Source organism: Cibotium barometz, chromosome 15 (assembly GCF_041138505.1).
Source record: "Cibotium barometz isolate CiBa-2024 chromosome 15, ASM4113850v1, whole genome shotgun sequence".
Lineage (NCBI taxonomy): Eukaryota > Viridiplantae > Streptophyta > Polypodiopsida > Cyatheales > Cibotiaceae > Cibotium > Cibotium barometz.
The window spans coordinates 43229809-43301897 of NC_141060.1; the positions used below are offsets into that span (position 1 = coordinate 43229809).

General features: G+C 40.4%; 2 protein-coding genes across 4 annotated transcripts in view; one reads left to right on the top strand and one right to left on the bottom strand.

Annotated features, from left to right (window-relative positions):
* Positions 1–37545: 37545 nt before the first annotated feature.
* Positions 37546–39856, bottom strand: LOC147631334 (uncharacterized). The gene is made up of 3 exons (XM_086809725.1): positions 39719–39856; positions 38711–39429; positions 37546–38298 (listed from the first exon to the last, which is right to left on the bottom strand). The coding sequence occupies exons 2-3, from the start codon at positions 39278–39280 to the stop codon at positions 38050–38052; spliced, it is 819 nt and encodes a 272-aa protein (XP_086665851.1). The 5' UTR covers positions 39281–39429; positions 39719–39856; the 3' UTR covers positions 37546–38049.
* Positions 39857–72036: 32180 nt separating this feature from the next.
* The window catches only part of LOC147631335 (pentatricopeptide repeat-containing protein At2g33680-like), a 3638-nt gene continuing 3585 nt past the window's right edge, over positions 72037–72089 (top strand). Inside the window, exon 1 of one of the 3 annotated variants that reach the window (XM_086809727.1) lies at positions 72037–72089. This exon is cut by the window's right edge and continues 360 nt beyond it. The gene's annotated coding sequence lies outside the window, so the exon portion shown is untranslated. The other 2 variants (XM_086809726.1, XM_086809728.1) reach the window with 2 other exon arrangements.

A 72089-nucleotide genomic window follows, 5' to 3' on the forward strand; every position in this document is an offset into this window, starting at 1 on the left:
TGCCTTGGACAATATTTTGCTGATACTAGCCTTGTTCTGATTGTTGTTGCATCATCACACTGTCGATTGCCACATTGGATGCATCCAGGAAAACATGAAATGGCCTATTCCAGTCTGGGGCAATCAGAACACGTGCTGAGCTCAGCTGCCTACATGCGCCAGATATCCGAGGAAGCGAGTGTGCCAGAAACCGCTCTAATTCTTTGAGATTCTTAGGTGGCTGCATGGAGCGGAACACCGCCGCTACCCTCTGCAAGTCTGTTGCCAGACCACTTTCTGACACTGTGTCCCAAGAGTGTGCCCGATGCCACATCCAAGGCACATTTGCCTGCGATTAACTCGAGCCTCGTTTCCTGACACTTTTGTAGGCACGGTCGGAGATGCGGGTGTGCCATCCATTTTCAGAATACATTGAAGTCATCCATGAACACTTTCATGAATTCAGTCAGGTATTCATTGAAGATCTCTTGCATCATCCTTTGGAATGTGGTAGGGAGTCCCAACATCATGACATTGGAGGTGAACACTCCATTTGGTCCACGTGGCCTAAATAAGTTTGGGCTTGAAAATCGGCATCGAGAAGAATGAACTTCTTATTACGAATGGCCCGCTCAAATTTTTCCCACGTCGTAACCGTTTTTCCAACATATTATCACCGTTGCCACCAAAGTGAGACAATATTCTTAAGTAAAGGCACGCACTGCAAATGTAATCTTTTTGGCATTGGTAAGGACCATCGAGTCAAAATAAATGCGAAGTTTGTAAAGCCATTGTTCAAGTGTATGCTTCTTGCGTTGTCCTCCATAGGACTCAAGGGGTTTGATTTTCAATTTCTTTGTTTTACTAGCTTGCAAAAGACGATAAAGAGTCTTAAGATCGTCACCTTTCACCTCAGGGGGAATGTTGTCTTCATAGTCTGGTGGTACAGAACTTGTATGAGAATGGTGATCCATCTACAACTGTTAGATCCGAGAAGCCAACGTGATCATGGACTCTTGAAGTTGTTGTTGGAGCTGATGTGCTACATCTAAAGCCTGCTGCCAATCTGTTGGGGCTGGACTGCATGGCTGGTGGGTTTGGTCCTCCATAGTAGTAGGCTAAGATGAAGACTTTGCAAGTTGAAGCTCTAGGGATTGTGTGTGCTAAGCCTGCCCCAATCTGCTAGGGCTAGATTGCATGGCTGGTGGGTTTGGTCCTCCGTAGTAGTAGGCTAAGATGAATACTTTGCAAGTTAAAGCTCTAGGGGTTGTGTGTGCTGATGCCTTTGAGCCCTAGTGAGAACCATCACAGCAGGTGAGTGATGAAGCAGAGGCATACTGTGAACTGGAAAGGGTAGGTTGCAAACTGGGGAGGCTGCTAGAGACCACCGTGTGTAGGTAGAAAGATCAGCTGGAACTGAGAGCACTAGACTGGTTGTTGCCGATGAAGAGGAAACAGAGGGGGTTTTTATTTTTTAAACCATAGATCCCGATTTGCACACTTGAAGTGTGTGATACTCATATGATGATGAATTGTGGGTTTCTTGAGCATCAAAGTGCCACATTTTTGTGGCTGCTGTTTGTGTTGTGTTGTATTTTGTGTGTTTTGTTTTAATGATTTACCAACCAAATTGTGCACTTTTGCCGCACAGGTCGTAGCTGGGGACTTGCCAGACACCGTATGCGAGCCACGAATGGCTACAAGCATACAACCAGGGAAGGAAGCTCAAACAGAATGCCAAAGGGTGTGTCACTCACCGCTTAACTGCTGCCTTGAAGGATTCCCGCGTCGCAGCCGTGAAGGAGGAGCCGCCGTCGCCGCTCTACCGCCTCTCCGCCGCCTCGCCGTGCCGCTACACAGTGCGCTCGATCGCTCTCTCACTCTCTCTCTCTCTCACACACGCAGGAGAAGGAAAACAAGGAGATAAGGCAAGAGCACCCTTCTATTCACAACACATGAGAATGAGGATTTTAGGGTTACATTTGACTCATATAGGTGACTTGGCCGTTCACACTTGGGCGCCCATACATGGCCGGCCGACCCTAACCCTTATCCTACTGATATCCAAGGTGCGCCTCTCATCGGCGATCACCCAATCCCTTCATCCTTAACATATGGTGCCGACAAGCCCGGCCCATGACTCAGAATATTTAAATTAATGACGTAAAATATAGTATGTCGCAATGTCCGCCATGGGTTAACATGCCCCCCTTCCTGATGTAGATTCCGTCCTCGGAAGCTATGGTATGGTAAGCTCGAGAGGGTTGTTGTGGTAGACCGTCTGCAAAACAGGGAAGTAGAGTGAAGGTATGCTGGAATTCAAAAGATATAAAGTGTATAAATTCAAGCGTGTGAGACCACAATGGATGATGCTATTAGAACTTAGTTTAAGGGTACATGAGTGAGCTAGTGTAGCAAATTAATAGGAGTTTAAAATTATTGAAAGGAATTCAAGAGTTAGCAAGGTGTCAAAGGTTAATCAAGGTTTATAACTGGCCTAAGTCAAGGAAAATAACCAAGCTTAATAAATAAACAGATGACCATACTATGTCTACTCTAAGAACAAGTAGTTACCACGAGCCTAGGGACACAAGAAACATCAGAGTTACAGGAGCCTTTTGCCTTTTTTTTTTTTTTTGCACATGACAATTTTTATACACAATGGCGACCTTCCTAAGGCAAAACTAACATCGATCCTGGTACCATGTTTAACACAAGGCATTATCCAGGAATCTATTAGCTCACTTTAGGCAAGGCTACCCCCTACCAACCAAGGCATCGGTCTGGAGTAGAATACTCCTCGCCTACCAAGTATCAATAAGGCGATAGGCCAACATTAAAGCACATCATAGACTTGTATTGCCATTTATTGTAGGCTTTTTTTTTAAAAAAAAGTTTGTTTTGATCTTCGCTCCTGAACTAAAATGTGTTCTTACATCTTTTCGACAAGGGGTAAAATCTATGTCCTAGAGGTCAACACACACACAGCCAGGTGTTCAAACATTAAGATGGTTTGACCCTAGACCTAATACAATCGTATTCCAAGGTTAACTAAAGACGTCATGCTGCCTAGGAATATTTCCAATAAAGTTAAGCTCATTAATGATTTACACTAGCATGTAAGCAACTTCAAAAACTAAGTAGTACATTGATAATTTCCATGTGGTCATGCATTATAGTTTATGCAATTGATTGAACAGTAAAAACGAAAGAGAGTGGGTATGGAAGAATTACACCTGTAATTGGAGATCTCCTTGATTTGACGAGACAGCTTGCAATTTGATGTAGATATATTTTGATGAACGTTGCGGCAGTCTCTGGACTTGGAAGCGAACCCACCTCAAACTTTTTAACCTGTACAATCAACTAACAAGCACTATACCTCGAGAGGCACATCAGTGTGAAAATTTCAAGACTTGTTTAAGGAATCTAAACTAGAAAAAACTTGGAAACGCTAACCTACCTACCAGTCACCACACTACTACTGAGGATACGGTAAGAGGATGTTGTAGAGTCCTGGCTCTAGCCCTAAGGCTAAGCCTCTATCCGCATCATCCAAATAAATAAAATCAACCTCAGTAGTGCCATGAGTTTCATCCGTCCATTCATCATTGTCAGATATTTCCTTTTCATTTTCCCATCCACATAAACTCATCAAGAATATAACCATGCGAGGATAGTCATCTTGTGGAAAAGGAAAGCATTGGGCTATCGGGGATATTTCCTCTACGGAGTAGGGGTCAGTCATGGTCAATAGGCGAATTAGCCATTCTAATTCTTCAACATTTTCCTCTCTGGCCAGTACATCTATATGATCCCATTCAGTTTCAATAACAGGATAGCACATGTGAAATATCTGAGAAAGGTACAGATGATACCTCTCATCAAAGGCGGGAGTGGATGAAGTGTATGATGATCGTGCATCTGCCATATCTGCAAACACAGATATAGCATCAGTAGGTTTATGACAGGACAATCTAGTTCTTGATTGTATACGGATATCTCTGCTCTTAACGTGCTCTTGCTCTTTTTACTATTTTTTTATTTTGTTTTCTTTGTTTTGTTTATGTATGAAGCTATATATATACATCCCCTTGAATTTGGCAATTACATGGTCAGGGGAGAAGGTTAAGGAGGAAGCATTAGAATGTCGAGCGTGAGTACATGCTCCCCCTTTCCTTGGGTAGATCATATTATTTGCAATGATGTTGCAGCCTCTTGGAACCAATTTGTCCAGCGGGTCATAGGTTGTGATGTGGGCAAATAGCTTTTTATGACCCTTGTGGCCACATCCAATTGTAGAGATGGTAGTGTACGCTCCCATTGATGAATGGAGGAAATGGTTTCCGACGATACTATTACAAGGGGAGACGTAGACTCATCAGTTTTTTGTTGGGTGTTGACAAGAGTAGGTGTAGAGCATGTAGAAACTTCTATATCAACGTGTGCCTGGCATGAGGAGCTAGAAGCTTCATGTGGCTCCCCCCTTCCTGAGCTAGGTGGTAATGATCGATATCGTTTGGGAATCCAAACTAACTCTGGAAGAAGTGGTGTGGAGCACTCTGTTACCTTTCCCTTACCACGATCTTGAATTATCGTTGGGGTGGCAACAATTGGTTTGCAAGGTTTTATAGGTGATGTAGAGGGATTCAGCTTATGTTTAGGGACCCAAATCTGGTCATTTCCCTCATAGTACCCTTGGGCTACTAATAATTTTTTAGGGATCCATCGCAATGTTACATTGCCCTTTCTCGGGTGGGTAGCTGCTTTCCTTTTACGAGGCTTCTTGGTGGCTGAACGAGATTGAGCAGGGGAAGTAGCTGTTAACGAAGCTTTGGGGACCCATTTGTATGTACTCTTTGGCATAGTAAGCGAAGCTTTATGGACCGCCTTCCCTGTTTCCACTCTTGGCGTTGAAGCGTTAGAGGGGTGGCCTACAATCGAAGATGGTTTTGCCACTGGACTTTGTGATTTTTCATTATCTAATATTTGAGTGGATGACTTAGGTGCGGGATTTTGAGCGGTCAGACCTAGTGTTGGTTCTTGCGTTGTGACTTGTCTGGTTGCCCAATCGATATTGCACTTGGTGGCCATCATCCATTTGCGCCCTAAGATTACAGTCCCTTCCATGGTGCCAGCAGGCATAACCAAAAAGCTTTGAATTATGGTTCCCTTGTCATAAGCAACCGGAGTGTGCAGAATTCCTGAGACAGGGGTTTTCTTCTTGTTGATTCCTTGGACTTGGATAGAACTCTTGGTTAAAGGTGATTTTCCCAGTTGACACCACACGCCATATGATAGCAAATTGTGTTGAGCTCCTGTATCCAATAATGCATTATACAGCACCTCCCCGTAAGGACTCTGTAACTCAATTGGGTATCTTAGAGGTGGGTCAGATTCCAATGCATCCTCCTCTGCTTCCTCGAAAAATACTTGCGTAATTCCCAAGTTGGCTTCTCGTTGTCTCCTAGCACGCTGTTGACGTTCTTTGGCTTCGACTCTTGCTTGTATCTTTTTAAGCTCAGCCTGTTCTTTAGCTGCCTTCTTTTGATGGATTGCGTGTAACTCCTCCTGGCTCAGGGGGTCATAGTATCTTTTGAATTTACTCCCATTAAGGAATCCAATGGTTTCAACTCCGTCGAGAGTCTCCACTCTGATGGTACCTTGCGGTGTAATTTCACATACTCTATATGGCCCCTTACCAGCATATTTGAGCTTCTTCTTTTCGTTTCGCACTCCATACATCAGGACTTTATCCCCAACCTTGATGTCCTTGTCCTTTAAATGGCGATCAAACCATTTTTTCCTTCTATCCTTCTCCACAAGGGCATTGTATACAGCCAATTGTCTTTCTTCGTTTAGCCGCTCAAGGATATATAGACGCTCTGCTAAAGGATTACCATCCCATCCCTCTTGAGTAGCAACACGAAGACTAGGAATGACAAATTCCCACGGCATGACTGCTTCTTGGCCATATACCATTTTGAATGGTGTGCAATTAATAGCCACTTTGTACGCAGTACGATAGGCCCATAAAGCTGTCGTAAGCTTTAGATCCCAATCCGTGCGATGAGCTTCAACTGTCTTTGTCAAAATAGAGATTAAAGTCTTGTTGGTACTCTCGGCTTGGCCATTCGCTTGCGGATAATAAGGAGTAGATTTATGATGGGATATCATGAAATTTGTTGTGAGCTCCTTAATCACTTCATTTATAAAATGCGTACCATTGTCGCTCACAAGTTCAAAAGGACAACCGAATCGTGTGATTATATTTTCAAAGAGGAACTTGGCTGTTGTCCTCGCATCTGCCTTACGTGTTGCTTTCGCTTCAGCCCATTTGGTCATATAGTCAGTGGCCACAATAATATAGCGAGATTGTGTGTTTCGGGCCGCTGGACTAATTGGACCTACAAAGTCTAAACCCCACTTTTCAAATGGTTGGTTTACTTTGATCGGATGTAGGGGCATCTGATCTTTCCTCTGGGGTTTCTTATATCGTTGGCATTCATCGCAACCCTTCACAAAGAGTGATGCATCTTGGAACATAGTGGGCCACCAATACCCTGATTGTAAGATCTTCCGCGCAGTTAAGTCTCCTGAGAAGTGACCACCGGCTACGCCCATATGTGCCTCTTGCAAAATGTATAGATATTCATCCTCTCGGGCACAACGCCTAAGAACGTCATCCTTTCCTCTTTTATAAAGAGTCCCTGCTATCAGGCAATAGGGTTCGCATTCTTTGATTAGCTTTCGAGCTAGATCTTTACGAAGCTCCTTGGGTGGAAAGCCATTAACCAAAAAGTTAACAATCTTCTCACTCCATTCAGGCATTGTCTCCACCATAAACAAGGAAGTGTCCGGTAAGTCATCATCAACGCCCGTAGGAGCTTCACCATTAGGTATGCGAGACAAATGATCAGCCATAACATGTTTCTTGCCAGGTCTCACAACAACCGTGAAATCAAACTCAAGAAGAATCAATAGCCATCGTGTGATTCTTCCTGTGGAGCATGGTTTGTTTACCAGATACAACAATGCTTGATGATCCACATAGAAAACAAACTTGGTGGCAAGGAGGTAATAACGAAATTTCCTTACTGCATATATCATTGCCAACCCTTCTCGCTCCGTAGTGGTGTAGTTCATCTCAGCATCGTTCAACTGGCGACTGGCAAAGCTAATGGGGTAGTCTAGCTTGTGTTCTCCAGGTTGAGTTAACACACACCCAATAGCAAAGTTTGATGCATCAATATGCACATGGAAGAGTAAATCCCAGTTAGGCATTCTCAAGATTGGAGCACTCGCCAAGGCCTTCTTTAATAGCTCATAGGCACGGTCACATTCTTCGGTCCAAATAAACTCGATGAGAAGCTTATACAATGGTCGAGCTATCTCGGCGAAGAAGAGAATAAACCTTCGATAATAACCAACGTGGCCCATAAAGCGTTGGACTCCCTTGTAGTTGGTGGGTGGGGGTAATTCCAGAATGACCTTGATTTTACTCTCGTCAGTGGAAATCCCATTTTTGGACACTATATGCCCTAAGATAACTCCGTGTTTAACCCAGAATTGGCATTTGAAAGGATTCAAGGAGATGCGATATAATCTACACCTTTCAAATATTTTTCGTAAACACATCAAGTGCTCGTCCCAAGAGGAATGAACACAAAGATCATCTAAGAAAGCTTCACAGAAGTCCCTTAGATATTCCTTAAAGGCCGTGTTTATCAATCGTTGGAATGTTGCAGGTGCATTGGTCAAGCCAAAAGCCATTACGCGAAAGGCAAACACTCCAAACTCCGTGATAAATGCTGTTTTAGCTTGGTCCTCGACTGCAATTGTGATCTGATTGTAACCCGAGTACCCATCTAAAAAGCTATATGCCTCCTTGCCGGCCACTCTTTCAAGCACATGTTCAGAATACGGCAAGGGGTAATGATCCCTTCTGGTGGCTGCATTAACCTTTTTGAGATCAACGCACACTCTGAGTTTCCCATTCTTCTTTGGTACGATGACTATCGGAGAAACCCATTCTGAGTGCTCAATAGGATATATGAATCCACATTTTACCAGCTTTTCAATTTCCTCTTGTACAATCTTTGCGTACTTAGGATTCATTGGGTAGGGACGTTGCTGGACTGGTTTAGCAGTGCTAATCATTGGAATCGTGTGTTGCACCACCGAGGGTGGAACACCCTTCATATCATGATATGTCCAAGCAAATATGTCCTTGAATTCTTTAAGAAGCTTCGTAAGTGTAGCTTCTTCCGCCTTGGTGAGGTCTTGAGCAATATAAACTGGTTTAGACTCCTCACCCGGATCTGCTAAGTCTATCTCCTTAACTACCGCAGGGCCATCGTAGACACCGCTACTCCCATTGGTAGGCGTTCGTTGGGCTTTTGTGTAGACTACTTTACGTTCCCCTGTGGTGAATGATTTGAAATGCTCGGGTGCGGGGTGTAAGTCTACTGGTTCTTGTTGTGCCAGACTTTTTTCTTTCAATTCCGCTTCCTTTTGTTGTTGAGCCAACTCTTGGTTTTGCCGCCTTCTTGCAGTACGACTTAGTTTCGGCTTCTCTTCGATTTCTAATTGGGCGACGTCATGAGGTTGCGGAATACACCACATGACGCTTTGGAGGTATTGTCCCCAATTATCCGCTATCTTCCGATGAGCATCAATGGCTCCTACATAACTAAGCCATTCTGCAGTGGATCTTTCCTTGTTTATTGCAGTTCGTACATTAGCTCGATAGCGTTGGTGCTTATGTCTCGTTTTCTTCTTACCAAGTTTTTGATTTTTGTTTCTATCAGATTCGAGCTCACTTGGTCGAACTTCACTTTCGGATGAACTGCAAGAGGTCACTGTCCTAGGCCTTGAGCACCTTGCTTCCACCTTTGGGTGAATATTTGATTCATTTTCCCCATCAGGCTCAGGGTCAGTTTCTTCTTGAGATTCATACTCAGAGTTGCATTGGTCAGAGTCTTCGCTACTTTCAGTGTCGGTGGAGTTTGCCACGTTCTCGCCATCAGGAGTCAAGTGCATAACACCTATCATGTTTATTGGCACTAACGGTGGCATATCTTGCCCCTCAGGTGTTACCCAACTTGTGCCTCTATTTCCCCATGTGTCTATGGTTGCCGCTAGGTGTACCCAATCCACGTTATCCGACTCAGTCATACCCGGTAGGACATCCATATAAGGAGAATCTTTCCCATCATCAGTCTCTTTTTTGCATGTATAGCAATACCTTAATGGGGCGGAGTGAATAGTGGTATCCGATCGATTATCAATGATAACCTTGCTTCCTAAAGGATGTGCACGACCATTCTCAAGATCAACTCGAATGACAGAGTCCTGGAATTGTAGGTAGACATGGTTTTTCGACCAGTCATGCACCATTTGTGCTTCCCTCATGAAAGGACGTCCTAAGATCATTTGATATGACATAGGATGCTTGGAGAAATCCATTACAATGAAGGTATGTTTTACCTTGTATCCCAGGACCTTGATCTTAAGGTCCCTTAACATTCCAATAGGTTTAGCTATGGTTCCGTTTGCCATCTTAACCACTATGTTTGTGACTTCGAGGTGAGGCCTTCCCATAGATTCCCAACAGTTTTTAGTCACAATGCTCACTCCAGCACCACCATCAAGGATTCCCTTTAGAGTTAATCCCTTGGTAGTAATGGGGAGGGTGGCATTAGATTCGTCACCTTCAAAGTACTGTCCCAACTTGTTCACAGGTATTTCCACGACCGAATCTTCATCAAAGTTGGGTTGTAGATCCCAATGTTCTCCTTCATCTTGAAGCGTGTCGGGTCTATCCATATTTGCAAATTGTGGTAGCCCCGCCTTTAGTTCTCCATTGAGAAATGCCCGAAGAGCTAAGAATAGCTCAGGATCTCCGTATAATTTGGATATGATCGTGGTTCTGATCTCAGAGGACATGAAATCCATTAGCTTGGACACATTCAACGGTACTTTTCGAGACATCGCCCCTTGACTAGGGACTGGTGAAGATGGAATCACTTCCTCTTCGATGGGGTCAGGCATTCCCTCACTAAACATTCTTTCCAGCAAGAAGGGTGTTTGCCCACTTCCGGATGTCCTATCCTCACTTTCTTCCCGAATGATACTCGGTATAGCTAACGGTTTATGGTTCCGGTGAGGCTGAACTTGCGTAGGAAACACTGTGTCTGAAATTTTGACTTTTCTCGGGTTTGGCTCTAGTTCTCTTTGTGTTTCTTCCACCAAACCCCTTAAGTGTTGTACTTGTTCAATCTCCTCAACTGGGTTTGGGTAAGTTCCAATCTTTTTCTTGAGGGTTTTTGGCCCACGTGGCTTGTCTTGGGGAGTCTCAGTCAATTTGGGTGGTCGAGAGGGCATTAACTGACTTGGTTGTGGGGCCGAGGAAGTTTCCTTCTGTTTTCCCTTATTTATGTACTCGCTTGATTCCCCTTCATTGAGCTCCCGTGTGGGTTCCTCCCTTAAGGTAGTGGCTTTGGTCCCCATGGTTTCTATTGAATCAGAATCGTCTTCAGGATCATTCATATACACGGGGTCGTCTCCTGTCCCTATGTTAGTCTTTGAACTGGGCTTGGAGCTTGTGGCATTAAGCGATCTCTTTCGCCGTGTTTTCTTTTTCTTTGCCTGAGCGATTGATGCAGTATCCCTCTCTTCAAGAATGTAGTTTTGATTTTGAAGCATTGACCGTGTAACTACATTCGCGGGTACAACGGGTGTGGTTCTTCGTGCTTGGTTGGTGACCTCAACCAAATTCAATGGCGTAATCTTGGGTGCATTAGGATTATGTGGACATTGTGCGATCAAATGATCTATGCCACAACGATTGCATGTAAGTACCGGCATTCCCGATGTGCTCGCTTGATTTGGTTGCATCTGAGTAGAGATCTTCTGTAGCCTATTAGGGCACTCTGCTACACGATGCGGTCCACCACACTCGTAACATTGAAGAGGTGGTCTCCTCGCCATGGTATTAAGGTTTTGCCCTCTTGTGGCAAGAGCAGCCGCTTGATATACAGGCTTGACTTGCCCGAAATGATCCTCCATGTAGTACTGGGGAATCATTTCAAACGTATCAATCCCGTATGGAGCAGTGGAGTCTATCTCCTCTTCATAATCCCCACATGCACTATGTGACTCACAACCCATCTGGTTTACAGGGGTAATCCTTGGATGTGGAGGTTGTGGTCCTAGCACTGGCGGTGGTAATGGCACAGACTGGACTACATTCGGATTCCTTGGAACTATGTGCTGTGATGGTTGCTCGATAGGTTGTGCAGGCATTAGCGCGGGTACTTGAGGTGTGTTTGACCAAGCTAGTGGTGCCTGGTTTGCCAACATTCGCTTAAGTGTTAGGCAATCTTTAGATTGATGGCCATACTTACCACATGCATTGCAATTTCCATTGAATTTGACTCTAAATGTGGGACATTCACTCGTGCTATGTGGTCCTAAGCACACCGAACACCATTGTTGCTCTCTCCTTGGGTACATATGGCTATTCTGAGGAGCTCGATTACCCCTAAAGTATTCTTGGAGAGCCTTAGTAAGGTCGGTCACAGACATTTCAGATATCTTGGGCTCCTTGGCAATAGGTTTTACCGTCATTGGCTCGTGCCCAGATACTTGCGAACTAACGGATTTTGTTTCTGAAGACACCTTTTTACCTGCAATCATCAAGTTGTCTTCTAACTGGATTGCATTGGCAGTGACTGCTTCCCATGTTGTAAGACCTCTAATGACTAGGCCATTGTAAATGTCCTCGTGGCGCAATCCTCGGATGAATCTATCGAGGAGTTGGTTGTTATTGAAGCGTTCATCGGGAGTGCAGCGAGAATTTAGATGCTTCAATCGACTTATAAAGTCTCTCACTGACTCCCCTTCCTCGCGTTCAGCTTTTTGGAGTTGAGATGCTACCCCCCAAAGCACACCCTCACGTATGTATTCTTTCAAGAACAATCTCTTGAGAGTGGGGTAGTGAGTGCGCTCTTCAACCCTTAAGGTTCGATACCAATCTCCGGCCTTCCCACTCAAGGTTAAGCCTAAGGCTTTACACTTATGCAGCTCATTGTGTTCTTCCAAGGAATCACACACGTGCTCAAAGACTTCAATGTGCTTCCTAACATCCTCGTTACCACTGAAGTTTTGAGTGAGCTTAGCCACTTGTACTGCCTTGCTTCTAGGTTCTCTCTCAGGCATACCCCGCATGTTTTCCGCAATAGATCGTCCGATCGTCTGAGCAAACGCTGCGAGATCACCTAGGTGAGCAGGCATAGTTGGTGGAGGCACTTCTGGGATAGCCTGGCTGATAGGAGTTGGCGTTGGTCTGAGTAGGTTGGCAAATGACGTAGGATATGATATGTGACTAGGCCTAGCTCCCCTTGGATAATGGTTATGATAAGGCGGTCTTGGAGCATATGCCATTGGCATACTAGGAGGCGTAGGAGCTACATGAGCATGAGTAACAATAGGTACATAAGGCCGATAGGCACTGGCACGCACTGTTGTAGGTACTGTTCCACTAGGTAGCGGTGTCGTACTAACTACAGCGGCAACAGGTGCACTTTCAGCTATGCTCATCATTGGGGTAGGCATTGCAGATTCCCTAATGGAAAGTTGAGCCAAGGTTGGAAAGCTAAAGTTACTACTCGTGGGCTCAACCTGCATTGAGACTCCAGGTGAAACAACATATGAAGGGTCTATGGGACTCACGGAGGGAGTCTCCAATTGTGATAGGGTTGGTTGTTTGGCCTTGCCCGTATCCAAAAACCTCATAGGGCCAGTGGAAACTAGGTCCACTCTCCTATTTTGCCTCTCAATTTGGATAATTCTATGAATCACCTCACATATCATGTGTTGTTGCTCCTCTAGATTAGTGGCGCTAGATGTAGATCGTAGGACTTCTAACCAACCTACATGGTATGTGTAACCCGTGTATAGGTCCGTTAGAGTCTCTGTGTGTAGATCATATTCCCAATTTTCATTGAGAAATGTCCCATCTAGACTTGGTGTGCCAAACGGTTCTCTTGAAGTGGACGCAATGTCACTTCTTATGGATTGGCTTCTAGGGACCTCTACTTTAGGAAGAGCATCGGAATGTGGTAGCTCAGTAGGGCCCTCATTAAACGAAGTGGGTAGAATATCCACATGGACACTCTTTGGGAGGGTAGGGTCCACATAAGATGTGAATGGCGAATCTACTACCCCTCCTTCCTCATTTACTTCGCTTGTCGCATGCTCAGAGCGTGTAGCTCTACTAAAGGTCTCTATTAAACGACTAAACATGCTAGATCCGGGCTGTGGGGCCCACACTGGCATGTTTTGGCTTGTCTCCTCAGGGTTCTTGGTAGGGTGTCCTTCCATGGCTTCTGAGTCAGAGGACGAGTCACTATCCACTATTCGTGGATCTTGGGTTGCACTCCCTTGGGTTCCAGCCGAAGGCCAAGATGCCAACGTGGAGGGATGGTGTGAGCCTGCGTAGACTGAAACGCTTTCTAGTGGTTCAGGCTCTAGCACCCGACCAGAGCGTAGATGCATGTGACGTGGGTACCCTACGTGCGTTGGTAACTACCCTTGAAACTCACACAAGTGGTTTCTTAGGTGTTTCGCACCCCGTTTTTACTTGTTTTTGTGTTGTTTTTAACCCGTTTTTGACCCCCTTACTTACGGTCGAACTTGGACTAGGGCGTGTGATAGCTCGAAACGAGCGTATCGTTTAAAGGGTCCTAGTGTGCTTTACAGCACCGTGTTTGCCTATCCAGAGCTCTTGTAGTCCTCAAAACAGTCCGTTTCCTTTGGGGGAAAGGGGCAAAAGCCTATTTGCTTGTGGAGGAAAGGGTGAGGGCTTTATCCCACATGCTCACTTTACTCCTTGGGGAGTGGGCTACATATAGGGCACGACTTCCCATAAGCTCTCACTTGAGAGAAAGCTATGGAGGCTCACTCTCCTATATATATATATCAAAAGACCGAGACCGAGACCGAGGCCGGGGCCGGGGTCGTGGGTCGTGGGTCAATTGGGGTTCTTTCTTTTCAAAAAATTTTTCTCCAATTAGAAAAGCTTTCCTCTCCACACGTTTGGTTCTTTCTTTGAAAATAAAATTTAATTTTTTCTTTTTTCTTTTTTATAATTTTCTTATTTTTTATTTTCTGTTTTTTTTGTGGGATAAGTTTTCTAGGGTTTCCTTGCGGTTCAACCTTGGCCGCGGCGCAGTTCGTACACACAGCACAGATCTAGGGATTCAGAAATCCCTCTCACACGCAGAAACCAGATAACAGAACGTACGCCCACACGCGGAGCAAAAATATAACAAAAGAAACAGGAATACAGAAGACAAATTGCAGAAACAGAGATTGAAAACCACAGAAACACCTCAACAGCAACACAGACGCCTTTCCTACAGTGTAGATTAAACTTCACGCAGTAGCCGAGCTGCAAACTGGAGCTTGGTGCAGGGCAACTCCCCGGCAGCGGCGCCAAAAATGTGCACTTTTGCCGCACAGGTCGTAGCTGGGGACTTGCCAGACACCGTATGCGAGCCACGAATGGCTACAAGCATACAACCAGGGAAGGAAGCTCAAACAGAATGCCAAAGGGTGTGTCACTCACCGCTTAACTGCTGCCTTGAAGGATTCCCGCGTCGCAGCCGTGAAGGAGGAGCCGCCGTCGCCGCTCTACCGCCTCTCCGCCGCCTCGCCGTGCCGCTACACAGTGCGCTCGATCGCTCTCTCACTCTCTCTCTCTCTCACACACGCAGGAGAAGGAAAACAAGGAGATAAGGCAAGAGCACCCTTCTATTCACAACACATGAGAATGAGGATTTTAGGGTTACATTTGACTCATATAGGTGACTTGGCCGTTCACACTTGGGCGCCCATACATGGCCGGCCGACCCTAACCCTTATCCTACTGATATCCAAGGTGCGCCTCTCATCGGCGATCACCCAATCCCTTCATCCTTAACATATGGTGCCGACAAGCCCGGCCCATGACTCAGAATATTTAAATTAATGACGTAAAATATAGTATGTCGCAATGTCCGCCATGGGTTAACACAAATTTTAATGGAAAGAGCACACCTAGTGAACCATGAATGACACTGGTGCTTGTGCAAACCCTAGAACGGAAGAGTTTTGCATCCAAGGGCCAGGCACGTGTGTTGTAAAGAGAGAGAGCAGGGATTGAATTGTTGTTGATTTGTAGGTCGTGGGCTGCTAGGGAGGAATCATTTTTCTCAAGGCTAATTTTTTTGTGTGTGTTTCACAGGTGGTGTTGGCTGGTCGTTTGCATTAGAGGAACAAAAACATTTTTCTTTCTTGCTTCTTCCTCTTTGGGCTGGCCATGTTCACATATGTGAAGGGATCACTGTGATTGTGGGCTATCGCATAACTCTTTTTTGTGGAGGGTTTAATGTAATAGCCTTATATTATAAGGCTAAGGATTAAAATAGCCTTAATGTTTTAAAAAACATTACTAGTTTTAAAAAATGAAGAGTCGTGGCTATCAAAAAGGTGGCCATTGTGACGATTTAGCCCATCAATACGCCATTAGCACTTAGAGGGGCTTTCCAAGGGTGGAGAGGGTGCCAGGAAGGGTTTTGACGAGGCTACAAGGACCTGAGAAACAATCCAGCATTCCATCATTTTTGTGTTATAGAAAATTGGGAAAATTCATAAATCAGGCAAAATTGAAAGGGGCATTCTCTCTAGTTCTTCCATACAAGCATTTCTGAGGTTGATTTCAAGGTTAGGATATTGGCTGATTTTTTAGGTTAGGGTTTTTTGATTTTTAAGGTTAGGGTTTAGCTATGGGCATCCTACAGGTTGGAGTTTGTTTGCTCTAATACCCTTGTTGAGATTTTTGCTCATTTAAACATTCTTAAATATAATTAAAGAGATTAATACTTAAATACTTGAGTAAATATGAGGCAAAGAGCGGAAAGGTGTGTTGTGTTGCATTGAGACACAAGGCCTTGTTAAATAGGGCGTGAATAGGTACAAATGAAGAGGCTTATCCTTGACAAAAGGGTGTGACTATGAATGAATAGTTTTGTCCTTTCGACGTAGAGATGTGTCCTTTAATCAATAGATGTGTCCCTTTGAAGAGTTGTGTCCTTTAGTGATGACTGATGTGAGAGGGTGTGACCCTTCATTGGTGTCATTTCAATGATTGAAGGCTAATCAAATAGTAATTAGAGAGATTAAGTCACGATCGTGAGATGGCTGATCTAGCTATTATGGATCATCAGGTTCTGCGTTCTTTGTTGAACCTTCTTCTGCACGGTGGCTTTGCAATACTCCAGGCTTAGAAACGTACTGCATTGCTATCTCCTACACATCGACCATAAACAGTGTACTACATTGGGATTTTCTTTGAGAATCCGCTCCTCTAAATCATCATCTCACTACATCCATGAGGTGTAGTCCTTCGGCATAAAGGGGCTAGACACTTTGCTCGATGGTCGTGGTTTTGTAGACAAGAGTTGCTTTTGATAATTGGGCACAAGGCTGAGAAGTTGATCTAGTGTGATGTTCAACTTCATTTCCTTCGTATCCGTCCAGAGGTCATACTCAGTCTATGTAGCTGCTTCAAAACTTTTTGGAAGACCATCAATATTTTTTAGCTGAGCTGAGAATTTTGGAATGTCATCTACATCCTCCAAAATCACTCACTCGTCCTCACTAAGTACCCTTTACTACCTGCTTGGACCCCTCTTCTTCTGCCATCTTGGCTTTCCCCTTGTCAGGGCTTTGAGCTTGCTGACTATACTTCTATGTTGGCCTTCTCGACCTTATTACCCTGAGCTTCCTGCACTAGTTTGGCGGCTTCTGCTCACACTTTAGGTTGGTATTCCTACTTTTTCTTCTTCCCTATTTGCTGGCTTCTTTGGGATTACTAGCTCTTCCTTCTATGACCTCATTATTATCGTCACCTGTGAGTTTTCTTCTTCTATATGTGCCAGCTGCACCATGTTGACCTCCCAAATGTCCTTGTTGCAGCTCTTACTAGTGTTTATAAAGAGTGGGTAAGCATTTTTTCAATGGCCCATTGCTCTACGGTAGTAGTAGACATCTCTATTCGATGTCCCATATCTGCCTCTGCCCCGTCCTCTTCCATAGAACAATATCAGTGTTGCATGCTCATCTGCTTCGGCTGCCACTTGGGGTTTTGTTCTTCCCATTGTACCTACTAAACTCAATCCGCGTGTTGCTGTGGTATGTAAAAGACATTAAGAAGCAAAACACAAGAATGGAAGCCAGAATACAAAGGATCAATTGGAATACAAAGGGTCAATCAAAAGGATTTTTTCCTCTTATTTTTTAGAAATCCAAATTTTTTTTCCTCTCTTCTCCTTGTGCCTTGGTTGTCCATGGTTAATATGTAATAAATAGTTCTACGTCGTGTGATTTCATGCCACGTAGATGTGATAGGTTGGTTCAGTTGTGCACTCTTTTCTAAGGTGCCCTTTAGCTCTACATTATGCACTTTACACTCCCTCTTGGAATCTGGAGTGACGGGCTTTTAGCATTTTTCTTGGTGGATTAGGTCACAGTAATGTCTCTCATTTCCTAGAGCAATGACTTTCTTTCTACGTTTAATAGACCTTTCTTCCCTTTCTTCTTTGTCATGAATTTGAATCGGACTCCTCTTCCGAGTTGTTTGTGTTTGAGTCTTCCTCCTCACTATCAAAGGAGTCTTACTTCACGGCTTTTTTCTTTTTCTTACTTTTTTTTAATGCATTGAGCATATTATTATGTGTTCTTTTAGCTGCTTCAACTAACTCTTTGAATCTTGTTTTTGTTGTTAGAAATGCACCAAAATACCATGTGACATTGGGGATATGTGCATTCGGTCATTAGGTTTATAGCCAACTTGGTGTGAACAACCTCTTAGTTAGGGTCAAAAGATAGGGTTTAATGCCGATAACAGGATATTGTACTTGGTAGTTCATTCATTTCTCATATCATTCATAATATAATCACCTTGTGTTGTGCCTAACGTGCTCTCTTTTTTCTCTCTTCTTCTTCTTCCTCCTCAACCATGGAGAGATTCCATCCTCCATAGCTCCATGGTTGGCCCTGTGATTGCCAACGTGATATCAGAGCCATGCTATTCAGTGTTTATACTATGCTTATCATCTACTCCACTCTCATTTAGCTTCATCTTACCACATACCCTAAACTTGATTAGTAGTTGATTAGATTTTCACCATTTTTTCTACCCCCTGCCAGTGCAGCACTGATTTCTCTCTCCACTCACAACCATTGTTGAAGCCATCACTTCACCTTCGTCTCAGCTCAAGGGCGCTTCCTCCATCTGGCTCAATCAAGAAAAAACACTAAAAAATTGCCAAGAGGACCAGATTAACAAAAACGCAGCGTTTTGGGAGAAAACGCAATGGCGTGATTCCACTCTCCTACAAACACACTTGCAGCGTCAGAATTGCGATAGAACGCCTGCAGAAGCCGCCTCTAGTCTGGATACTCAAAGAAAAGTGCTTTCGGTATCCAAGAATATTTTGCGTAAAGATATGTTTAAAGTGCCTAAACTAAATTAGACACATTTTTATAAGTGCCCCTTGAAGCTTTTTTTGAAGAAGATTTGAGAAGGGCTTTTAATTTGAAACTCTCCAAGTTTCTCCTTCTTTTGCACCACAAACAGTGGGTTGCTTCATTTAATTAGTGATTAATCAATAATACTCCTAATGTTTTTGGACCATTGAGGGTTTAATCATACCATTGGGTTCTCGTTATTACTTTCCACATCTTCATATCAAGGACCCTTGATTTTCCCCTCTGTCGGTGCTCTCCAAATCAGGGTATTTTTTAAAAAATTAATTAAAACTTATATTCACTAATACCTTGATTAGTGCTAATTATCTGAGATTTTTAGGGCCATTAGTGGTTCATATCGCACATTCAAGAGTTTCTAAACCTCTGTAAAGCATCAAATCATATTTTTTCCTCGATTTGAGTGGTCACTTTATTAATCCAAAATCGGGTATAAATCTATATCATCATTGTTTGGAACAATGGGATTTCTGAGCTTATATGCTTCATGTACCACATCTATCATGCTCATAAATCATTTGTACAAGGGCAAGAAATTGGCCATTGATAAGGCTAAGACCTCCTTAAGCAGATTCAATGCATTATCATATGAAAGGGACATGCATCATCATCATGTCAGGATTTATGAACACATTGAGAGTATGATCCATCTTTCCCTACATGGATTTCATTACACGATGAAATCAAGGATGAAGCAGACCAAGGGCTACATCAACATCAAGATCTACATCGACATAAAGAATATCAAGAAGATCTTTATCAACATATTGGTCAACAAGGGGGGACTCTCCCTTTATTTCTAAATTCCTATTTTATGTTGAGTCAAGGGTTCTCTGCCCGGGTCGTCCCCCAAAATTTGAATCTTTTGGACTTGTTATTTAGCCTTGATGTTATAAAAGGCATAGGTGGCTTCCTAAACTAGCCCACCTATGGTCACCCCTCTATCCTAAGTGAAATCTAATCATAACTAGATGTCTAGCATCTGTCATCATAACTGGCATTGTAAACCTAATTGGAGCAAGACCTATGAGCACTAACATGGTCATCATAATCAACATTGTAAACAGTAACTAGAACTAGCATTGATATCATAGTAACCATGGATATTTTGTTGAGGGAGGGTGTTAGAAAAGCACCAAAATACCATGTGACATTGGGGATATGGGCATTCGGTCATTAGGTTTATAACCAACTTGGTGTGAACACTCTAGGTGTGAACAACCTGTTAGTTAGGGTTAAAAGATAGGGATTAATGCCTATAAAAGGGTATAGTACTTGGTGGTTCATTCATCTCTCATATCATTCATAATACGATCACCTTGTGTTGTGCCCAACTTGCTCTCTCTTTTCTCTCTTCTTCTTCCTCCTCAACCATGGAGAGGTTCCATCCTCCATAGCTCCATGGTTGGACCTGTGATTGCCAACATTTGTTACATCTAGACTAGCTACTATTGATGGTTTCAGATTCCTATTTAAACATTTTATGAACCATTCACCCATTAGCTCTTGGGACAGTCGATTGGCCTTCGTCAAGCCTCTTTCCAATGGACTTTAACTTGGCAACATAGCCCTGTTTGAGCTATTGCATAATGTCAGTCTCCTGGCCTATTATCTTGACCTTTCTGAACTTCTTCATAAACGCATCCCATAGTTCTTTGTAGGTCTCAAAGTGGTCCTCATCGTATTGTGTTAACCACATGTGGTTAACATGTTTCTATGATAACCATGTCCACACACTTATGTAACAAGTGCTCATACTATATTGTAAGTCCTGTCATTTGATAAGGGAAACACCCTAAAGATGCTCCCAATTCTTTAGCTTTAAAGGACAAGAAAGAGGATCTTGGCTAATTGGCCAAACCATAAAGAAAAGCCTTGTAACTATGTTCCGAGTGCCTCGGGTCACTTATTGAAGTGGTCCTCATCGTATTGTGTTAACCGCAAAAAGTTAACATGTTTCTATGACAACCATGTCCGCACATTTATGTAACAAGTGCTTATACTATCTTGTAAATCCTATTATTTGATAAGGGAAACACCCTAAATCTGCTCCTAATTCTTGAGCTTCAAAGGACGAGAAAGAGGATCTCGGCTAATTGGCCAAACCATAAAGAAAAGCCTTATAACTATGTTATGGGCACCTCGGGTCACTTACTCCCGGGCAACCTAGTGGGAAAAGGCTTGGAACTATAAAAGCCAATTTCTCTTGTTTGTAACTCATTCTCCCATTCATGCAATAGAAATGGAGTGTTCTCTCTCCCTGTCTCTTGCAACTCTAATCTAGCATGTGTGGTATGCTTAGGGTTTGGGTTTGGGTGTGATTAGAGCTAAACTTTCATTTTCTCATGCTTCCCCCCTTGGATTAGGAACTACCTCGGTGTGACAACGAGTGGAGGATCGCGACAATGAGCAGCTATCCATACGTGACTGTGGAGTTCTTGAGCATAGCTCGAGCTCGACAGATCGACAACTTCCCACGACATTGTTAGGCATCGCTGCTGTCAAGGAGTGCCAATCCGCTTCTTGTCAAAGCCTGCCTTGTTTGAATCTGACGGAGTCTCCATTGCCTAGCATCAAGTAACTATGTATGGCATTCGGTTTTGGGTTGTTTAATTTGTTTTGTTGATTATGTTGGTTGTTTTTGTTTTGATTTTATGCATAGATTATGGGATTAATAAGTGTTTAAGCTAAAAAACTAGAGATTTAAGTGATTAAAGAGCTCAAAAGAGAGGGTTTTTGCTTAAGCCTAAAGTGTTTTATGGTAATTTTTATCTTTCAACCATGTTTTGTGTTAGATTTGTACAAGTATATAGGAAGGTTAGGAATGTAAGATGGAACCTTAATCAACCAAAAAACATCAAAAACTCTTAATTTTTACTAATTATCACTAATCTACTAGTTAGTTTGATTAGTGATCTTAAAGAGAGTAAAAAACCAAAAAGTTGAGCCTAATTGCTTACAATTGGACTAATTGGAGTGGCATTAGTGTTCTAAACACTTTCCTTGACCTAAATCCATGCTTAGATCACTCCCATTAGGTCACAATTAGTGAGAATTAGCACTAATTGAGTCTCATTTACCTAATTTTTTCTCTTTTGAGTGGGTTAACTGGACGCTTGATTAGAAGGGTTAATTGGGAATGATCACTTGATTAGATTAGCCTTGATATTCCTAATCCATCTATTAAATCTCCATCTCAAAACTCCTCACCATTAAGGAGTAATTAGAGGGAAAAGAAAGAGGGTTAATAGTGAGATTAGGGTGGATTAATTTTTAGTTAAGTTAGAGAGTCTCTAGATTAGTTGAAAACCACTAATTTTGAGTTGACCTCTAACTTTAGCCTCTTTCCACCTACTTTGTCATTAAGAGGGCATCTTAGTTGTCCCCCACTCAAAAATTCAAATCCTCACCTACCCACTTCAAAATCGTGCGGTGGTTTTAGGCAAGCATATGACTATACCTTTTCGAACCGTACGGACACACCTCCCCAAAAAAAACTTTTTTTTTCGTTCTTTAGAAGAAGAAAAAAGCAATGGCCGTACCTTCACTAACCCACGGCCGTTCACTCCTTAAGCCACGATTGTTCCTTCACTAAGCCACGACCGTTCACTCACAAAGCCACGGTTGTTCACTCACAAAGCCACGGCTTCACTCCTTAAGCCAGGGCTGTCCCTTCACTATGCCATGGCCATCCCTTCACTAAGCCACTGCCGTTCACTCACAAAGCCACGGCCGTTCACGCACCTAGCCATGGCCATTCACTCAGAAAGCGTACAAACATACCTAACTAAGCATACAGACGCACCTTCCTAAGTGTAAACGTACCTTTCCAAAAAAAATATTAAAAAAATAATAATTCTTGAGAAAAAAACGTACTCGTAAGAGTACGCCCGTACCTGCCTAAGCATACGGACGTACTTACCTAAGCGTACGACCGTACATACCTAAGCGTACCGATGTACCTTCTCAAAAATATTATTTGAAATAATAAATAAATAAAAAATCCAAAATTTTTAAATCTTTAGAGGTACTTAATTTCTACCTCCCTAACCCACTAGGGTGGTTTTTACACACACGAAACACCTAAAAAGACCTTATTTTACCTAAAGGGGCCGTTCACATGCAAGGAAAAAGAGAGGCAAAACTTATAATTTTGATTCATGCGCACACCGTTGAAGCTTTTCTAAGTGTCAACGCACACCATGGACACCCTCGGTCATGGTTGCATATCCCGAGTGCCCCCATTCCATTGGGCAGCACCCTGACCATTGTACATTCACACATGGTCGACATACCAAGCACGTTTGGCCGTGAGGGCAAAAAATTTATGAAGAGGCCCTCATTTAGTGGTGCACCTTCGTTCATGCACCAAAACGTGAATAGATGCCTCGAGCACACACACATGCCTCCTCCTATAACCCCGGGCCTAATCTCATCCCCCACCCATGTATCACCTCCCCTTGATCCCCAAATTGACATTGTGAGCTTAGCACAAGCTGTAGGAAGGGAAGTGGTAGAACAATTGAACCCATCAACATCACATACACAACCAATGTGGGTGAAAATCTTCAAACTCATGCTGAAATTCCACGGAGTTGGAGACCCCATAACCCACCTAGAGGTCTTTAACCAAATCTATCATGCATTTGAAATTTTCAATGATGCAACAAAGTTCCATATCTTTTTGGATTAAGTCTTGAAGGCAAGGTGGTAAAATGGTTCCAATCATTGGATCCTCATCACAAAGGCACTTTTGAAGAAGTGAGAGAGGCCTTCACTCTTGGATTTGCACCATACGGGACCAAATGGAGCCCCATTATCTAATAGTTCCACCTGGAACAAAAGCTAAAGAAAACCTTATGCGACTACATTGCACACGTTAAGCACTTTGATTCGCATTGCGGGCAAAAGGGAAAGATTGAGTGATAAGCAATTAATGGACTGTTTCCTCTTGGGTTTGCACAATCCAAAGCTTCACGACCATATGTTATAGTGTAAAGGACCCCTCAACCTTTGATCAAGCCTGCAAATGGGCGATCTTTCTCGATGACAATATGCGAGAAAGTGATTCCACGCAATTGGCCACTGAGCCAATGACAACCTAAAGCCCATTTGTAACATTTCCCTCATCTCCTCCTAAGCACGATGGATTGATGGCGGCACCGTCCCCAACCCCCCACTCGCACATCATGCCACCACCATGATCGTCTACTATAGTGCCCATCTTTCCATTCCAACCATTGCCTCTTAGAGCAAACCCCATTGATCATGGAAAGATTAAAACTTGGTCCATTCCCAAGCCCATGGAACCCATACGCTCCAGCACCCATGAGGCACCCATACCACATCATCTTCTTTTTCCTATGCCTCACATGGACCCTAAACCAATTGTGCACACCATAGGTGCGCTTGCAAGGAGACCATCTCTTCAGTGTTTCCTTTGCCCAGCAGGGATCCCATAGAGTGAGTGAATGCCCTCAAAAGAAAAGCTAGCCATTGACACCACAATGTCACAACTGTGGGATCAACCATTACTTCAAGGATTGCTCTTTGCAATCATTTTCTAACTCCACAGTCAAAGGCATGCCATCCCTCAACGTGTTGAGCATTCAACATGGGAAGATATCCACTATCCCATTAAATGTAGTCACACGGTTTGCAAGCCAAACTCAATAAGGCCAAAGAACCAAAGCAGTCCAACACCTTAGCTATCGAATATGCCACATCCAAAAAGAAACAATGCTCGAAGCACATTGGCAAAGATGAATATCTTTACCATAAGAAGTGGCTCAACAAAGGCACATCCTCCTCCTCAAGGAGTGATGATCGTGCCAAAATGCCACTCCACCTAGAAGCCCCAAGGAATATATCCAAATTACCAAAGCTCTGGTCCCATATCCCAACCCCATTATAGAGAAGCATCATCTTCAACAGGCCCAACTCAAAGAAGAACCGTTACCACTACCAAACGTAGACATACCCATTGATCTATTTACTCAATGATGTCGGAGAGAAGAACCTGAACTTCTGCAATAGGTAAGGCAAGAGCCCAAGCTTATTCTCGAGAACAAGGAAGATCCGTTTGCCAACTTGACATTGACAAATGAAGATCTTACCCCACATGTGCTACCTAACCCTCCATTTCCTATTCCATAGGAGGCCAAGACCAAATCTCACATTCACATCAAAGAACTTGATGCAAATTGTGACACAGAGTCCGACAAAGACTCACAAGGTGCTCACACAAAATTTGCTGAAGTATTTTAGCTTCCTACAGCACCCAAGTCTCAACCTAAAACCTCGTCAAATAAGGAATAAATTGAACTTCTATACACCATTACTAGTCCAACCTATGAACCAGGCCCTGAAAAATGAAGAAGCTCCTCATCATCAATACAACCTTGATTGCCTATCAGCCTTTCTTTCCTCCCAAATCCAAAGGCCCAAAGAGATGGTTTGCCTAGGGAGACCCATGTTACAAGGGAATCCAAATTCATGAAATGACCTCAGGGATTAGATGGAACGAAAACTACAAACTCCTATAGAGGAGGTGGACAACTCAAATTCCTCAGATGAATCTGGGCCACATAGTCCTGACATACTTCATGAGAGTAGCCTACAACCCAAAGGCACACCGACAATTCAAGTAAATGCGTTGGGTCACTATTTTGAAAGTGATGACACAAACACAACCCTGCCCATTTTCTACGTGGACATGAGGTCACGGCCATCCTGGATGGGGGTGCTAGAGTCAGCATCATCCAAAGGAAGTGCAAGGAAAAATGGGCAGAACCACCCTTGGATGATGCCAAATTCATGATAAGGCTAGCGGGGGGATAGGACAACCGCAAAACCCTTTGGACTATTATAGGACCTCAATATTAAATTCCTTAACATGAGCTTCAAACACACATTTGTAGTAATGGACTTTATTCAAGGTGGCTATGACAACATCATGGGAAGTCCCTTTATGAGATTGACATGAATGGTCCATGATTGGGACACAAATCATGTCTACCTTTGCAAACACGATCAAATGCTCAAAGTGAACTTATGTACATGGAAGGCACATCCCATGATAAAAGGTCCCTTCACAAAGATTCTGTGACCACATTCAGGACTAACGATCTTGTTGTTTACCAATCTGGTCATCAAATCTTTGATGAAGAGCGGGAGCCAGACACAGTTGCTCTGTCATGGCTCTTGCTCTCAGTGAGTGGCATCAAGCCATTCTTGCCCAATTATAATCCAGCCTTGGAGTTCTCCTACATAAATTACATGAAATTTGCACTCCACTTGGTTATTTCTAATGGATATTTTAGTAATGAAATACCCAACACTCTGTATATGCATTTCATGTGAGATTTGAATGTAAGTGCTTTCAGGTGTAAGTGTGGGTTTTCCAAGAGTTTTCCATGCCTCTAAGAATATGATATTGGTGTGGACCATAGGATATATGTGGGCTTGCCACCTTTGGATCCAATCCATATTCTTGGTGGGTTTGGTTCTTGTGGCAGTTTGGGAGCGGTGGAAGACTTACTAGTTTTTGTGGGTGAAAGAGTACCCTTTGTGGATGCAGTTGGTGCCGGCATAGGATCAAATACGATGGGCTACCCTTCCTATAGGATCATCATTACTTTCCTGTAGGAAGCTCGAGGGTAGCTATGTTGTCAGCTGAATGTACATGTCAGCTGAGTTGAATGTACATGGGGCATTCTTGACCTAGCTCCCTCCAAGGATGACTGCGTCTTTGGTCTCACCTATGTGGAAATCAATGGGTTAGAGACAATATGTATCGTTTGTGTAAAAGAACTAAGGCTTTGTATTAGTTTTTTGGGCTAGGCATCTTAATTTTGGCATGAGCACAATGAAGATATGGTTTGCCTAGGGAGACCCATGTTTCCCATGGCAAAAGATTGTGGCTAGCTATTGAAGAAGGCACACTTTCTTTGCATATTTTTACCAAAGGAGAAATCTAACCATACTTGGCGAGAAGAAATGGCCACCATGGAAGTCAAATAGCAATAGTCCTCTTGTGTCCCAAATAGGAAAACATACACACAGCCTCACCCTCGATTGCCCTCCACATTCAAGTCACATCCTTATCATTGCCAGTCTCCCCTATTACCACACCTCATGCCTCACCAAAGCTAGTTGAAGGGGCACTATCAACACCATCCAACACTGTCAATCAAGCCTCGTTGTCGATAATCACCCTCAACTCTACATCCTCAACCATCCATACCACAAGGCACCCCGATCTCTTACCATTATCATGACAATCAATGGTGGGTGCCCAAGAATCTTCTTCAGTTCAAGGATTATATGATGTCTACATAGAACTCTAGATCCCAAAACAGCCATCTTGGAAACACAAGAGAAAAAAGCAAACCAAGTGGCCAAAAACCATCCCTAAGTCAAATCTTCAACATTGGCTAGTCCCCGTCTGCCTGCTAAGAGCACAAGGCTACTATGAAGGCAACACTCACTTCTGGCTACCCAATAATGTAGCCTATGCTCATCCACCACAACAAATCCCCAAAGAGCCACGACAAAAGGCCCAACAGCTGAAAGTTAGGCAACCCCAAGCACAGCAAGGCCAATAACGATGGCTGCCTACCAACGTGCTCAAAGCTCAAGGCTTCTGTGAAGGAAACACACACCTATGGCTCCCAAAGCCATAATCAACAGCTTATCCTCAGCGTCAACAACCTATTAGTAGCTCAAAGACTCACCTCGACAAAAAACCAAGAAGCCTTGTTGTCAACCATGGGCCCTCATCACTCAGCCACCACGGTGGGTGCTGAAACATCTTTTAGAAGCCCAATGCTTCAATGATGTTACTCCATCATTTGGGTCCCATAGAATCACCCTCAAAGGTTGGCCCAATCCACACTGAGCCAGTACCTATCCAATCCATGCAGAGCTGGTTTGGCAGCCAATGAGAAAGCAAGTCCCCTCTCACCTATAATGGCCATCTCAATGGCTAAACCTAAGCCAAACGTCTAGTTTCTTCCATGTTTATCCATGCCTAGGGAGAGTTGACTTTCCATCTCTTTTTTGAGCCTTTTTAGGCCTTTTTACATTTTGGATAATGATGAAAAGATTAATTAACATTTTAAATATTTCTTATGCTAAGTTTACATTGAGAACACATGACCAAATAGCTACAACTCAAATTTCTTAATATTTCTGACATCTCTAAAGATTTAAGCATTGGATTAAATTTATGCATAATTGTGTGGTGAAAATGGAGTAAGTAAAATGGTTATGCAGTATGGCTTTGACACAATAAAATAAATGAAAATCATGAGATAAAATGGTTATGCTACATCTATATCTAGTTTACGTGACTAGGACTGTTGTTATGGGACATGATGTCACCCCGTCTCAGGGTGGTCCTATCCCCCCACAGGATCCAGTGGGTGCGAGAGGTGTACACATCAACCATAAATGTTATTGATCCTACCAAGCTGAGTGATTTGTAAACTAGGTGCAATATCTCCACGCCATATTTACTCTTGGTGAGCATGATGGTGCCACCACAGACAATGCCACCTAGTTCTTTATAATGTCCTATCCAGATTTTCTCTTGGTGGGGAGAAATGGTGGTGCCACAAGCAATGTCGCTTGGTTCTTTATAGTGGCATATCCCCCCTTCACTCTAGAAGTATATTCTAGGGAGAAAAAAAAGAGAAAGATTATTTGCGAGTCTAGTTTAGTAGGTGGGAGTCTCATTTTACCATTGTGCACTATTTTGAGCAGTACATGATATTGGTAGTTGAGATGTTTCTATACGAGGTTAAGCATTTACTACTTGATGGTAATACCTTAAGAGAAAACCCCATGCTCTATAAAGTTAGACATCCTTCAAGGGAGCATTCATAGAGGCCTTCTTACAGAGCTTGATGATACTATGGACTTCCACCATCTTTAGATTATTCAATTGGATGGAAGGACATTTAATGCATTTACACGTTTAGAGAGCTTATTTCCTAATTCTCTCATCTTTTGGATCATTGTGTATGTCCCTTGTTCTTACAAGCACTTCTCCATAATTAGCAAACTGAAGTGCATTAGAATACGATTAAGTACTTTGAGGATGCCCTTGACTTTAAATGGATCTATGAGATGATGCTAGCGACCATTTGGAATTATTAGCAATAATTTGTTGGTCCTTCTGAATAGCGAAGTGGATGGAAAAAGAAGAGAAAAGGAAATAAATATTACTAGAGCAACAACCTAGCGACCTAGCGGCTCTTTTTCGAAGCAAAATCTCTAAAGGAAGAGCCCTTGGTGAAATTCTTCTTGTTTTAAATACCATAGAGACCGGGACACTTTGCATATGCATGTCCATTGAAGTGGTAGTAGAAAATCAATACATTCATGTATACTTGGTACAATATGGTACAAACCTAGGTAATCCATTCATATTGAGTCTTGATATTAATTATAAGAGTTGCTGATAAACATAGGAGTACTCACAATTTCATGGAAGTATTGATGTTAATTTTGAGAGTTATCATCTTAACATGGGGGTATTTAGTCCACATGATTTAATCCTTAAGGGGTGAAGTCATGGAAACTCATGTGCATATTTGATGAAAGTACTCACAACTCCATTGTGATGCTTCTCTTGTCCAGAGATTATATATCCTAGTGGTGTCTAGTGACCATTGTCGATATGTGGTGGAGCCAATTTTTGTAATAGAAGTTTCCTTACCTTACTCTCTGAAGACTCAAGCCTAGGAAGTAAAGCTTTCTTTTTTAGTCATGCACCTAGATAGAATAGATGTTTAGTGGGGTAAAGAGTGGTTTTTCCACAAGAGCTGCTCTATGTAAAAATTGGCTATGTACATTATGGAATTACCTTTGAACATAATGAGAAGAATTTTTCATCTTATGGTAATCTTTCTAGCCCTATGAGTAAAATATCTTCTGTCATTGACTATCATAATGCTATCTCATGATGATAGTCCAACTGATGATAGTCCAACATGTTCTATTTTGGAATCTATTGAGATGCTTTGCATTGATCAATGTGATGTTATTTATTGTGTTCTTAAAAATAAAGTGCAATTAAATGATGAAATTTGTGAATCTTCACTTAAAAACATGTATGAAGTGTTTCTGGATTTAGCAAATTATTTCATAGCTAGTTATTTTCCATAATGTGATGGTGATAATCACTTGTTGTCCATCATGCGAAAAACTCATAATACCTTGTTGAAGGTTAATGTGGAAATCACCAAGAGAAGCCAACTAATCACACCCCACACACATTAATGGGACCAAGACTACCAAATCACCTTTCCAAGTGTATGAAGAAGACAATGTCACTTGGTTTCAAAGGGTGTTGACCTTTGAAGTATGGATTGTCTTGAAGGGATACTCTTTCGTGAGATTATGTCTAAATTTTTAGACGTTTTTCTAAAAGAACTACCCCATGGTTTACCTCTAAAGTTGTGGACCATAAGATTTTACTTCTACGCAAAAGCCAATTTTTAGGCAGCCTTATAGGTTGATTCAATTTGAGGAGGATGAAGTTGCTAGACAATACCTTCGGATGGGGCATGTGAGACCTAGAAAATCACCTTAGGATGAGGTTACTAGACAGTACGTCCGGATGGGGCATCTGAGACCTAGGGAGCACCATTTTTCCTAGCGGGGACAAGAAGGATAAACAAAGAGAATTTGTGTGCATTATAAAGGTCTTATAAGTTTACTATTAAGAACAAATATCCATTATCGAGGATGGATGACCTAATTAATCAGTTTTTAGAGTGTGATGGTTTACGAAGATAGATCTAAGGACATGTTACCACCATCATATTAGGATATTTGAGAATGATGTTTTAAGAAAAGTTTTAGAATTAGATATGGCCACTATGAGTTCTAAGTGTTACCATTTAGACTCATTAATGCGCCAACAACTTTCCAATAGATGATATGAATGATATCATTCATCCATATTTAGGAATGTATGCTCAATGTCTCCTATTATTTTCTTTTTGGATATAATGAAATCCTAGTGTATGGTAACATCCTATAGGAATATGTTGAGAATTCAAGAATTGTATTAGATATTCTCTGAAAAGAAGTCTTTTTGTAAAATAAATCAAATATGATTTCTTAAGCAAGAGTTAACATACCTTGGACACGTTATTATAGTTAATGGAGTTCATATAAAAAAAGTGCGTAAATGACCAATTTTAAGAACCATCACCTAGTCAAATCCATTTTGGGATTTATGAATTTCTTTTAAACATTCATTTGCAATTATGCAAATATTGCTTTTCCTCTTTCAAATGTTGTTCAAGTCAAGAGCTTAGCCTTAAAAAAGCATGTGTCGTTAGATCCCCACAAACTACAACTTCCCTATGTGGGTGTGCTAGCTCATCCTCATTGCTTCCTCACTCTATTATCACAAAGGAATGCTAATTTGTGCGAAAGGGGTGAAGGGTAACTTCTCTATGCCGCCTAGATGGAGGCCACAAAATAGATGGTCCTTTTTTACGATTGTTCTCTCACAAAAGGTGAGGGAAGAAGAAGCTAATGGAAGAGGAAAACCTATAATTAAACCTATTAAAACAAGCATCCATCTAACATGTAAGAATCCAATAGCATGTAAGCAAGTAACAAGAGTGAATAAGGGTAGATCATAGGTAAACTATTGTAAGGGAATGATTGTGTCTTGCTTATTGTAAAAAATGACTTATATACAAATGAGTGGGTTTCATAGTAGGGAGGAAAAAACTTAAAAATGGTCCGGCCTATTGTTAATCTTAAGCAACTATGTACACATAGTCCATAGAGTTTTCCTATTTGAAATTAATCACATGGTAAGGCCTCTTTATATGTACCATCTTACAAAGTAGTTAACAAACTCTCCTTCCTAATGGTGATCATGTTTTCGGATCACCCAAGTCAATATTAAAGCTGATGCCAAGGTGGAACGGTGTGGATGATCCAAGATACACCATGAAGTTGGCGGCTAAGGTTAAGTGATATAGTTCGGGACCAATCCTCCACCCAACTAGATGTAGGGTAAAGTGATGGAAAGCTTTGGGTAGCCCTCATGGTAGGAGACAAGTCAAGGTGGCATAAAAAGGGGTGGAAAGCTTTGGGTAGCCCTGATGGTAGGGAGTGTGTCAAGGCAACATGAAAAGTGATAGGCAATGTCAAGGTTCTTCATGCTAGGACTTTGGTGGTTGTGGAACTGGCATGGACCCTTCAACATGAGGTAGTTTTGGTAGAAGGAGTTTTCACCCTGTGATTGGCAGAATAAGTGCTAAGACCACCATAGAATGATTTGCATATGTAGATGGCGGTCCGGATCTTCATGGCACTACATGAGAGTATGTCCCATTATCACAACATGATGTTGAGAGGTGAGGCTTATTCATGGAAAAACATCATCCACCAGGATGATGTTGCATTGGTGATGGAGTGGAGACAAAAAGAAGAGCTTACATGTGTTGAAGGGCTTTGGAGGTACCTGCATGGTCGAGGGGTCATATCATGGTTTCCCCAGCCAAAGATGTACCTCGAGGGTTGGATCTGACAAGGGTAGTTGCAGGTGCATATGTTTGTGTGTGTCATGAGATGTAAGAAGTGAAAAAAAAGTGATGTGCCCATAGTGAAATATGTAGATGATCTCATGACTTTCAATGCAATTTTGAATTTGAATCTAAGAAGATCTCATCTCACATCTTTCAATGAAATCTTTGTATACATGCTTACATACCTATAGATACACACACTTATATATATTGTGTATGTATGTGTATCTATAGGTATGTAAGCATGTATATATAAATAGTGTACATGTGTGTGTGTGTGTGTGTGTGTGTGTGTGTGTGTGTGTGTGTGTGTGTGTGAGAGAGAGAGAGAGAGAGAGAGAGAGAGAGAGAGATTACATGAAAGATGCATTTATTTGAGAGTGAGTACACCTCCTACCATTAAAATTTAATCTAAAATTTAATTAATTAAAATTATATATATGTAAATCTATTTAAGTGTGTGTGTGTGTGTGTGTGTGTGTGTGTGTGTGTGTGTGAGAGAGAGAGAGAGAGAGAGAGAGAGAGAGAGAGAGAGAGAGAGAGTTTCTATGTGAGAGAGTTTGCGTGAAGAGAGAGAGTGTGTGTGTGTGCATGAGAGAGAGAGAGAGAGAGAGAGAGAGAGAGAGGCTGAGAATTTCTATGTAGGAGATAGTTTGTGTGGGAGGAGATAGTGTGTGTTTTCATTAGTGTATGTGCGGTGTGTACATGTGTGTGTGTGTGTGTGTGTGTGAGAGAGAGAGAGAGAGAGAGAGAGAGAGAGAGGCGACATATAATTTCTACGTAGGAGATAGTTTGTGTGGGAGGAGAGAGTGTGCGTTTAGATTAGTGTATGTGCGGTGTGTACATGTATGTGTGTGTGTGTGTGTGTGTGTGTGTGAGAGAGAGAGAGAGAGAGAGAGAGAGAGAGTATATGCATGCATGTGCGTACATCTGCATCCATGTGTAGAATGTGCTTGAGAGAGAGAGTGAGATGGGGCAGACCTGGAGAGAGAGAGAGAGAGAGAGAGAGAGAGAGAGAGATGTAATGAGGGAGGGTGAAAAGAGAGAGAAAGAGAATAAAAAGTATCTTTTAATGAAATATAAATTAAATAGAAAACATATATGTATATGTGTGTATACATGTGTGTGTGTGTGTGTCTTTATTTACATTTATATATACATACATACATACATATGTATGTATATATATATACATATATATGTTTGTGTGTGTGTGTGTGTGTATGATATATCTATCTATATATATATACATATATATGTTTGTGTGTGTTTAGATGTGTGTATGATATATCTATCTATATATTTAAAAGTGACCACAACTTATCACCCATCTCTGCACGTTAAAATTTAATCAAAATTAATTAAATTATGTCGATGTTTGTATTTATATTTTTAAATACATGTATATATGTATAAGTATATGTGTCTATGTATAGGTTTATGTATCTAAAACATAATATTGTAGGGGAAAATAGTATTTTTAGAGATAAAATGCGCGTGCTTTTGAGAAAAAAACAAAATATTTGATCATTTAAAAATTTTCCTAGAAAATGAAACGCTATTTTTCTTTTAACAATTATGCCTCAACAAGTTCGAAAATAGTTGATTACGGCGAAAGACTCTCTTTTTTTTAAAGGCATTTAGAGAAAAAACATGTATATATAAATAGTGTGCATGTGCATGTGCATATAGGCAGTAGTAGCCATTAGGGTTTTTGAGTGTGCAAATTTATAGGCAAGCATTAGGCCATTAGGGTTTTTTGAGTGTTCAAATTTATAGGCAAGCATTAGGCCATTAGGGTTTTATATCTTAACCATGGACATTAGGTATGAAAACCTTAATATAATGACTGGCTAAATGAATTTTTATTTATGTCTACACCTATATGTTTTATACATTTTCACCTATAAGTATTGGCCATATGACTTTTTGATTTATGTCTTTACCTATATGGTTATGCATGTAAAAAGACTTATTAAAAAGAGTTGTCTAGCGATAAAAATCTCATAACATCAACTATTTACATGAGATAATTAACAAAATGGACATTGAGTCATATGTTTATGGTTGTAGTCAGTCACCCACCCTAACCTAATCACAAGGGATAAAAAATAGTTGTTTGATGGATGGCATCATGGGGCTAAGAAGGATCATCCTTGGTGCACACCATTTACAAGAGATAATGTCCAAGTGTACAAATGTTAAAGTAAAGTCTTTGATGGTAGTCATTTGTGAGGACCATAGATGTGAGTCGTTTTGGTAGTCATTTTGTAAGAGCACAAAATAAAAAAGGTTACACTAGCCGTTGAATGGTTTGCTACTTCCACAATGTCATTGGTGGAGTATAGATAACTTTATGGTCTATTACAATTATAGGTGGATGTATGAGTTGAGTTGACAAGATAATTGTATGGTCTATTACGATTATAGGTGGATGTATGAATTGAGTGTGTGTGTGTGTGTGTGTGTGTGTGTGAGAGAGAGAGAGAGAGAGAGAGAGAGAGAGAGAGAGATTACATGAAAGATGCATTTATTTGAGAGTGAGCACACCTCACCACTCATCCCTACCATTAAAATTTAAACTAAAATTTAATTAATTAAAATTATATATATGTGTAAATCTATTTATGTGTGTGTGTGTGTGTGTGTGTGTGAGAGAGAGAGAGAGAGAGAGAGAGTTTCTATGTGAGAGAGTGTGCGTGAAGAGAGAGAGAGAGAGTGTGTGTGTGTGTGTGTGTGTGTGTGTGTGTGCATGAGAGAGAGAGAGAGAGAGAGAGGCTGAGAATTTCTATGTAGGAGATAGTTTGTGTGGGAGGAGATAGTGTGTGTTTTCATTAGTGTATGTGCGGTGTGTACATGTGTGTGTGTGTGTGTGTGTGAGAGAGAGAGAGAGAGAGGCGACAGATAATTTCTATGTAGGAGATAGTTTGTGTGGGAGGAGAGAGTGTGCGCTTAGATTAGTGTATGTGCGGTGTGTACATGTGTGTGTGTGTGTGTGTGTGTGTGTGTGTGTGAGAGAGAGAGAGAGAGAGAGAGAGTATATGCATGCATGTGCGTACATCTGCATCTGTGTAGAATGTGCTTGAGAGAGAGAGTGTGAGATGGGGCAGACTTGGAGAGAGAGAGAGAGAGAGAGAGAGAGAGAGATGTAATGAGGGAGGGTGAAAAGAGAGAGAGAGAGAATAAAAAGTATCTTTTAATAAAATATAAATTAAATAGAAAACATATATGTATATGTGTGTATACATGTGTGTGTGTGTGTTTTTATTTACATTTATATATACATACATTCATATGTATGTATATATATATACATATTTATGTTTGTGTGTGTGTGTGTGTGTTTAGATGTGTGTATGATATATCTATCTATATATTTAAAAGTGACCACAACTTATCACCCATCTCCGCACATTAAAATTTAATCAAAATTAATTAAATTATGTCGATGTTTGTATTTATATTTTTAAATACATGTATATATGTATATGTGTCTATGTATAGGTTTATGTATCTAAAACATAATATTGTATATACTATATATTTACATGTGTATGTGTGCGTGAGAGAGAGAGAGAGAGAGAGTGTAAGTGAGAGAGAGAGATTGAAAGAGAGAGAGAGAGAGAGAGCGCTTCTATGTGTGGGAGAGTGTAAGAAGAGAGAGGGAGTGTGCATGTGTGTGTGTGAGAGAGAGAGAGAGAGAGAGACAGACAAACAGAGAGAGAGAGAGAGAGAGAGAGAGAGAGAGAGCAGGTGTGTATATGTGTGTGCATGTGAGAAGAGAGAGAGAGAGAGTTTCAACATTTGAGAGTGTGTGTACGTGACAGAGAGAGGGAGAGGGTCATGTGCATGTGCATGTGCATGTGCATGTGCATGTGCATGTGTGTGTGTGTGTGTGAGAGAGAGAGAGAGAGAGAGAGAGAGAGAGATGGTTGTAGAGAGGGAATAGTTCTTTTTTGGAACCTCGGTCGGCCGCAACAATGCGCGGGTGCAATACTAGTATGATTTATGTTAGCGGGGATGCTAAGAGATGTTAATAATGGAAGAGAAGAGAGGGAAGGATCCGGAGAAATGTTGACATTATCATTAGAAAGAGATGGTGATTCTTAGTTCCTCATTTGATTCATTAAAGCGACATTCATCATTTGAAGAAATTGGCCTTCGATGATGTCCCTTTGTGTGGTAGGATTCTTGTCAAATATTGTTAAGTAGGATCTTTTCTTGCATGCTTCTTTCCATGTGCTTTTTATGCTTCTTCCCATGTGCTTTTTATATAAAACGTGAGCATAGACTTTTTGTGGACCGACACGAGTGACCCTATCCTGGACCTGGATTTCCAAGAATGGTACTATCGAGGACAGCTCAATATTCCTCCTTTCGAGACCCACTCACTCTATTTTTATGAAAATCAATTACAAGCTCTTAAAGAGCTCAACCATACTCGTGTCTTACTCCCTCAAGAAGAATTTGAAATGCATTATGCCAAGCATGAACTGGATAAAAATGATCAAAGAAAGCTACAAAAAAGATTAGTTCGATACGACAGAAACCTCTTTTGGAGAAGGGTTGTTGTTCGAAAGCCTTATTCAAAAGTTTGAATATAGCAAGACAAAAGAAATGCATTTCAAGACTTCAAATGCCAAACAATGAATGGACAAAATCTTATGCAATTGGAGAAAGAATGTGTTACTCATTTTCAACAATCTTTTGCAACACCGTCTTGGTTGATCTAGCTGTTCTTGGTTGATCTAGCTGCAATGGGTCTTGAAGTATGTTGACCCATTAATGGGTTCCATCTTTTGTGCCACATTCTTCTTTTAAAACCACCTTTCTTTTTTGAAGATGAAGCCCAGTAGACAATAAAGGATTAAGAACTACTACAAGAAATAACACATAGCCTCCAATGTTGTAGCATGATGTGCTCAAGCAGGGTGCAAGCATTGTTCTCCTTCCACATCTCCATATGCACTCTCTCCACAATGGGCATATCATGTTTGCCCTGGCCGTCTGTTGGACTACCTCTACACACAAGCATAAATCAACACCAGCTGCGCACCTTCCTCCACAAATGAGAGAAAAAACAGCACCCACAGGACTATCCCACCAGTATGGTTGCCTGCTACAAGGAATCATTCAAGCAACTCGGCCCAACAAGTTAAACGGGAGGCATAGCCAATACCAAGTGTATGAATGTGATCCTCAACCTGAGTTTAACCACACTCCCCGTATTAGCACGTGCTTCATCAAAGGCAGCATGATACATGCATGGGTGAAATGCTAATTGGTAAATCTCCCAAAAAACAAAAAGACATGTGACTGCACACCTAAACAGCTTTAGCTAACAAAAGCTACTTTTGAAACTTGAATTTGATTGATTCAAAAAGATTCCTATGCTTGCATTCTGCTACTGTCACTCAAGAAGGATAACTGTACTGACAAAAGAGTTCGTATGCACTCATCCCAAATCAGATATTCATACTGGCACAAGAGAATCACATGGTTAATAGAGCACCACCTTTCAAGCTTTTAAGTACCTTCAAACAAACAGGTCCGACAACTAATTAACATCAATGTTTTTTGAATCCATGAGCATATGATAGGTGAGGGAAGTCAAAGATAAAGCTTCTAGCCACAATTACAAGCTTACCCTGTAAGTTGTACCAGATGCATTGTTCAAAACCTTTAGGCAACTTGAAAGGGTACAGTTTTAGCTTATTACAGGGGTTCTACCAAGGCACGCTTAACATTTCCAGTGCCTATGAGGGCCATCACAGACCAAGCAAACTAGCCGATCCATAATCTTAAGTTTGCCTCAAAGCAATCGCTAATCCCTTCAGTATAACCACCACTAGGTCACTTCATATTCCACCATCCTCAGACAATGCATTCTTTTTCCCCTATAAAGTTGATCTGATTATTTGGCTTTCTTTTCTGGCACCTCTTTGGAAGCTACATTCTTTCTTGGCACCTCTTTGGGAGGTGCAGTTGCAGGTTTAACGCTGCCCGAGGTGCTGCTTGCAGGTGTGGAAGCAGCTTTAGCTTCATAATATCTTTGAAATGCTCTTGGTATAAATCTTGGAATGATGAAACAAAACATATTGATATTGAAGTAGATGAAATTGGCTACAGCAAGTTCCCTTCCAAACCAGGTCCAGGACAAATCCTGCTTTGCAACTCAAATGTTTAGTGAAAACTACTCTCTCTCTCTTTCTCTCTCTCTCTCTCCACACACACACACACACACACACACACACATGCGCACGAGTGCACACGTGTTTATAATGTCATTTTTTCCAATCTTTCTACATATCTGTGTATGTGCTTCTATCTTTCAATCTGTCTATCCAGCAGTCATCTTTTGTCCATGCATCTATCCATCTACTTGGTCTGTTTTCTTCCATATGTGTGCGTGTGTGTCTGTGCATAAGCGTGCATCACAAAGTGATCAGCTTGCTTCTTTCTGTTGATCACAACAACTTTCATGAATCACATTGCTTGTCATCTCTTTCTTAAGAACACACAAGGGTGCTTTTCCTTTTATGTGGACAACATAGTTCAGAGAGAGAAGCACTCACTTTAAATGTAGGGTCTGTAGGTGGAGTCAAGCTGTAATGTGAAACACTGACCCACTCTGCCAATGAGAAAATTCGGCGAGCCGTATAAATAGCAGCTAAAAATGCCCGTACAGGAGGGGACCAAATGCCCAGGTTGCTGACAACATTCTCACTCAATATCTGGGCAGAGAGAAGAAATAGATGTGGCGTACAGGCCTTCACAGCATTCTGATCACCTCTAGCAAATCCTCCGAGGACGTAGGCGAGCGGAAGGAAGAGCCCAATTGCTGTACCAAGCATCAGATAAAGTTGAAAGTTCCGGCTTCCGTGGAAGACTTCCATTCGACCCCCTTCCTTCTGATAGCTGGGAAAGACAAACCTTGAGAGAATGTAAAGGTACAAGGTCACAAAGACAGGGAAGATGAGATCCATTACAGGCACCAAACCACTCGCCGAGAAGACGACAATGAAGGCCACCAGTTGCAATTCAATGGTCCTCACAGAACCCATCAAGCCACTGGGTGCTCCCTGCTCTGCTCTGCCCTGTGGGCTGCCTTCACGGGGACCGACAGCTAACGAGAGGCCCGACATGGTGTTGGTTCCCTTGGTGATTTCAAGATTATGGATGATAATGTTTTTAAGCTTTCACCTTGAGATTGCAGATGATGATTCCACACTTAGATGTGTCAGAAAACTCTTGGTTGAGAAACAAATTGAGGCTTCAGAAATCCAGTGCAAAACTGCATATGCCTTATCAACATTAATCAAATGTGTAACAATCCATATCATGTAAGCAAAGAAAAATTATAATGAGTACAAAAGCCAAACTGAGAAGGAATGGATGATTCTTGTCTTTCGCAAGAGAGATTCCTTCATTAGACTTGAAACAGAATCAAGAATCTGAGATATGGTTCTCAAAGAGCTTACCACACTTCCTATAAGGGCATTTATTGAGAACAATATGAACAGTTTAATTAAATTAAACCCTAAGCATGATGGTGGGAGGATTTAGGCAGATGAAAGCAATACCTTATCAAGTAGAAGGAAGCTGCAGATCGATGGACAGCCCACGTGCTCTGCTACCTTCGACAGCAAGCTGCGAAACCAGGAAAATGAAACAGAGAAATATGTTGAATAAACAGAGCGTACAAGAAAAATGGCGCACTCAAACAATACCTTTTTACCCACCCACATAAAGTAATACTACCTCACATTAAATTTCAATAAGTAGTTAAGTCTCACCTATTTAGATCATATGAATTCTTGATACACTTGAAACGCTAGGTCCTCTCAAAAGTCAAGGATGACTAGTGTGTTTGTGTGTGTGTGTGTGTGTGTGTGTGTTTGTGCACACTTGTGTGCGTGTGCATTCGTGTGTATTGTGGGCAAGGTTGCTTCTTGACAGGGCATCATGATCGTTTTTGGAAATTTTGGCCGTAATATACAACCACAGATTTTGAGCGGCCATCTAAAAATAAGGTGAAATGTGAAAAAGCACGTACTATTTCTGCTAAAACACGTCATTTCAAAAGGTGACCAATCCCATCCAAAAATCACTCTCGTGTGTGTGTGTGTGTGTGTGTGTGTGTGTGTGTGGAGGAGGGGGAGTCATTGTTGTTCTAGACCTTTTTTTGTATGACTTTCATGTTGAAATTGTATAGGAGCATTGACCACTCGTTCTATTCAAATCGGTTGTTTGAAGTTTGACAGTTTGAAACAATGTGCTTTTTACATGGCCATGCAATGTTCTAAGCAATGATGATCATTGCTTCTAAGAAGCAAGATCCAAAGAAGATACAACTTTGTAATCTAACTTTTCTAGGCAAAAAAAGAGTTATCCCACTTAATATTAAAAAGTTATAAGAATATTGTTGGCTTGATATGCAAGAATATTTTTGGCTTGATATGGCCTTTGATGTCTTCTTAATAGAGACAATGCCACCATTTTCTTGATAGGAGCTACCCAAGGGATACAAAGCATGACTTGTAAAAGAGGATGTATACCCTAGTAAAGTATGTATAGCCTGGTAAAACGCATACCTCATTGCAAATGCTTTTTGTAATAGTCCAATTGAGAGTGCTCTCTATGTAAAAATGACTAAGAATTGTTTTTTGATCATCGTTTTATACGTTGTCATGCTACTTATAGACCCTAATGAGGAGAATATTTTAGCCTTCAAGGCTAAATTGCATGTGTCATTTGAGATGACATATTTGGGTTCATTGCATTATTATTTGGGCATATAATTTATGTAATGTGATGATGGTATCATGATGTTGTTATTGTGATGTTGCAGTCAAAGTACATACAAAGACTACTTACATGGTTTGGTCTTGAAGACTATAAGTTTGTTGCTACACTAGTATAGACAAGTGCTAGGATCTCGGTGATTCATGTATGTCATGGCTCAACAAGAAGCAACCAATGGTGGCCAATTCGAGTTGTAAAGCTGAGTACAATAGCTTTTACATTGGCAACTATGGAGTGTACACGGCTCAAATGCCTTTTTGGAGATCTTAGTGTTAGACATCAATCCCCCCACCTCCATTTTCACTAACACCTAGAGTGCATTGGCCATTGCAAGGAACCCAGTGTTTCATGCTCGCACAAAGCACATTGAGGTGCATTATCATTATGTCAGGGAGAGGCTCTTTACATGACAGACTAGCTTGGCTTATATCTCTACACACAATAATGTGGCAGATATGTTCAAAAGATGAAAGCTCTCTTATGAAAGAAGTTCAAAGTTACATGAAAGAATAACCAAGCTTATGTCTGTACATATGACAATGTGGCAATATGTTCATGACAAAGGCTCTCTCCACGAAACAAGTTCGAAGCTTTTTGTAAAGATTTGGGTTATTGCCATTTGGGGATTGATCAACCGCATGATCCTTGTACATGTTCACATCATCAGTGCAAGGGGGATTTGTTGCCATTTATATGGTAGTGTGTGGACGTAGGCTAATAATGGGCTATGCATTTCTTACCTCCTCAGGAGATTTCCTCCCTTGAGAGTGTGTACACACTCTTATGAGTGAGAGTGTGTAAGTGACCTTATCATGTAACTTCACGTGTACTTCACTCGTTCTTATTAATCTGCTTCACTGAGAATGTGTACACACTATTATAAGTGAAGGTGTAAGTGACCTTATCACATCACTTCACGTGTACTTCACTCGTTCTTATTAATCTGCTTCACTCGTTCTTATTAATCTGCTTCACTGAGAATGTGTACACACTATTATAAGTGAAGGTGTAAGTGACCTTATCACATCACATGTACACTCGTTCTTATTAATCTGCTTCACTGAGAATGTGTACACACTATTATAAGTGAAGGTGTAAGTGACCTTATCACATCACTTCACTCATTCTCATCAATCTACTTTGAGTGTTATGCTTCAGCCTATATCTTCTCTCTTGTTGCATCTGTGTGTGTTCCTGCCTTTGTCTCCATTCCAACAGTACTATTGGCAAATGATGCCAAGATGTAATTTGACTCTTAGCCTATAATAAAATATTTGGTTTAAAATTATCAAAAGTCTATGCTAAATTCACTATAGATATTAGAATCCAAACTCTCCATGTGGAAGGGCATGCTAAAATTACAAATTGTCCCTAGAGTTGTATGGCAGATTTATCACAAAGAAAAAGAGCTCTTAAAATGGGTATTTGAATATCGCCATTGCCCTCATGTATATGACAAGCATTCTCATATCATGCTTTAGAAGCCTGCTTAAGGCTATATAAAGCTTTTCTTAACCTTTATATATTAAACAAAAACACGAGGCTAAGATACATAAACCTTTATATATAAAGCTTTTCTTAACCTTTATATATAAAGCTTTTCTTAACCTTTATATATTAAACAAAAACACGAGGCTAAGATACATAAACCTCCTCATGCAAATCTCACTCTTGATATCCAACTAATATACATTCCATCCATGATACACTGCCAATGCAACAATACATCAGATTATAGTCATTTAGGATGTGAGGGTAATAATCTAGTCTCATCATTTAGGATGTGAGGGTAATAATCTAGTCTCATCATAATTTATGTCCTTCTTGTGAGCATAACCCTTTGTAACAAGCCTTGTCTTGTAGCGATCAATGTTACTTTTAGCTTTACGCTTAAGCTTATAAACTCACTTCCTACCAATGGCCTTTTACCATAAGGAAAATCTATTGAAATATTACAGTAATTAATTTATTATTGGGTGATCCAATAAGTAAAAAGAATATCTTGGGTGATCCAAGTGTGATTAATTTGGTTGTGAGTGAACCCAACCAACTATGACATGTGTGACGCATGTAAGAAATGTGTGAGTTTGATTGTGAGTGAATCCAATAAACTCTTTTGAATTAATTCTTGATAAGGGTGACCCTAGTTGGTTGTGAGTGAACCCAACTAGCTGTGACACGTGTGAAATGTGTGGTGTACTTTGTAAATACGTGTGACGTGTATGAAAACATTGTGAGTGAATCCAATGTGTAGGAGTTTGATTATGAGTGAGTTCGATCAACTCTAAGACATGTGTGACACCTGTAAAGGTTCTGTGAATTTGACCGTGAGTAAATCCAATCAACTTTTAAGACACGTGTGATATGTGTGAGGACATTAGAAGTGAATCCAATATGGGAACAATTAATGTGTTTGATCACTCATGTGTGCTAATAGTTACAACCGAGAACATTTGTCTTCTCAAACGAGAGGACTATCTCACAAGAGTGAGATTTTTCAGAATATTTTAATCATGGGAGTGAATCCAAATAATTATGTGTGATGCATGGTTCATGTGTGAAGCATGGTAGTGAATGATTTCCAATTGTTATAATTAATTTTTGTAAGTGATTCCAAAGTAATTGTGATCTAGCATTGTGGACTATGTTGAGTATAGATCATGAGTTCGAGACAACCAAGGTGGACATTGGATGAGATTATCTAGCCAAGCACATGTGTACTAAATATTTAATTTTGTATGGTTTGGTCCATTGTACATATGTTGGGCAAGGTTTATTTTTGATGAGATGCTTTAAAAGCATTGGACTAAGGTTCAATTTTGTACAAAACTCAATTTTGGAAAAAGCTATGCTATTTATGGCTCCTAGGGCTAAATTTATTAATATGATTTAAATACCACGTGTGGGAGTGGAGCCACACACGTCGGGGGAGAGATTACACCCAATCTTGTGTTCTTTGATTTTTCATGCTCTTGATTTATGCTACGATGTTATGGTTTATTTATTTTATTATTTAATTTGTGGAATAATCTAATCTCCATGTACCATGGTCCTGTAACATAAATACCAAGTGTCATTTTTAAAGATTGATTCGTACATCAGACTTCTGCTTTATGGGATAAGCCCAAACCTTTCGTGAAAAGTCATCAATAAATGTAACGAAGTACGTCGCACCCCCTAGTGACTGACAGGGCTGTTCACAAACATCAGAATGCACAAGAGCCAATGGCTCACCCATGCATGACATACCAGACTTCTTATGCGAGTTCCTAGTCTGCATGCCATATAAACAATGATCACATGACGCAAAGTCAAAAGAGTCAAAAGGCGGGATATACTGCAAAGCATGAAGCATTTTCATTCCTTTAAGAGACATATGCCCCAAACGAGCATGCCAAAGAGATACATGTGGGATAGAACCCACTGCCAAAACATGATCAAGACTAGAACCAGATACAACCAAGGGGTAGAGGCTGCCAGACTTGGCACCTCTTGCAAGTACAAGCCTGCCACGAGTAATTTTCCATGTAGAGTCTCCAAAAGACACATGATATCCTGCATCATCAAGCTGTCCAACTGACATAAGACTGCGGGTCAATGTAGGTACATGGCATACATCATGCATAATAAAAGTGCTGCCAGAGGGAAATTGCAGCATAACATCACCTATACCCACAATACCAAGAGACCTGTCATCACCAAGACGCACAGAACTAGAAACAGTGCGGTATGTATGAAACCACTCTCTGCAGGGGGTGTCACATGAAAGGACGCACCCGAATCCAAAAACCAACACTGTGCATACATAGAGTGAGTGTCAGTCATTTGTGAGGCATCACATGAAGAGGCTGCAAGAATATAATCTCCATCAGAGTCCTCGGGCTACATAACATTAATTTCGTCAATCTTAACACTGGACTTTGCAGGTACAATACTGCGATCAGAGGACTTCTCCTGCACTTTCGATTTCCCCTTTTCTTTGCGCCTTTCATTGCGTAGTTCATGACATTGTGGCCTAATGTGGCCCTTTTTCCCACAATGATGGCATGTAACATTTGCATTCCTGCCACGGGATTTGCTGCGTGACTTCCCACAAGACTTGGATCGAGATCTCTGAGACTCCCGTCCACGGCCACTGCCATTCTTTCCATTTCCATCATTCTTGCCTCTAACTGTCAATGCATGAGAGACACGTGAGGCATCCAAATTCTTTCTGTTTATCTCTTCTTGAAAAAGAGCACTCTCAACAACAGATAGCTTAAGTGTAGTAGTAGAGGCACACAAAGCAGTATGAAAGATATCCCAAGAGTCATTAAGAGTGCCAAGCAAGAACAAGGGAGTCACATCCTCCTTAAAATCAATGCCCTGCAAAACCAAATGCTTTAAGATAGCATGAAACTGACTCAAGTGAGTAGACATAGTCACATTCTCCTTCATACGAAGATCCATGAGCTGTTTCAACCAATACATCTGACTAGCAGGACTTTTCTTATCATACAAGATCTTCTCCCAAAGATCCCATGCACTGTGTGATTCCTCAACTACATTGTAGTGTACCTGTTCTGTGAGAGACAGTATGATAGTGGACTTGCACAATTCATCAAGCTCAAGCCATTGATCGTTAGGCATCGTGGGGCGGGCTGCTGCCCACTCAATGTCAGTGGTTTAACCTGCGATTTTTCTGCACCAACACTTGCCAAATTTGGCTTTTCCAATAGCCATAGTTCGTACCATCCAACTTAGTGATGTTGAATATAGCATTATCAGTGGAAGAACTAGCCATAATGCAAGCTGGAAACAGTGCAGACTATCAAAATTGCTTGTTGTATACTGCTGTAAACAGCCCAAAATGCCACCAAATCAAGACAAACGAGCAAGGTACAAGTGATCAATGCTGTTGTCCACCAAGTACAAGTGATCAATGCTGTTGTCCACCAAGTACTAGTGAAAGTACATCAAATGAAAGTGATTCATCATGATAAATGCATGTCAGTCCAAAGCAAACAGCTTGCTGTAATAGCCTACAGCAGTAGGTAAAAGAGAGCTAATAGTGAGCAAATGAAGATCCAAAGTCAATAAATGACTGCCAAATCCAAAACCGGCATCAAGCGGGCATAGCATAGGCATATGACAGCCAAAATACATGAACCAACACCCAAGTATGTCAAAGAAGTCGGTGTCTACTCAATGAAGACGGATCCAAATCAGCTCATAAGCATCCAAGACGGACCAAGTAGCATCAACCAAGCATCATACACAGTGAGATCCCAATCTCAAATTTCAAGTAGCTCAAGTATATGACCCACAAGCTCTAGGTATGGCCAATGACAATAGGCATAACCTCTCCCACTGGCACAAAAGTTGGTAGGAAATCAAGCATCAATGGCACAAAAGTCGGTAGGAAATCAAGTATAAGACCCGCAAGCTCTAGGTATGGCCAATGACAATAGGCATAACCTCTCCCACTGGCACAAAAGTCGGTAGGAAATCAAGCATCAATGCTCATAGAAGGCATGTAACTGCACCAGTGATCAAGTATCCAAGACCGTACATCTCTGATAGCATCCAAGTACGAGCCCAAGTCAATCTCTGATAGCATCCAAGTACATCATGTAAGAGCCCAAGTCAATCTCTGACAAGCCAATAATCATCCAAAAGAGGCTCCAAAGTATCCAAGTACAAGCCCAATTGAAGCTCCAAGTGGCAATGAAACTCAAACAATGTATGTAGCATGCATCTCTGACATATGCTCCAAAGCATGTACCAACGGGTCAAGCATAGACCATAGGTATAACCAATGTCACAAAAGCATACCACAGTAGACCAAAGTTGATCAAAGGCCACTCGATACGGAGCTCAATCGAAGCTCAATAGGCATTCCGGAACCATCCAAGACATTTGCCAACCTCCATTTGCATCCAAATAGTTATAGGCATCACCCGGGAGGCACCCAAGACCAATAGGCAATAGATAAAGTGAGTTAAATAGCTTCAGCCTTGGTGTATTATAGCAATAAAATCACTACTAAACTGAGCATAAACAAGGCCAAAATCAGCACCAAATCAATGGCATATCATATGCATAGCTTCCCATAACATCCGGGCATCATTTGGGTAGGTATGAGCATCATTTGGGTAGGTATGAGCATCCAATGTCAGTGCCAACCAAGCATTAGCATCAAATGTCAATGTAGCACTGCCTGTAAATGACTGTGGACTATTATGATAGTCCTGGACTGAAGTCCAAACCCTTCAATGTCAATGCCCAAGCTCAAGGAGCAATGTTAGGCCTCAAAGGAGTGTTGCCAATGAGGATGAAGACCACAAATGAGTTGCCAAGCATGAAGAGGAGCTGGAGTTGAATGCCAAGCATGAAGAGGAGCTGGAGCTGGAGTTTGAATGCCAATGCTGAAACAGGCCTATGGACGGATCACGAAGGTGTGGCTATGGCTGCCAAGAGTGAAGACAAGAGTGTAGGTATTCGAATGAATGCTGAAGGAGTGCATGACCATGTTCAAGAGCTCAAAGAGCCAAGCTCTTATACCAGTTGAAAGGTGAGAAGGATAGAACAAGAGAGCACAGAGGTGAGAGCTATGGCGGGATGCAGCAAGAGCAAGAAAGAGAGAGACACCAAATGTGGGAACTCCAACAGTCACAATGTGTGACCGGCCTTCCCTTTATTCAAATGTCACTGAAAGATTAAATAATGAAGTGACAGTGATGGGCGCCCACCGCCTGCAGTGTGCAGGTGCAGGTACTGTCAGTAATACACGGGCAGCTAGGCGGAGGCGCCTTTACCCCCAACAATATATACACACACACACACCATGGATATCTTCCATCCACCTTGGCTCAGATGCACCTGTGTAAACCCTAACTCTAAATCTACACTCCTTTTATTGGATATGTGGACTTGTTTTGGACATGTGTCTGTGTCTACTTAAGGAGCATACTGAAGGGAGGAAAACAAATCACATTGAGAAGTAATGTTCTAGTTAGCACCACTATTAAAATACCAAACATACTGATTTGTCTCGCTGACATGCATATGTCATGGATGTAAGAGTCATAAAATATAGTACATAATGAATGCCCAATCATACTATGCATAGTTTGCTGACTCATTCTTTTAGCACTTGGTGGTGCTGATGCATCAACCATGTCCATGCCTTACTCTTTCTTCTTCTCCTTCTATAGCCTTTTACACACACACACACAAACACACACGAGAGTGTAAGACACAATAGAGAGAGAGAGAGATGGATGGCTAAATTTTCTTCTATCTTCTTCTCTTCTATGCAACCATATAACTAAAAGATAAGGGTATATATATAAAGGGAAAGTACTCTTCTACAACAACATACAAAGTGGTCAGTATATAGTGTGAACCCGACTATATGAGCTGGCACTATAACTATGCCATAACTCCAGTACTCCAAAGTGGCTGTCACACAGCCTGTCATCCACTAGTGACATATCAAACATAATCTCACCAACCATGCCAGTGGCATAAGTGCGGAAGCTGACACCCAAGTGGGTCATCAATGTCCACCCCATAACACTAGTTGAGCTCGATATCTCAACACTCCCCCTCGAGATCAACTCCATAGACTGCACTCCAAATAAGCTCCTAAACCTGTGGAGCTTCTCTATGCCCAATGACTTCGTGAAGATGTTAGCCACCTGATCCTTTGTGCTAACATATACTAGATCTACATCACCTGCTAGAACCTTCTCCCTCACACAAAGTGATAATGCACCTCAATATGCTTCATTCTAGCATGGTATACTGGGTTACTAGCCAACTGTATTCTACTCATGTTGTCACAATAAATGACAAATTCTCTATCCACGGGCTCACCCATATCACCACGTAGCTTTTGAAACCAAGCTACCTCACAAGCTGCCATAGCAGCACCCTTGTACTCTTCCTTTGTACTACTCAACAAGGAAACTGTTGGCTGCTTCTTACTGCTCCAACTCATAACAGCACTCCCAAATGAGAACATAAAACCACTGGTAGATCTCCTATCTACAACACTACCATCCCAAACAATCAGCATCTGTGTACCCATGTAGCTGTATCTCTATACTAGCCTCATAGAAAAGTCCATAATCAACTATGGACTTTATGTACCTGAGAATCCGTCTAGCTGTATCAAGTGTGGCTTCCTAGGGGCCTACATAAATTGACTCACAAGTCCAACAACATATGGCCTAGGAATGGTCATGTATATCAAGCTACTCACTATACGCCTGTATGTAGCGGGGTCTTTCAAAAGCTCACATGTATCTACGAAAATCTTTGTGTTTTGCTCCAGTGGCATTGAGATAGGCTTATAGCCTGTCATACCATACTTGGACCAACATGTCCAAGCCATATTGCCTCTGCAAAAATAACAAAATGCCATGAGGTTATCTCACTACCTCTATGCCCAAAAAATATCGCAGCTCACCCAAATCCTTCATCTCAAACTTTTGCTTCAAAAACCTCCTGACATCCTATATGTCAACATCACTATCACTAGTGATAATCAAGTCATCCATATAGATGACTAATAGCATTATCCCTCTATCTATCTTTTTCACATAAAGTGAAAAATATGCATTGGATATCTAAAATCCAATGGTAACAAGATACTCCCCAATCTTGTTTGACCATGCTCTAGGTGCCTGCTTCAAGCCATATAAGGCTTTGCGTAACCTGCACCACAAAATTTGGGTGTGCATCACTCTCATAACTTGGTGGTTGTATCATGTAAACTTCTTCTTGCAAATCACCATGCAAGAAGGTATTCTTTACATCGATTTGATGTAAAGACCAACCCTCTACAGCCATAGCAATGATAGCTCTCATGGTTGCCATGCTTACAATCGGGCTGAATGTCTCTTCATAGTCAATGCCATAAGTTTGCGTATAGCCTTTGGCCACCACCAATCTTGCCTCACTGAACCATCAATGTTATGCTTGACTTTATACACCCACTTATATCCAATTGCCTTCTTTTCCTTAGGCAAAGGCACTAACTCCCATGTTCCATTTGAATCCAATGCTGCCATCTCCTCATTCATGGCATCTTCCCATTTCTTATTTCTAAGTTCCTGCTCAAAAGAAGTGAGCTCCAATTCTTGTATTGCTTTAACCATGTAAGCATATTGATGGGTTGCATATCCATCATATCTCAACATGTCAACAGGGTACCTAACTCTCGTAGACCTGCGTACACCTGGATCACTGCCAAGTGTCCTCAAAATAGCCCTTGTTCTCCTTACAACAGGAGTAACCATAGATGGAATTCCAAGCTCCTCATCAAGGTTTTGCTCAGAGCCGCTAGAGTTACCATCCACATATGAGTGACCTGCTGATTTATCAGGCACAAAAGGTTGATCTACCTTTTCCTTCCCTCTACATGATACATGTGTATCTACATCTGTCCTCAACCTGCCTGACCATGGGATGACATTGGATCCACTGCTAGAGGACTCTCTAGGTCCACTAAGCACCTGTGATTGCTGCTCTACATGTGGTGCAGCATCAGCACTTCTTACATTTGCATCTTCTATTGCCTTCACTATTGGTGCATGTCAGCTGCTCATCTCGTCAAAGACAACATCTCTGCTTACTCGCGTCTCACAAGTGGTAGGCTTATAACATCTATAACCTTTCTGCTCCATTGCATAACCAATAAAGATGCATTTCTCTGCCTTTAGATCCAACTTTGTTCTCACTTCATTAGGAACATGCATATATGCAATACACCCAAACATTTTCAAGTGAGACACATCCAGTCTTATGTCTGTAAACTTATGTTTAGGCGTCATACCATTAACAACTATAGTGGGTGTCCTATTCATAATGTACATAGAAGTTGCTACTTCTTTTGCCCAAAAATAATGTGACATATTCAGCCCATCAAGACATGTGCCACTTTGGCAACGTGACTATTTTTTCTTTTTACAACACCATTATGTTATGGAGTGTGCCTGCATTTTATTTGCATGCCTTTTTCCTTCTCGACCAAGGCTTTAAGTCTTTGAAAGTGAGCAAACACCTCACTTTTCTCCTTCATGAAGTAAATCCACACTTTCCTAGTGTGGTCATCAATGAATGTAACATAATACCTGCAACCCTCAATTGTTGTAGTCTTGGTCGATCCCCATACATTTGAATGTATGACATCTAATGGCCTTGCAATGACATGCTTTTCATGTGGGAAAGCATGTTTGGCCTGCTTACCAAGCTGGCATGATTCACATACTTTTGTGCATATCATCAACCTTAAACTTTGGCAAACCTGCAACAATATTTTGGGTCTACATAGACTTCAGTCCGCTGTACATTCACATGACCAATGCGTTTGTGCCATATGTTAATATTTGCAATGACACCTGTTTCATGCATAATATTTGCAATGACACCTGTTTCATGCGTAAACATGGATACCTTTACTTCAGGCATGTTCACATCCAAAGAAAGAAGATCTTCAGGCATGTTTACTTCAGGCATGTTCACATCCAAAGAAAGAAGATCTTCTCAAGGATACAAAAGCAGTGGTATTCAGTAAAAAATATCTTCTCAAGGAGACAAAAGTAGTGGTATTAGGTAAAGAGAGACCAATCAATGGGAGAAGAATCTAGGAAGGGGTAACATAGCTATTCTTGAAGATTTCTTCAATGATGTAACAATGCAAAAATTTCCCATTAAAAACTTCACTCCAGGGGATGGTGTTGACCAAGAGAATAGAAGAGCACTTGTGACTAATCAGTTCTTAAACATGAATATCCCATTGGGGGTATTACAATAGTTGCAAATTGTGGTGCTAAAGCAATGGATAGAGGGATGAAGTCCTAGGGTATGGAGAAGTAGATGTGGTGGAATTCAATGTATTTTAGGGTAAACCAAAGCTATGGGAGGGTGATTCTTCCAATGCAACTCTATCTTTGGATATAAAACTTTCCCTAGGTAGTAGCAACTACCCTAGATAGAGGTTTGGGAGTTAAAGTTATCACATAGGATTTATAACATAAGTGGGATAGTTAGAGAAGATGGGAATAGTCATCAAATTGGCTTATTAAGAAATGATATCTTTAGGCTTAATGTGAGAAATGCCAATTTGGATTGCACGATTAAAATGCAAAATCCCTCCCTTCTTTTGGTGACATTTTGGGGAGACAATGGCAATCCATGATTACAAAACAAGAAAGAGAATCATCCACAAAGTAATGGCACTTTGAGATTTTGATGTAGCTTCGGACACCTCATAAAGGACCAAAGATAGATCTTGCAATAGAAATGGTGATTTTCATAGCCATGAGCACATTAATTGGTAGTGAGATGAATACTCAACATCATGGGGCCATCATGGCTTATCCAAACTTCAAGAAGGGAGGCTCATTGAAAAGAATTAAGAGTGAGATTGATACTCGACATTAGGACCATCATGGCTTGTCCAAACTTCAAGGGAATCTCATCAACAAATAAGCCACTCAAAGAATTAGTCGTGTGAAAGATTCAAGGTTGAATCTCATTTGTTGAACTCTATAGTTTCTTAAGTGCAAAGGGTGGATCCAGTTCACCAAGGTATGGTAATTGAATCTATGTTTAAAGTTGGGTCTTACTTAGGGACAAAGCGTGATGAGGATTTAAAGACACAAGTGGTTCAATTCTAAGTCTCAACACTTGGCGTGTTTCCATTGTACCAAAACAACTCCACAAATTAAAGTGCAATTGGGTGATATAGAATAATTATTTGGATATCAATGTTCCACCCTCATATTATATTATCTAGGCATTGACATTAGCTAGCTCATGTTTGTACAGCCCCCGAGTAGCCATTGTGCTGAGTAGCCCAGGTACCTAACATGCTTATATTCAAGGGGATGGCAGCCTAGGAGGCCAGATGCTTTAGAGACAACTTAGATTTTAGATTTGGCACACAGTAATATGCTACCTACTACATTGAACCATTATACAGTAGTGAGATAGCATGTCTATGTAGATTACTCTCCACAATTACATAAGCATGGGATTTGTTTCACAAAGATAATAAGACCACGTATCACTCAAGGATTTAGAATCTTCAAAGTCAACTTCAAAAAAGAGAAGCTAAATGAAGGTGAATCAATGAAGATGTTTCCCACTAGAATCAAAGAACTATGTTATTCTAGTGTTTTCCACTAGAATAAAAATCTTGTGACCAAATGGGTGAAATTGGCATGAGTGTCCTCTCCCTAGGTTTTGCTTATCACTGTCTAAGGGTTTGCTATCTAAATCTAATAGTTTTATTACATCTTTGAATGTTAGTGTTGGGCCTAGTCCTCTCACATTTGAGGAGTTCAACTCATTAATTTGAAATGTTAGTATTAGGCCTAGTCCTTAACTCATTTGAGGATTTCAACTCATTACTTTGAATGTTAGTGTTAGGCCTCATGTCACAATATCTTAATGATTGGCTATTCCAATCCTCTCAAATTGATTGGAACAATCCTTACGTAAGGAAAGGTGAAAAATTCCTCCAAGTGTGTTCGCTTCATAATTCTCACAAGCAAGCCACATTGAACAACTAAATGGCTTCTTGAGGCTCAATAAGGTGTCCAGACTCTTAGATTATGAAAGCAACTTCTCTGTTCTTTCCTTTAATTCTAATCTAGACTACTCTTAGATTATGAAAGCAACTTCTCTGTTCTTTCCTTTAATTCTAATCTAGACTACTCTTCTTGAATTACATGTTTTGAAATACAATCTTTTTGAAAGTAACCGCCCCCACGAGTTCAGGTCCACCCTTCCACCCATTTTCTAGTGTTTGATCCTTTTTTTACTTAGACCAATTCCATAGGCTCAATCCAGCCCCATCCAATCCCATGGATCTAGCTTTTTGCCTAACCATTAGACCTATGGAGCCGGTATGAACTCACACACCCATGATTGAAATTGTCTTTCTACTCACACACACCACTTAAATAGAGTTCACACATGCACTCCTCTAAAAACAATCTTTTTTATAAACACATACCATCACGTAAATCTTTTCACATATAACATGCATAATTTCACATGTACATTAAATAATATAAGGTAACACATCACTGTCATAGAATCAACACATTTCTCCTTACAACACGATTATGATCCTTAATAAGATGGCATGAACTCCCATTAACCTAGCCCCGTTCAATTCCACGGGTGTAGCTTTCTACGCTTGAGACCTATGTAGCTGGTGTGAGGTCATACACCCATAATTAAAATTACCTTTTAAACATAGTTCAAACATGCACTCCTCTAAAAATAGTCCTTTCATAAAAGCATAACATTATACAAATCTTTTCCCATATAACATGCATAGTTTTATATGTACATTAAATAATATAAGGTAACACATCAGTGTCACATCATCAACACGTATCTTCTTGTAGCACAACTATGATCCTCAACAAACTATTGGCAATTAGGATGTACTCATGACTAGCACAATCACTCTAGAATCTTTGTGAGACCATGCGTGGAGGAGCCCACATATGTCTCACATCCACCAAAATCTTAAAATCCCACTATTCCAAGGAGCTACTTCACTCAGGTGTCGTTACAGTACTAAAAGCCATTACTAATCCCAAAAGCACATACACTCCAATGCCTAGCATTAGGAACCATGTATGTCTAGTATATTGGCATGCACACATAGTCATCAGGCTCCACCCTGGAGATATGCTTCCTTGTCATCAGCCCACCCACATTTGGCCAAGAGGGGTCAAGCTCTCGGATGACTGCCCTTCACGTGATGCACCAACGGATGACCTATGTGGTGCCTTCATAGGCTCCCACAAACAAACAACACATATGCATCACATGAATACAATGTCCAATAAAATTTCAAGACATGGATTCAAGCAGCATGCATGATACTCGTATTTGAAGAAATGTACGAGACATCTGATACTCTGAGTAGGTCAAATTCCTCCAATTGTATATATCCGGGTGAGGTCTTCTCAACGCATTTCGTTCTAACTTCTTGGGGTCATACCATATTTCTTTAAGAGATTACGTCTCCTTGGTCAAATGGTCATTTGTTTCTAACTTCTTGGGGTCATATCATATTTCCTTAGGAGATTTATGGCTCCTTGGTCACATGGTAATTCATCACATTAGTGTCTATGGTCTCTAATATGGCCTTAATTCAGTGCATATTATGCGCATTGGGCTTAACGTTTGGATGGTCTCTTTATCTCCAAGTATTATGCCCAAGAGGGGTCAAGCTCTCGGATGACCGCCCTTTGTGTGATGCACCAACGGATGACAAAAATCCATGAACCTATGTGGTGCCTTCATAGGCTTCCACAAAAAAACAACACATATACATCACATGAATACGATGTCCAATAAAATTTCAAGACATGGATTCAAGTAGCATGCTTGATACTCATATTTGAAGCAATGTACGAGACATCCGATACTCTGAGTAGGTCAAATTCCTCTAGTTGTATATATCCTGTTGAGGTCTTCTTCTCAAGGAATTTCTTTCTAACTTCTTAGGGTCATACCATATTTCTTTAGGAGATTACTACTCCTTGGTCAAATGGTCATTTGTTTCTAACTTCTTGGGGTCATATCATATTTCCTTAGGAGATTTATGGCTCCTTGGTTAAATGGTGATTCATCACATCAATGTCTATGGTCTCTAATATGGCCTTAATTCAGTGCACATTATGTGCATTGGGTTTAACATTTGGATGGTCTCTTTATCTCCAAGTATTATACCCAATTTTTATTCAAGTTTTCATTTGTTTTTGACGATCCTGCCATATCTCCAAGTATCATGCCCAATTTGTATTCAAAATTTCATTTGTTTTTACCAATCCTACCATAGATTGTTAGATTTTTATTCCTAATTCTTCTTAAGGATTCTCTCTTTAGGATAATATCTACGCAAGACAAGGTTCTTATCTCCTATTTTGTTCAGTTCCATTTTCCTATGGCTACTTTATCTAAGAATTTATCTCAACTATTGCTATCACTCTTATCTAAGCTTTCTCTCTTTGTCTTGGATCTTCTCTCTCTAGATTAAGGAATTAATTTCTTAGGGCTAGGTCAATTCATGCTTTAGATTAACCTAGGTCTAGAATAATACTCATAAATTTATAGGACAACCTAAGGTCTAATTAATTACTTTTTAGCTTTGGGTTCTCTATTTTAGGGTCTTGTGTAGAGATTGAATTTAATCCCAAAAATTTACAAGATATTAATTGATCCTTTTAAAAAAGGTCTAAGTTATATAATTATGCTCTACAAGCCTTATGAAACATCAAGCTAAGGTGGTTCTAGCCTCTAGGGTGTAGTGTATTAAATTTATAAAAATCAAGCTAAGGTGGTTCTATTCTCTATCTAGGGTGCAGTGCATTAAATTTATAGAGAATTATTTATTCAATTAATTGACCCAATAGAAAAAAGGTTAAAAACCATTCACAAGTGAAAATAGGCAAGGGAAAATACATAAATTGACTAATTGTACATGTTGTATCTTGTCAGCCTACCTTGGGGTTTGATGAAGATGCTAAATTGAATAATTTTGATGCTCCCTTTTCTTCAAAAATACATGCCTAACTTTGAGCCTCCAAATACGCAGCCACAAACTCCAAATATGAATTTTGAGGTGGTTTAAAGTACAAGTAAATACCCTAGATTATAATCTTGTGCAAGCACAGTCTAGGTGCTAAATGTACTCTCCTACGAGCTAGAAAAAATCATGTATTTGCAATTTGAGGAAGGGGGACTTTTTATACATGAAAATGATGGATTGGAACTAGTAATACACTCCCATATGACTCATGTATGCAATCCACCAAAACCCATGCAACGAAACCTTTATCTTCATGCAACCTCCCCATTTTCATGCATTCAACCATGCTCATATGCATCTAACCCTTACATCAAGTTAACTCCCTCCTTGAGTTTTCTATTAGTTACCAATCTTATCCCCTTAATTATTTTTTTGGCTCAAAAGTTCAATCCATTTAACTTTAGAATTTACACATTCAACCTTAGTTCAATTAATATGCACTCTTCTATTTATAATTTTCCAAGGCTAAAGCTATCACACTTAGACACATGATTTATTTTTATTTACATGAAAATTATTTTTAATTACCAAATTTTCTCAAAATAACTCGTTTATTTATTTCACAATATTTCCTAATGTCATTTATCTCTTTCTAACTCTAATGCGTGTGTAGTGGGGTGCACATGCATATGTGCCTTTCCATGTGCACATGAAAAGGTCCCAAATAAAATTAATTTTTTTAATTTTTCTCAGGCTTTTGAATTTCTCTCTTTTAAATGCACACCCTCTGATTAATCGTGCATTCTTTCCCTAGAATATACACTAGAGAGAAAATACCTCAAGTTATTTTTTAGGAAGACGGACCTTACATTCTCCTCCACTTGAAGATCCAAGATGTTCTCATCTCGCGAACATGAGATAATGATTCCTTAATTCTTCCTCTTTCTCCCAAGTGGTATCTTTGGTTGGGAAAAACTCCCGCTTGACTAGATATTCCTTTAAGATCCAGCTTCTAAAGAGGCTTTTGTTTAACGTCTCAATTTTATTCTAGTCCTAATTCTACTTGTTCTTGAGTTAGAAAACCAACTTGCTCATCATTCAATCTATGACTAGGATCTTGTACATATCAAACCAACATGAAAGACATTATGGATTTTCAAAAATGGAGGAAGTAAAAGTTCATAAGCTTGATCTTTGACCCTCCATGTAAACACATATAGTCCACAATGACAACTTCTCATACTTGCCCAAGGAGAGAGAACTTATCTTGTGTCATACACGAAGAAAAACAATGTCATTTTCATTAAACTCCCTATTAGATATCTTTAAAGTAGCATATTTCTTTGGCCTATCTTGGGTCGTAATAACAAAGAAAAACTATGTCAACTTCATTAAACTCCCTATTAGATGTCTTTAAATCGGCATATTTCTTTGGCCTATCTTGGGTAGCTTTAATGTACTTCTTTATGGATTGTGTTTAATATTCCATCTCATCTAGCATTTGCTTTAACACTTCTACTTTGATGAGTGGATTGGAACAATTCAATGGCATTATGTAATCTTGTCCATATAGTATCTTAAATGGACTCATTTTGATCTTGTCCATATATAGTGCCTTAAATGGACTCATTTCGATTGCTTTAATGATGAGAGGCATTATAAGAAAACTCCACTTAATGTAAATAGTTCATCCATCTCTTGGGTTCTCATCCACAAAATTCTTGAAGCATAACTTTGATCACCACCCCCTCAATTTGGCCATTGATTTTGTGACAAGGGTGCTGCGTATACCTGAGGGGTGGTGAAGAGCAGAGAGGGTTGTCGTCCCAAGTGGTGTCGATGGTGAAGGTAAGCAGAGAGTGGGTTGTCGTCCTAATGATGTGATGTAACAGAGTGGGTTGATGTCCCAGAGAGTACTAATGATAAAATGATAATGTCATGTGCTCGTTTTTGATTATCCATGCCTACATTAAGCTATCAATTAATTGCTCACTAATTATGTCTTAATTATTATCTAATCTCTTTGTTAATGATGTTGATTCTAGCATTTGATCTACCATAGCTCATTACATTGTTGTAATTTTAACATGGTATCAGAGCCTAGCCTAGAATCCATCAATTTGTGAGCCCATCTAATCACCTAGCTAATTAGGATTAGTAGATAATTAGTATTTTTACCTCTTTTCAACTAGCCCACTGTACCCCCAGCTAGTGGAGGGGCTTGATCTCCCTCTAGGGAGCAACATTAGCTCAAGCCCTTGTAGCCATACATAGCTATATCACTTGTGCTCCAGCCAAGCAAATCGGCGTAGCAAACCGCCTTCTACAGCTCATCAGGAAAATTGCGATCTTCACGAGCTTGTAGAGCACCCTTGAAAACCCCTAGGGTCAAGAGGAATTAGAGTAATTTGATCAAGTCTATAGTGAGATCCAAGCTCTTCATCAAATCTACAGGTGACTTTGATAAAACACAGATTAAGCATTCAATGTTTGGTCAAATCTTGTGTTTCTTGGCTTAATCCTCTACTAGATTAATTGCTATTGATGGCCTTGAAAGGATTTGAGCTCATTTGAACTCTAAGGCCTTAGATCTGGGCTCCCCGCATACTCTATTTTTTGCACACAAAATAGAGGATTAATTTGCTAATCAATGATTAATCAGTGTTAATCACTATTTTTTGGTACAATTGAGGGTTCAAATTAACCATTAAGTATCTGATACAGATCCCTATAACTTCAGATTGCAATTCGAAGATGGTTTGATACTCCAATTGAGGGTTCAAATTAACCATTAGGTATCTGATACAGATCCCTATAACTTCATATTGGAATTTGAAGATGGTTTGATACTCCAACCATTCCATAAAAATTTGTTACCCTTGGTTTAATGTAATTTCTGGTGATTTTATGCCTGATAAATCTGTTGTAATCATCTCCTAAACACTAGATTGAGTTGTAAAAGGGTAGACACTACCCTTGAATCTTGAAATTGGATCAAGAGGTAAGACCCCCTTCACTGTCATCATGAGTACGGCACAAGAGATAGCCAAATTTAATGGGGAGCAGTTTTACACATGGCAGACAAAAACCATGTATCTACTCATGAGGAAAAATATGTGGGGGCTAGTTTGAGGGAAGAGATGAATGCCCAGGGGTGAGAGGGAAAAATGAGTGGAAGAGCAGGAATGAGAAAGCATTAGGACTTATCACACTCAGTTTAAATGACGAAATCATTCATCACATCACAGGGATACAATGGGCAAAAGATGCATGGGATGAACTCAATAAATTATTTGGCACACAAGCTAAAAATTCAAAGATGAATTTGTTAATGCAATTCTACAAATTGGATGTGAAGGAAAGTGAACCTTTCATCACACACTTGAACAGATATAAAAGCATTAAGCAACAACTGGCAAAAAGGTAGAAGATGATGAGGCACTAGCAGCGCTTCAGAAGAGTGTGGACAAAGGTGAAAAATTGTAACAACATTAAAAAATGTACCTGAAGTGAAGCTACACGGATACTAGAGCAAGAGACCAGAGGCAAAGAGAAGAAATGGCTGGACTCAACAGCAGGAGAAGAAAAAGCATTCTTCACCCGAGGAGGATTCTCTCGAGGGACGGGGATGAGGAAGAGGCAGAGTAGGAGGAAGGACCTTCACTTGCCACAACTGTGGAAATCCAGGACACATGGCAAGAGATTGCTAACAGAAAACCCAGTGAAGAAGGAGAACGACATCGGCAAACTTCATGGAGGCTCCTAAGGAAGTGGAGTCAGATCATCTTTTCTGAGAGAGAGAGAGAGAGAGAGAGAGAGAGAAAGAGAGAGAGAAACCCCACAACCCAATGCAACCTACCCCAACAGAGTAAAACCACCTCCGAGCCAGCGATGATGTAGGCCATGTGGTAGATGTATGTGTGAGCACTTTAGTCAAGGTCATGGGCACTTGTAGTAGCCTTGGACACATAGAGAGAGAGAGTGTCAAGGACTATGAGTTTAGGGACTTGAGGCACTGGTCACAGACTATCAAGTAAGAGGGAAACTTGGTATAGGGTCCAGGTGTGCTAAAGATTATTCACTCGAGGGGAGGTGTTGAAATATACAAGTGAATAGGGTGTGTGCGGGAACAAACCCTTGGCTAGAGGCTATAAAAGAGAATCTGTAAATGTGAGAGAACCTATGAAAAGGTGAGAAGTATCTACTGGGAGAGAATAAAGGGTAGCATGAGGAGATTTAAGAGGTGTGGAGATATTATGGGAGAGGTGGAGAGAATCAAGCAAAAGAGGTGGAGTGAATCAAGGAGAAATCAGTGGGATTGGATGCTTGGATGTAAACTCTATAAATTGAGGCATTGGCCTAATGAGAATTTACTAGTTTTTTATTATCCATGCCTACATTAAGCTATCAGTTAATTGCTCACTAATCACGTCTTAATTATCATCTAATCACGTCTTAATTATCATCTAATCTCTTTGTTAATGATGTTGATTCCAGCATTTGATCCACCATAGCTCATTACATTGCTGTAATTTTAACATGGGCTTCCTAACTTATTACAAGCATCCAACCAAAATGAATGAATGAGTACTTCTCAAATTATCACATCTTAATTATAATCTAATCTCTTTGTTAATGATGTTGATTCTAGCATTTGATCCACCATAGCTCATTACATTGCTGTAATTTTAACATGGGCTTCCTAACTTATTACAAGCATCCAACGAAAATGAATGAATGAGTACTTCTCAAATTAACCAAAAGCTTAAAATTTTTAGCTTGATAATTGGATGTGGTCTTAATTACCAATAAATATTATTTCTGACCTTGATGGTCAAACGGCTACATGAATCATGCTTGTTTCTTCTTCCTCCTAGTCAACAATTGTAATGGCATTAGATGTAGCTGACTAGGATGGAATTTGACTCGTGTGCAAGTGTCCTTGAGATTACTTTACAGTAAAGCTACAGGCCTCTGGTATTGAGATCATGGGATTGTTAGAGTTGGATAAGTAACAACAATAGGAGCATTCGGGTAATCACCATCATGTAAACATACTTTTGAAGTGTTTGTGTTCTTTCTTGAGTTGGAATTAGAATTCCCATGGTAAATTAGGGTAAGAATCTTATCCTCTGAGTCCTTTAACTTCAGAGCCTTGTTGACTCCAGTCATGTCCTTGATTTTGCTTTAGTTTAGGCCCACCTAGAATTATTCTTCGGGATTGAAGTTCTCTCTCTTTGAGGGAGGCGTTAGCAAGGATGTTTGTTTCCTTTGGGAAATTTTATACAAAATCCTTAGTCATTATTATTGCATCTGCTTTATAGATGAGGGTTTTATGTTTTTCATGAGTCTATCAAGTGGAGAATTCAATCTTCAAATGCATCAATGAAGAAGCATTTCAGTGTCCATTATGGGAGCATAGTGACGGATAAGACTTACATAAGATTGATGATATACATCAATCGATTTCCCTACCTGAGACAATTCTAAGAATTCATTCATCTTTTCCTCCTGGAATCGTGGGGGATAAAATCTATATTGGAGGCAAGGCTTTATATCTTCCCATCTGAGTTGAGATTTAGATGGTTTGATTCAATATGATTTCTCCAACTTCTTTGGGCAACACTGGTTAGCTTAAGCTAAGCAAGAGCCATCTTACTATGATCGGTGTACCCTACTATGTCAAAGTACTCATCTGTGGAGTTAGTCCAATTCAAAACTCTACTTCTTTGAGGTTCCTTCTTCTCGGAATGGACATAGTTGTGATCTATGGAGTGCTTTTTAAACATCATTATCTAATGCATCCACTTTAGGTGCAATAATATGAGATTGTCATCCATATTTCATGAATTATTTTTAAAAGAAAAAATGATTTTGCATCAAAACTATTATATTGTCTTAGGGTGAAATTTCAACCCCTTGATCCAAAAAGTTAAAAACATCTACATGGCCTCTATGAATTACAACTTTTCTATAAGGAAGATACAGACTGAGATGGTTTGTCTAAGAGGTAAACAAGCTCTACCATGAATCCTATATTCTTTTTTAAAATTCAATCTTTTCATACTCATGGGGCTAAACTCATGTTTGAAGCATAATAATATGGAAGATAGTATGTATATATATATATCTAGGATAAACTCTGTCTTCATTCCATTGATGTTACCACATGTACAAGGGCCGGTAGGGTTGACCAAAATAATATTCCATGTAATTTAAATAGTAGGCTTCGGTCATTACTCTATCATTGGATGTGGTCAAATGTAACTTGGATGTCTTGTCGTTCCAAAGTAGATTAGAAGGCATTACAGGCCATACTACATTTTGATTTACACATCATTACTTAAAAAGACAAGATTTTAAATACAAAAGATAAACATCATCTCTTTATTCCAAAAAAAATATTTAATTTATTTATGTATAATGAAGTATGCCATCAGGTTATCAAAAATCAAGCCTAGCTCTCATGGAGCGACGATACATATAGATAGATATACCATAGTAAAATAACACGCTTAAAGGTAGGCCTGGCACTTAAAATTATATGGCAAGGAATAAAATTCCTAAAAGTTATATACACCTATCTCAATGAACTCTAAGCTTGCATCATAGAGATCCATGTAGAGATATCCCTCTCACTATGTCTAGCCAAATAAGTATCACTTATTCAACTCTAAGATTGCACTATAGAGATCCCTGTAGAGCTATTCCTCTCACAATGTCCAACCAAATAAGTATCATCATGAGAGCAATGTTCTCTACTAGCCTCTTGTTTTAGCTATAGAGTAATGTTCTCTACCAAACTCTTGTCTTAGTTCTAGAGCACTATGATCCACTTCCAACAAGTACCATTTATGTCTCTGATCTCTATAATAGTTAGAAAATTGAGGTGCTTGAAGTGTCTCACCAAGGTAACTTGGTTTGCACGATGAGTTGAGGAAAAGAGATGCTCAAAGGTGAAGGCTATCATATCATCCTTTATCAAAAGTCCATAGCCTTATCATCTACTACTGTCTCACCAAGGCAACTCGGTCACAGCAGGACAACGAGATGAGGAAAGGAGTGCTCAAAGGTGAATCCTCTGTCAAAAGTCCAGGGACTCCTGATAGGTGCGTCCTTGTCATCTACTACTCCATTTGAAGAGAGAAACCTAGTTAAATACTATAAGTTTTAGTTTTTTATCGTAAATTGTACAATAAAATCACGTCTTACATCTCAACCTGGCTCAGCTCTGATACTAGCTATGGGACTCCTCTATCTATACAATAATTTGGCCAATAATTTTGTAGCAAAAATCACACTAAGGGTAGAGTGATTCATTCGGGGTCTCATGCTATTTTGTCAGCTCCCCAATGCATCAAGTGATCAGTGGAGTACACTTATCTAGAGAGATAATATCACTCAAGAATAATCACATTTTTGTAAAATAATGTGACATGTGCCAAAGGAAGGGACAAACAAATACAGACAGAATTCCATTATATTAAACCTAGTACTGCCTCTTAAGCCTTTTGAGAAATGGGGCCTAAACTTCATAGAACCATTCAAACCTATAGCCTAAAGAACAAGAAACAAATACATCCTAGTGGCAATAGATTATTTTATAAAGTGGGTCAAAGGCAATGAAGAACTGCAAAAAAGCAGCATCAACTTCGTAGGACCATTCAAACCTACAACCCAAAGAACAAGCATCCTACTGGCAACTGAATATTGTGTACAAAGTGGATCAAAGGAAAGATAATGGCAACATCAGTGTTAAATTCTTGTATGAGGAATCATGACAAGATTTGATTGTGCCCAATTTAGTTAGTAAGTGATCAAGGGACACACTTCTTGAATGGTAAATCAAGAAACTGACAAAACATCACATGGTGATACATAAGAAGTCAACTATGTATTACCCATAAGAAGTCAACTATGTATTACCCATAAGAAGTCAACTGTGTATTATCCACAAGCCAATGTTCAAGCGGAATCTACAAATTGGTTCTTGAAGGAAATAGTAATTAAGATTGTAAATGAAAATTGGATGGATTGGGACATGAAGCTGTATTCTACAATGTAGGCATTCATGATAGCTTACAAGAACACCATGAGTCTGATTCCCTTTAGCATGGTGTATGGGTTGGCTATCAGGCCCATGGATTCCCTAGTGCCAAGCCTCAGAGTAGCTATAGCATAATACCAGAAAAGGTTACCTCTAAAGGAATCTAAGAAGCATAGGATAGAGAACCTCCTAAAGGAATCTAAGAAGCATAGGATAGAGAACCTCCTAAAGCTAGAAGAGAAGAGGATATTCAGTGTGACTGGAAAACTAAAGTGCTTCAAAAGAGAAAAAAGATCCACATGGATAAGAACTTAAAGTTCAAAATCTTTGAGGAAGGTGACACACTACTGTTGTTTAATTCTAGGATGGGACCACACCCAATAAATCTAAAAATAATGAGGTTCTCTAAAAAAAACACTTAAGCAATTGGACCCACAAAGAAGAGATCCAATCCAAGAGGCAATCCAGATCCTCAATGATGTGCTCATGAGGCGATTGATGTGATAACAAGAGAGGAAGAGCTAGTTCTAGGGTTGGCGATGCTAATAATATCAAAGAAAATGGCCATAAATAGTGAGCATAGGGAAAAGGGTATGGAGGCCACATTAATAAATGCTCACCCCTACCCCCTCATGATTTCTATTAAATTGTGTGCCTTTTTCATATATATAGAAATACTCAAAAAATGGGAGATCATGCTCAATTATGAGGATCTCGACTGACTGAGTCATTGAAAAGCGCACTCACAGCCAACATCATTAGTGACCGTAGCCTCTTCTTGATCTAGGTAACTGCATGACAATCATGTTATCTATTTGCCTTGGTCTCTATTATCACAAAAACTCAATCCCAACAAGATGGTGAAATTTAAACCCAAAGCCAACACCCATTAGTGATTGTAACCTCTTCTTAAGCTAGGTAAACTGCATGATACCTTCACTGTCACTTTGAGCCTTTTGAGCACTACTATGCTCTATAATCATGCTATCTATGCCCCTTTCTCTCTATCATCAACCAATCAAACCAATTGTACGAGCAAGATGGTGGAATTTGAACACGTGAGCTATGCTATCCTTAAAGAAATTGAAAAGCATGTAGAATGGCTACAAAGAGTAGGCCTCAAAGAATTTACAGAATTGTCATGAGAGGAACTTAGTTCAATATGCATGTAGAAAGGAAACTAGCCAAGCTACAAAAATCAAACATGATGAAAGTACCATTTGGCAAGAAAGTGAAGTTCAATGTGGAACTTAGTTCAATATACATGTAGAAAGACAACTAGCCTGGAACTTAGTTACAGAAATCAAACATGATAAAAGTACCATCTTGCAAGAAAGTGAAGTTCTTGGTAGCTTATGTAGCAGAAGTGTTCAAGCTCCCTATAGAGAGTGAGATTGAAATCAAGGCAACAAACAAGGAAGATCTCATCCAGAAGTTCAGGCCACTAGAAGCAAGGGATAAGGAGTACAAAATCATAGGTAACCCGGACGAGGACATACGAAAACATACGAGGTTTGTGGTGGAGATGATAAATCTAGCCCACAAACCATACTGCATGTCAACGAAAAAACTATGGAGGATCCAAAGCAGTTTGGGCTGAAATTTTGTATAATAACCTAAAGGATGGGATGGAAGCTGATAAAACCAAACAACAAAACTAAGATTGGAGGACAACTCAAGGTTCTATTCCAAAGGAGGAGGAGTTCCACAAAATTGAGGGTGAGCAAAGGAATAAGAGTTGTCCAAGCATATTTTAAAAAAAGATATAAGAGTAGTATAGCAAGAGTTAGCAAAGAATTGAGGGTGAGCAAAGGAATAAGAGTTGTCCAAGCATATTTTAAAAAAAGATATAAGAGTAGTATAGCAAGAGTTAGCAAAGAATATTGCATAAGAAGACATGGGAGAGCTAGAATGTCGTGATGAGGAACAAAGTGCCCACAACAATATAGAAGTAAAGCACGATAAAGCTAAAGCCTTACTAGAATGTCTTGAGGAATAAAGTGGACATCAACCAAACAGGACAAGGGGGAGCAAAGCACATCAAGCCCATTGAGCCTATAGAGATAAAACCTCTACCACCCAAGCCAACTATAGCTATGTCAAATAACATTTGCCACCACCACTGGAGTGCCGAAGAAAAGGAATTTTGATTTTAGGAAAAAGAAATCAAGAAACCAACCAAAAGCTAGAAATAGAGCAAACCGAAAGAATGGAAGTGCCCACTATATATGAAACAGTGTAAGACCTCCTTGCACTGGGTGCTACAAGGATGGAAGTGGAGACTATAAAGGATCTCCTCAAAACCATCAAGAAATTGGGAGTGTCTCTTCCCTTGTCATCATGACCAACAATAATTGAAGCTGTACCAACTCCTAGAAGAATAGCAAAGTTCTTGGAAAGAGTGGAGGCACAAGTATCTAACGGGGCACTAGATTATATGTACGTGTGTAGTAGAAGCCCAAGGAGATGATCCAGAGGCTCAAGGATGCCTTAAAAGAAAGAGAGAAAAAAGCACAAAAAGAACACAAGGAGCTAGTACTCCTAAAAGCTGAGCTATAACACATCAACAAAAGATCCAAAAACTGATGTTGGGTTTGCAAGAAACCAACAAAATCTTGGCAAAAGAAATTGGGTCCTTAAAGGTTACACTGGCTAGGGAAGAGGAGACAAGACAAATTAGGGAGAGACTGGAGGAAGTCACTACCAATGCAACACTAGCCCAACAAAGGCAAAAGCCATGTTGAAAGGGCACCTGGAGGTATTCAAAGACATCTGGATTGATAGAGACAAAATGGAGCTCATCAAGTTAGAGGCTAGGTTTGTAGTGCATGAGGCCTAGACTCCTGCTAAAGTATACAAGTTGGATGCAACCAGAATGGAAGACTGGGAAGACCATGTAAATGATGAACTTAAGGGGGTGTGGAAGGGTGTCTACAAAAATTTAAAGGCATTAGGGGCAATGGACAACATTGTTGAAGCAAGCAAGGAAAATGGAAAATCTGGTCAAACAAAAGAAAGCACCCTAGATGGAATGATAAAAGTCAGTGGGGTGGCAAAGATAGGGAAACCCAAAAGCTAAATTTAGAATAAAATAACTTATGTAGTAGCTGGAAGTTTAGAAGAACAAGTTTTAGAAATTGAAGGTTGAAGAAAGAGACTATAGAGTATGGAAAGGAGGGCAAAGAGCTATGGACTGACACTGCAATGGATTTAATCCCTATAAATGAATTGAGAGAGCATGTGTTGGGGCACCTAGAGGATAAAACAAGTGACAAAACAACACTCAAAGCCCACATTGAAGGGCTAGATGGCTTGGTGTAGGAATTCAAAGAGTAGCAAAATCAGGACAAAATGACTATAAAAGCCCTTAAGAAGAAGGCAAACACTAATACAACAAGGAGAATAAACAAAGGACCCAAGGAATAGGACTCTCTGGAAAAACTTAATGAAGCCCTCACAACCTCCAAGTGAGGTCCAAACAGCATACAAAGGACTTGGAAGCCAAGGATACCATGCTAATGAAATTCCAAAGTTGGGCCATAAAAGAGGAAAATGCTAGAACAGCTCTAGCACAAGATAAAGCCCGCTTGCTAAGCAAGATCTACAAGACCAAGGACGACTCTAAAATAGAAATGAAGAAGACATGCTAGTTTTTTTTATGGATTCAACAAATCATGTTATATGCATAGCCAGGTGGGGCCTCCTTGGCAAAAATTGGGCAGAAATCTGAAAGTTCATGAATAAGCTAGACAAAGATGCAATGCCATAGCCTCAAGTAGAAAGAAAGAAAAAAGGATTGGCTAATACCATGCGCAACTAGTTCCAGGTCTGTCAGTGGAAGTGGAAGCAGTTCCAAGTCTGTTAGTAGAAGTGGAACCATGTCTTGACTAGTCGCTCCTTTGGATGAGGGGGTAGAAGCCCATGTGAAGGATTGAAAAGGGTGACACCGCTAGTACCACTCACCAACAAACCAAGCTAGCCAAAAAGGAAAAAAGAGGAATGATGAAGGAGCCCCTCCAATGAAGATTTTGGAAGGCCTCCATACGGATGGGCCTGGAGCACTATTAGAGGGTCAAGTCTCTTATGATGATGTCATTGATCCTAAATATTATAGCTTCATGATTTTGTTACAAAGATGGTTGTTTCAACCATGCAAAGAGCACATGTCAGATTTCTAGAAGCCAAACTAGTAGAAGTAGAGCACAAGAGATCGAAAGAGAAGACAGGCCTTGGACACGCCACACTGAGCAGACATAGAAGAGAGTATGAGACCAGATACAATACACTGAGCAGACATAGAAGAGAGTAAGAGAAGATAGGCCTTGGACACACCACACTGATGAGCAGACGTAGAAGAGAGTACGAGACCAGATACAATACAAAGAACAAAGTGTGATTTGTATATGGGGGCATTAATGAAGCAATTATCTCAACTAAGAAAGTATGGGAATGAGAATAAATAATTTCATATGTGTAATAATTCTGAAAGTCTTTTTAATTGCAGTTCAAGGGCCAAAAGAAGGGTTCAAATGCTAGCATAGTGTCCACACCAGGCATGCTAAGTGTTTGGCAAGTGAATAGGCCTCATAATTCTCACTATGAATGAGTGCCAATTGTTCTTGAGTAGGAACTAAAGCATCATGAACCAAAGCTAGGATCTTGATTGTAACAACTTTTACAATGGGTAGTATGGAGAGAAAAGAGAGAATTATAATCAAGGGAATGGGAGGAGAACAAGAGAAAGTAGAAGAAGTCTCACAAGATTAGGATTGCCTAATATACTCATGTATTCATGCTACTCCCAATTTGATCCATATATATTGTCTAGAATGCAACTCAATATGTTGTGTTGTATCCTTAAGTTTCACTTAGCTAAGTTAGTATCCTTGTTTCTACAAACAGTAGTCTTTCTGGAGGACTCTCTATACTCTGGCTTATCAAGATTAGCTTCTAGAATGTTCTTCTCTCTTATGGCATTGGGCACAGTTGGATAGTCTAGCTACATGTCTCTATGTAGTCTAAAACCATAGGTGTTGCGTTGACCAAACGTGGACAAGGCTCATGTCTATGGGCTCACACCTTTCTTGTATGATATAGGCTCATGCAAGTTTGGTGAGCTAGACTCATGTCATGCTCAGTACGCTCACATCTCGCATGTCTAGTGAGCGTCATGTTTGGTACTTATGGTCTCACACCTCTGGGCTCACATCTTGTGGGCTTATGCCTTATGCTCATGCCTTGTGGTCTCATGTCTCTGGGCTCACGTCTTGTGGGCTAATGCCTTATGGACTCGTGCCTTGTGGCATCACGGGGCTCATGTCATGGATGCTCATTATTTTTTATTTTTATGAAGTAGGCTCACAGTTTTTTTATTTTTATGAAATATGCCTACTTGGGCACGGATTCCAAGTAGTGCATGTGACTCTAAGCCTATGATAGGTTTGGTGAGAAATTTTTGGTTAATAATACTTAATGCTCCAATTATTGGGCCTAATAGGGTTAGTGAGGATTTAAGTATTATTGGGTAATAATGCTTAATGCTCCAATAATCATAAAGGACAAGAATTTTCTTGCTAGTACAGATTGTATGAGATAGGACATGAGTAGGTGTATAATTGGCTGGTACAATACTAGCTTACCTACCTCTAGGGTCATGTCTGTAGGCTCACATTTGTAGACCCTCGCCTCTAGACTCACAATTCATATTTGTGGACTTAAGGCTCACATCTCTAGGATCATAGCTTACGTCTCTAAACTCACGACTCACATCTTTTTTGCACAGGGCTATGGGCTCACACCTCCCAACTCGAGACATGATTTGGCTTGGTTTTTAAAGTTTTTTGAGATTTTTTAGATTTGATGGTGGGGGCGATTAAGATTTCTAATCCTAGTTTATGGTATTTATGCAAGTGATTGATTGTTTTTTGATTGATTTTAGTTGATTTACATGCTCTAAGTTACCAATTCTAACAAGAGCAAAAATTATGAAATGCATGAACAAAAATCACAACTTTCTCATTCTAATTTACACCAAAAGCTTATGTTCTTGAAGTGGATTATACTCTTAATCACGAATGCTAAGCTATCTCTTGACTCAATGTAACAACATCAAATCCTTGTGGGCTTGAAAATCATGAAAATCACCAAAGAAATTACCGTTTTTTCCCTTTCCAATGTATGTAAATAGAATGACCTAATGCATTCAAACTTTAAAACAAAACCACAAGCAACAAAACTAACACATCCAAAGCTCCAAAACCATATGTTTTTTGGAGTGTGGTCTCCTAATCAACATTAGGCAATATTGAGTGATCTAATAGCTTGGAATGGAAGGAAATGCGAAGCCATAAGCCCTACACTAGCCCCCATTGGTGGTGCCAAATATGTTCAAGTCAAGATCTTACCTTAGACTATGCCAAAATAAGTGTCATTTGGTCTTGCCTTTGAGCCGAAAATGTAACTTTCCAATGTGTATGTGCGTCCTTACTCCATTGTCACACCAGAATGCTTAATGGTTATGTGGGTGAAGGAAGAGATCTCTTTGCCTAGATGGAGACAAGAAGAGAATGGCCTTTACAGTGGTTCTTTCTCATAAAAGGTGGATGGAGAAGAAGCTAATGAGAGGGAGAAGCCTAAAATCAAACCTATTCAAGCAAGCAAACCATTTAACATGCAAGAATACAATAGAACAAAAATTGACTCTTATATACAAACCACTAGCTTTCACACTAGGCCATAAAAAACTTAAAATAGTCCATTGGCACAAGTTATAGTCTTAAGCAACTATATACATAAAGTTTGTCACTTCCCCATTTGGCATTAAGCAGGATAAGGCCGCTTTATAAAGTCCAGTGTCATCTTACAAAAGATGGATTAGGGGTAAGTTACATGCAGGTAAGATGGCAAATATGACAAAGTGTCTTACAAAAGATGGATTTAGGTAAGTTACATGTAGGTAAGACAACAAAGCGCCTTACAGTAGGTTAGATAGGTGAAACCATGTTAACCTATGAAACGTGTGTGCACGTGTGTGTGTGTGTGTGTGTGTGTGTGAGAGAGAGAGAGAGAGAGAGAGAGAGAATCTTTTAACGTTGTAGGAACAATACCAAGAGACCGAAACGATCTATCCAACGAGAAGTGAGATTCGACACAGGACGTGTTGAATATCAACTCCATGAACTAACCACTTCTGCCACACTTGGGTGGCAGAAGGGTTAGCCCATTTTTGTTTATTTACCCCAACACACCTGATGAGAGAAGCTTTTAACATTGTAAGGACAATCCCAACAGATCGAAACGATCTATTTGACTAGAAGTGATATTCGAACGCTGGACTTGTTGAATATCAACTCCATGAACTAACCATTTCTGCCATGAGAGAGAGAGAGAGAATATATGCATGCAGTATGCATAAATGCATGTTGTTATGTTATCAGACTACAATTCGCTTGCCACTTTTAGTAATTGCTCAGGGGTACCTAATGCCCTTTCTTTCATTAGCTATGAGAAACTTTATGTTGGATGCCCCTTTCTCGGCTCTCCTTTACGCATA

What these genes read in the sequence shown, in the direction of transcription:
- LOC147631334 (XM_086809725.1), bottom strand. Translation starts at nt 39,280, where the DNA reads ATGTCGGGCCTCTCGTTAGCTGTCGGTCCCCGTGAAGGCAGCCCACAG. An exon ending in CTACAGACCCTACATTTAAA is followed by an intron (nt 38,299 to 38,710) that starts GTGAGTGCTTCT and finishes GTTGCAAAGCAG; the next exon opens with GATTTGTCCTGGACCTGGTT.